Source organism: Ovis canadensis, chromosome Y, assembly GCF_042477335.2.
Source record: "Ovis canadensis isolate MfBH-ARS-UI-01 breed Bighorn chromosome Y, ARS-UI_OviCan_v2, whole genome shotgun sequence".
In the NCBI taxonomy this organism is placed as follows: Eukaryota; Metazoa; Chordata; class Mammalia; order Artiodactyla; family Bovidae; genus Ovis; species Ovis canadensis.
In genome coordinates this window covers 1652506-1713453 of record NC_091271.1, presented here as the reverse complement: position 1 = coordinate 1713453, position 60948 = coordinate 1652506, and the positions used below count along the sequence as shown (strand labels likewise).

The window sequence follows — 60948 nt, the reverse complement described above, 5'->3', positions numbered from 1 at the left end:
CCTCACGAAAGAGAGAATTATTATTATAGGTTTTATGATTTTTAATTTTTTTTATGGGGCCATCAGATCTCAAGTCTGGTCATTATTTCATAAATGCCTCTTGCCCAGACCGTCGTAGGATCTGTTTAGAGGTTACAGTGTGGTCTCTGTGGCATGTGAGACACGTCGCCTGTTTCAATTTATTTCTGAAAATTCTGAAACTCTAAGGCATCGTATATTTCTGAACTACATTTGACTGCATCTCAAGTCTTCACTCATGTGGTTTTCTCTTTTGCAGTGGTTGAGCCAGCCCTCTGAGATGTGAGTGAAGAATTGACGTGGGCTTGGGCCTGAGTGTATTCCGAATTCTACCCTTTTTTGCAGATGAGGAGTGCACACTTGATTTAGGTGTAAAAAAAACAAAATATGTGAGATCACTTTCTGAGTTACTATTAGTTGGAGAAAGGGACTGAAATTTACACATATCAGTATGTAATTGTTCCACGGTATCTCTCATTAGGGAATTGGATAGAAAAGCCTTTATTATTATTATTTTTTAAATTTTATTTTGTATTGGGACATGGCCGATTAATAATGCTGTGATGGTTTCAGGTGAACAGCAAAGGGACTCAGCCATCCATACACGTGTATCCATTCTCCCCCAAACTCCCCTCCCATCCAGGTTGCCACATGACATGGAGCAGAGTTCCCTGTGCTGTCCAGCAGGTCCTTGCTGGTTCTTCATGTTAAATACAGCAGTGTGTCCATGTCCAGCCCAGACTCCCTGACTATCCCTTCCCCCATCGTTCCCCCTGGTGACCATAAGGTGATTACAGAGTATTGAGCAGAGCTCCCTGTACTGTCCAGCAGGTCCTGGCTGGTTCTTCTTGTTACATACAGCGGTGTGTCCATGTCCAGCCCAGACTCCCTGACTATCCCTTCCCCCATCCTTCCCCCTGGTGACCATAAGGTGATTACAGAGTATTGAGCAGAGTTCCCTGTGCTGTCCAGCAGGTCCTGGCTGGTTCTTCTTGTTACATACAGCGGTGTGTCCATGTCCAGCCCAGACTCCCTGACTATCCCTTCCCCCATCCTTCCCCCTGGTGACCATAAGGTGATTACAGAGTATTGAGCAGAGCTCCCTGTACTGTCCAGCAGGTCCTGGCTGGTTCTCCATGTTAAACACAGCAGTGTGTCCATGTCCAGCCCAGACTCCCTGACTATCCCTTCCCCCATCCTTCCCCCTGGTGACCATAAGGTGATTACAGAGTATTGAGCAGAGCTCCCTGTACTGTCCAGCAGGTCCTGGCTGGTTCTTCTTGTTACATACAGCGGTGTGTCCATGTCCAGCCCAGACTCCCTGACTATCCCTTCCCCCATCCTTCCCCCTGGTGACCATAAGGTGATTACAGAGTATTGAGCAGAGCTCCCTGTACTGTCCAGCAGGTCCTGGCTGGTTCTTCTTGTTACATACAGCGGTGTGTCCATGTCCAGCCCAGACTCCCTGACTATCCCTTCCTCCATCCTTACCCCCTGGAACCATCAGGTTATTACAGAGGATCGAGCACAGTTCCCTGTGCTGTCCAGCAGGTCCTTGCTGGTTCTCCATGTTAAATCCAGCAGGGTGTCCATGTCCATCCCAGACTCCCTGTCTGTCCCTTCCTCCTGTACTTCTCCCTGGGAACCAAAATGTCCTTCTCTAAGTCTGTGACTGTGTTCCTGTTTTGTAAATCAGTTCCCTTTGTATCGTTTCTTTTTCCATCCTGCATATAAGGGGTGCCTCACAATATCTCTCCTTTCTCTGACTGACTTCACTCAACATGACACCCTCCGGATCCGTCCGTGTTGCCGCAGATGGCATTATTTCATTCTTTTTAATGGTCAAGTACTATTCTGACGTATATATCTACCGTGTCTTCATGCATTCCTCTGTCAGTGGACATTGAGATTGTCTGGGCTGTTGTAAACGGTGAAAAGCCTTTATTTTTCAGCCAAGCCCAGGTGAGCAATTTAACAGTCAGTAGACAGTGAAGACAACTTCAAAAGAATATTTGCCAGCCAAGTGAAAGTGAAAGCTGCTCAGTCATGTCCAGTTTTTTGCGACCGCATGGACTGAATTCTCCAGGCCAGGGTAGTGGAGTGGGTAGCCTTTCCCTTCTCCAGGGATCTTCCCAACCCAGGGAACGAACCCAGGTCTCCAGCATTGCAGGCGGATTCTTTACCAGCTGAGCCACCAGGGAACCCCAAAATACTGGAGTGGGTAGCCTGTCCCTTCTCCAGGGGATTTTCCCAACCCCTGCATTGCAGGGGAACCGAATCACCTGCATTGCAGGCAGATTCTTTACCAACTGAGCTATCAGGGGAGCCGTTACCAGCCAAAGAAATATGCAGAGCTTTCCATAATTGAATTCATCATCTTTCATTAGGCAAAAGAACCTTCCTGACCACAGTTCTCTTTTGCCCCATTCACTGGAAAACACTGGATCCAAAAGAACAAAGACCGGACTTCTCTGCTAGTCCAGCGGGTAAGAATTCTCCTGCCAGTGGAAGGAACATGCGTTCGATCCCTCGTCCAGGAAGATTCCGCACGCTGTGGAGCAACTAAGTCTGCACGCGACTTCTGTGCCCGTGTCCTGCAGCTGTGGAAGTCCGCACGCCTAGAGAGTAGCTCCTGAAACTTGAGGGTGGCCTCCACTCTCTACAACTGGAGCAAGTCATGCACAACATCAAAAACCCCAGCACAGGCTAAAAAGAAAAAAAAAAGAATAAAGACCAAACATCAGTCAGAGAGACCAGAATCACAGTCATTGAAAAATAAAACAATAGACTCTTTGTGGGGTTCACGTTCAGGGCTGATCCCAACAGGTCTGTGTAGCTAATCTCAAAAGGATTAGCCGTGGCCAGGAATGGACTTCTTGAAGGAACTGCCCCAGGCTGCTAGGGGCAACACGTAAATAAATAATTTCAACATCACCAGTATACCCTATCATTATTTGTAAATGTCGGCAACATGCTGGGTTTTTTCCAGTGCTTTTGGGAATCCAGAAAAGGGTCGAGGCATGTTTCTTCCACTCAGGATTGGATGATTAGCTGGTGGGTGGCTGGGCGCACGTACCCAGCATCTCGCCTGTGTCGTTATATAACAATATAAGGCAGGAACCAAAGCCTCATTTCTCCCCTGTTTCATTCGAAAATCTGCTCGTTGTCATTGGATCCAATTTTAGAAAGCTTGCCCCTGGAAGGCCCGAAGCAGGTTTTCCCCGTTTAGAATGAGAAGCTTATTAGAAATATCTCTGTTCCATTTATTTGACCTACCACAGTCCAGTTTAGTTCAGTGTCCTATGGTTTGTGACCCCGTGGACTGCAGCACACCAGGCCTCCTTGTCCATCAGCAACTCCCAGAGTTTACTCAGACTCGTATCTGTCGAGTCAGTGATGCCATCTAACTATCTCATCCTCTCTCGTCCCCTTCTCCTTCTGCCCTTAATGTTTCCCAGCCTCAGGGTCTTTTCCAATGAGTCAGCTCTTCACATCAGGTGGCCAAAATATTGGAGCTTCAGCTTCAGCATCAGTCCTTCCAATGAACACCCAGGACTGATCTCCTTTAGAATGGACTGGTTGGATCTCCTTGCAGTCCAAGGGACTCTCAAGAGTCTTTTCCAACACCCCAGTTCCAAAGCATCCATTGATCGGCGCTCAGCTTTCTTTAGAGTCCAACTCTCACATCCACACACAGAAGCAGACGAAGTGAATTACTGTGTTTGGGGGTCCGAGAAGAGAATGCAGATCAACTGATGTGAGTCTGTTTTGTCTTGTCCCCATCAAGCCGGCCTTGGTACGCTGTTATCCCTCCGCAGTGAGTGGGTTGCCATGGCAACCAGGCTCAAGGGGACAAGGCACCTTCCAAGTTCTTTCTGCTTCGATAGCCGCCGCACCTTCTCCAGGAACCTCTGCAGTGGGGGCTGTCATCTGATGTGTGTGCGTGAGTTTGTTTTTAATTTTAAGATAGTTCATTTATTTGCCTGGCCGTGCTGGGTCCCAGTTGAGGCTCGTGAGATCTTTAGTTCCAGCATATGTTGAGTTGAGTGCTTCAGTCCTATCTGACTCTTTCCGAACCTGTAGACTGTGTAGCCCGCCAGGCTCCTCCGTGCATGGGATTCTGCAGGCAAGAATACTGGAGTGGGTTGCCATTCCCTTCTCCAGGGGATCTTCCTGACCCAGGGGTCGATCCCACGTCTCCTGCGTTGGCAGGTAGCTTTATGAACTCTTAGGTAACACATGTGGGACCCAGCTCCCTGACTAGGGATGGAACCCAGGTCCCCTGCGTTGGGAGCAGGGAGATTTAGCCACTGGACCACCACGTGTGTATTTGAATCCAGCTCAGAGTCCCAGGGACGGGGGAGCCTCCTGGGCTTCTGTCTGTGGGGTCGCACAGAGTCAGACACGACTGAAGTGGCTTAGCAGCAGCAGAGTCCCTTGGACTGTAAGGAGATCAAACTAGTCAGTCCTCAGTTCAGTTCAGTTCAGTCGCTCAGTCGTGTCCGACTCTTTGTGACCCCATGAATCGCAGCACGCCAGGCCTCCCTGTCCCTCACCAACTGCCAGAGTTCACTCAGACTCACGTCCATCGAGTCAGTGATGCCATCCAGCCATCTCATCCTCTGTCATCCCCTTCTCCTCCTGCCCCTTATCCTTCCCGGCATCAGAGTCAGTCAATCCTAAAGGAGATCAATCCTAAGTATTCACTGGAAGGACTGATGCTGAAGCTGAAACTCTAATATTTGGGCCACCTGATGCGAAGAACTGACTAACTGGAAAAGACCCTGATGCTGGGGAAGACTGAAGGCAGGAGGAGAGCGGGCTGATAGAAGACGAGATGGTTCGGTAGCATCGCCAACTCAGTTGACATGAAGCTGAACAAACTCCAGGAGATGGTGAAGGACAGAGGCGCCTGGCCTGCTGGACTCCATGGGGTCATAAACAGGTGGACACGGCTGAGCAACTGAACAGCAAATCTGCTACTTACCAAAAAAAGAAAAAGAACGAGGTATTTTTTCAGTTTGTAGAAGTAGGGGAGCCCAGTAAAAATATAGGAAACATACTTACATTTCAAGTAGGGGTAAATGGTGAGTGATTTTATTTTATTTTTAAACTTTTTACTTTATATTGGAGTATAGCCTATTATCAATGTTGTGATAGTTTCAGGTAGACAGGAAGGGACTCAGCCGTACATATACGCGTACCCATTCTCCCCCAAACTCCTCTCCCATCCAGGCTGCCACATGACATGGAGCAGAGTTCCCTGTGCTGTCCATCAGGTCCTTGCTGGTTCTCCTTGTTAAATACAGCAGTGTGTCCATGTCCACCCCAGACTCCCTGACTATCCCTTCCCCCATCCCTCCCCCTGGGAACCATAAGGTTATTACAGAGTATTGAGCAGAGTTCCCTCTGCTGTCCAGCAGGTCCTTGCTGGTTCTCCATGTTAAACACAGCAGTGTGTCCATGTCCATCCCAGACTCCCTGACTGTCCCTTCCCCCATCCTTCCCCCTGGGAACCGTGAGGTTATTACAGAGTATTGAGCAGAGTTCCCTGTGCTTTCCAGCAGGTCCTTGCTGGTTCTCCATGTTAAACACAGCAGTGTGTCCATGTCCATCCCAGACTCCCTGACTATCCCTTACCCCATCCTTCCCCCTGGGAACCATAGGGTTATTACAGAGTACTGAGCAGAGTTCCCTGTGCTGTCCAGCAGGCCCTTGCTGGTTCTCCGTGTTAAATACAGCAGTGTGTCCATGTCCATCCTGAACACCCTGACTATGTCTTCCCCCGTCCTTCTTGCTGGTAACCATAAGGTTATTACAGAGTACTGAGCAGAGTTCCCTGTGCTGGACAGCAGGTTCTTGCTGGTTCTCCATGTTAATACAGCAGTGTGTCCATGTCCTTCCCAAACTCCCTGACTATCCCTTCCCCCATCCTTCCCCCTGGTGACCATAAGGTTATTACAGAGGATTGAGCAGAATTCCCTGTGCTGGACAGCAGGTCCTTGCTGGTTATCCGTGTTAAATGCAGCAGTGTGTCCGTGTCCATCTCAAACTCCTATCTCTTTGAATGAATTTTTAAATCCTAAGTTTGTCCCCGATTCATATACGTGCTTTAAAAAAAGTGTTCACTGTTTATCTCCTCTTCAAATTTAACTGGTGGTTACCGCTGCTGCTAAGTGCCAGTGTGACCTACACGCAGTGTCGGGGACAGACTTGCCCTCGTGGACGGTAAACCAGCCGCCGTCGGTAAAGGGCGCTCCTGCTGCAGATCGTCTGTGACAAGATGCATAATCATGTCGCCGTCCCCAGATGCATTTACTTAGAAGGAAGTCTCAATAGGATCGCCTTAAAGAAAACAAACCTTCACAAGTGAGAGAACAAGGCTCCCATTCATCGCAGAAGAGGGGACTGGCAGAGAAAGAAAGAGTCCTTTAAAATAGCTTGAAATGACATCGTCGGTCTACCCAAGATACCCTCGTGGCTCTTGGCTGACAATCTCCTTCTCTTCTGTGAGTTGGCGTTTACCCCGGTTGGCAACACTCTGAATGCCGGAGAGCAAAAAAATAATAATAATAATAATAATAATGCGCTGGGCTTCAGTTTGTGTCAAGGCTGGCTGTTTACTGAGCCCGACACAGTCCTACCCGGGAGAAACCACAAGTGGTTCCAACGTCATATACAGTAACGACCGGACGATACATCTGGGCTATTGTACCGGTTTTGTAACTATGCCTATCAGCGTAGACTCTCCTGTCTCATCCTGCCATTGCAGCGGCTTTCAAGTGTTACCTCATGTTGAAAAATAAACGCAACATTCTTCTTCCTGCTGTCCTGAAGGCTCTCTTAATGATAAGTAAACAGTCCTGTCCTGGCCATCTAATATTTACACAGGTGGGAGTTGTTTCTCCAGGCAAAGGAAAACGTTTTGAATGAACGCATGCGAAGGCTTTCCGTCTTCGGAGACGTTTTATTTTCATGAAGCAGCGGCCTCGAAAAGCAAAAGTCTACGCTGAGTCACAGGGTTTTATCATTTTATCTCGAAACCCCCGGCACCTTGCGCCGTCTCTGCAAACACAGAAGCACACAGGTCATCTCTTGATACTTTGTGACCCCGCAGACTGCAGCACGCCAGGCTTCCCTGTCCTTCACCGTCTCCCAGACTTTGCTCAGACCCATGTCCATTGAGCCGGTGATGCCATCTAACCATCTCATCCTCTGTCGTCCACTTTTCCTCCCGCCTTCAATCTTTCCCAGCATCAGGGTCTTTTCTAATGAGTCAGTTCTTCCCATCATCTGGCCAGAGTATTGGAGTTTCAGCTTCAGCATCAGTCCTTCCAATGAATATTCAGGACTGGTTTCCTTTAGGATGGACTGGTTGGATCTCCTTGCAATGCAAGGGGCTCTCAAGAGTCTTCTCCAGCGCCTCAGTCTGAAAAAAAACATTCATTCTTTGGTGCTCAGCCTTCTTTATGATCCAGCTATCACACTGTTGTGAATGTAATAGAAACACACCAGGTACTGGTTGCTCAATTGTGTAGGTTGCCTGTGTGTAGTTTGCTTTGCAGTCAGCGTCATTGCAACAGATAAATCCGTGTGCATCCCTGGGACTCTGGAGACAGCCAAGTGTTCATTGAGATTCTAGGAAACAGGGAAGCCAAACAATAGTATGCACCTTCCCGTTGTCTGTCTGCCCACCTTCCTGCTCTTAATAAAAGGGATGGAAAGGAGATAAATATTGGTGAGAGGTATTCAGGATCTGCGGCTTCCCATGTGACACAGTGGTTAAAACAGAAAATCCGCCTACCAGTGCAGGAGACCCAAGTTCCATCGCTGGGTCGGGAAGATTCCCCTGGAGGAGGACATGGCAATCCACTCCAGTGTTCTTGCCTGGAGAATGCCATGGACAGAGGAGCCTGGAAAAGGGGTAGGCTACCCACTCCAGTATTCTTGGCCTTCCCTGGTGACTCAGATGGTAAAGAATCTACATGCAATGCGAGAGATCTGGGTCCCATCCTTGGGTCGGGAAGATTCCCCTGGAGGAGGAAACGGCAACCCACTCCAGTGTTCTTGCCTGGAGAATCCCATGGACAGAGGAGCCTGGTGGGGCTACAGTCCATGGGGTCGCACAGAGTCAGACATGACTGAGCAGCTAACACAGACATACTCATACACATTCACGGTCTAGTTGACATGATGGTCTTGATTCACGAACATCCAGAATTCGTGGGATGAACGTAAGGAAGCGGACGGTGCACCTGCCAAGCGGGGAGTTAGTGTCACCACTGACAGAACTTCCGTTCATGGGTGTGAGGATTCAGAACTTTGCATCTGGGGCCAGGCTGTGTATTCACGAAAACTCCTTACGGATGACCATCGCCCGTGATGGTGTTCTGTAGACAGGCATGTGCTGAGATGCCTTCTTGGGGACCGCACTGGACTGTGTGACTACCTTCCCTTCTCTTGGAGATCCCCTGCCGGGCAGACAGATGTATTTCAAGGCTCAAACACCAAAAACATGGTTTAAGTGAACAGACAGGAAGCTTGGATCTGCAGTAATGGGATTTGTATGGTTAATTACCTTATAGTGAGGTAGCTCAGTCGTGTCCAACTCTTTGCGATCCCATGGACTGTAGTCTGCCAGGCTTCTTTGTCCATGGGATTTTCCAGGCAAGAGTACTGGAGTGGGGTGGCATTTCCTTCTCCAGGGGATCTTCCTGACCCAGGGCTCAAACCCAGGTCTCCTGCATTGCAGGCAGACGCTTTACCCTCTGAGCTCCAAGAAGCTCTACTAATTCCCTTAGATTCCTGCTATTTCTGAACCAGAGGACACCGGGTTTTCTAGGATTTATGATGTCACCATACTTTATTTGCTGTTGTGGTCCTGAGTCTCAGAACAGACTCTAAAATAAGACACAGATGAACTTAACTGATGAATCAGAAACAGCCTCACAGACATAGGAACCAGACTTTTGGTTACCGAAGGGGAAGGGGAGAAGAATAAATCAGCAGTTTGGGGTTAACGTAAACACACCACTGTATATAAAACTTGCATGGAATCAATGAGATAACGAAGGGCAGGGAAGCCTGGTGTGCTGCAGTTCTTGGGAACCGCACTGGACTGTAGCCTGGGAGACTACAGTCCACGGGATCGCAAAGAGTCGGGCACGATTTAGCAACTGAACAACCGGAGCGTGATGAAATGGGCTTCCCCGGCGGCTCAGTGGGAAAGAGTCCCGCTGCCGATAGAGGAGACCTGGGTTCCATCCGTGAGTTGGGAGGATCCCCTGGAGAAGGAAATGGCAACCCACTCCAGTATTCTTCCTGGAGAACCCCATGGACAGAGAAGCCTGGTGGGGCTACAGTCCAGAGTCACAAAGAGTCAGCTATGATTTAGCAGCTAAACAACAATTAACAACAAATATATAAAATAAACCACAAGGATGTAATGTATAGCGCAGGGAACTGTACGCAATATTTGTTAATCACCTAGAGTGGAAAAGAATGTGAAAAAAAAATACACGTATATGTTTATATAACTGACTCACTGCTGTGTAGCTGAAATTAACACAGCATTGTAAATCGACTGTACTTTGGTAGAAAAATTACTTATAAAAAGTTGAAGGGGCAAAATCTTTCTAATCCAGGAGTAGGCGAATATTTCTTTCCTTTTTTAAAAAAATATATTTACTTATTTCACTGTGCTGGGTCTTAGTTATAACATGCAGGACCCTGACCAGGGATTGAATACCTGGACCCCTGCATTGCAAGCTCAGAGTCTTACTCACTTGACCACCAGGGAAGTCCCTTGGTGGAGATTTTGTAAACAAAATCATAAAAACAGAGGCTATGAGTAAAGAAAAAAATAGAGGCATTTCACTTAATCCAACTCAACATTCAGGAAACTAAGATCATGGCATCTGGTCCCATCACTTCATGGCAAATAGGTGGGGAAACAGTGGAAACAGTGGCTGACTTTATATTTTGAGGCTCCCAAATCACTGCAGATGGTGACTGCAGCCATGAAATCAAAAGACGCTTGCTCCTTGGAAGGAAAGCTATGACCAACTTAGACAGCATGTTGAAAAAAAAGCTGTGCTTTTGAACTGTGGCGCTGGAGAAGACTCTTGAGAGTCCCCTGGACTGCAAGGAGATCCAACCAGTCCAGCCTAAAGGAAATCGCTCCTGAATATTCATCGGAAGGACTGATGTTGAAGCTGAAACTCCAATACTCTGGCCGCCTGATGTGAAGAACTGACTCATTGGGAAAGACCCTGATGCTGGGAAAGGTTGAGGGCAGGAGAAGGGGACGACAGAGGATGAGATGGCTGGATGGCATCACCGCCTCCATGGACATGGGTCTGAGCAAAGTCTGGGAGATGGTGAAGGACAGGGAAGCCTGGCGTGCTGCAGTCTGTGGGGTCACAAAGTATCAAGAGATGACCTGTGTGCTTCTGTGTTTGCGGAGACGGCACAAGGTGCTTTGGGTTTCAAGACAAAATGATAAAACCCTGTGACTCAACATAGACATGAGTTTGAGTAAGCTCCGGGAGTTGGTGATGGACAGGGAGGCCTGGTATGCTGCAGTCCACGGGGTCGCAGAGAGTTGAACGCAACTGAGTGACTGAACTGAACTGAATTAAAATGAAGGCTTTCTGTGAAGCGCATCGTAAGCAAAGTTTAGTGGCTGGCTGAGAGGGTGGTTGGTACCTGTTATTTGTGATATCCAAATATATAACAGGAGGATTCCCTGCAGGTCTGGTGGTTTGGACACTGAGCTTCCACTGCAGGGGGTGTGGGTTCAATCCCTGCTCAGGAAACTAAGATCCTAAAGGCTGCATGGCACCACCATGAAAAATAAATAAATGAGCTCAATAAAACAAACAGATTCTTATCTAGAAGAGACGTGAGCTCTTACAAATTAATGGGGAAAGCACACTGGAAACACTATTAAAAAAGAAAAGAAAGAAACAGGTGAAGTATGGAAACAGACAGTGCACAAAGGAATGTTGTTTAGTCGGTTGGTCGTGTCCAACTCTGCGACCCCATGGACTGCAGCACGCCAGGCTTCCTGGTCCTTCACCATCTCCTGGAGTTTGTTTGAACTCATGTCCATTGAGTCAGTGATGCCGTCCAACCATCTCATCCTCTGCCGTCCCCTTCTCCTCCTGCCTTCAATCTTTTTCAGCATCAGGGTCTCTTTTAGTGAGTCAGCTCTTCGCATGAGGTGGTCAAAGAATTGAAGCTTCAGCCTTAGAATCAGTCCTTCCAGTGAACATTCAGGACTGATTTCCTTTAGGATGGACTGGTTGGATCTCCTTGCAGTCCAAGGGACTCTCAAGAGTCTTCTCCAGCACCACAGTTCAGAAGCATCAATTCTTTGGCGTTCAGCTTTCTTTATAGCCCAACTCTCACATCCACACATGACCACTGGAAAAACCATAGCCTTGACCAGACGAAGCTTTGTCAGCCAAGTAACGTCTGTGCTTTTCAGTATGCTGTCTAGGTTGGTCATAGCTTTTCTTCCAAGGAGCAAACGTGTTTGAATTCCATCACTGCAGTCACCATCCGCAGTGGTTTTGGAGCCCAAGAAAATAATGTCTGTGACTCTTTCCATGGCACAAAAGAATAAGGCCTTTTCAGTGATGAGTTAATGAGCAGAGTTGACAGAGGAAAGCAACAGCGAGAGAGACTTTTGTGTGGCTTGATGTTGCAAGATGTGAACGATGGAAATACACCTAATGTTCTCAGGGGCCTGAGCAGGGGAGAACGCCCCTACGGTGGGAGTGAGAGTCAGCATTGTAGCTGCCCTCCTGAAGAGCATTCTGGCCAGACTTCAGATCTTCCCCCGAGTGGACTGTCTCATGACCCAGCCGTACCCCGCATAGGTCTAAAGCCCAGAGGAATTCTTAACAGACGTGCGTTCAGGAATTTTTAGCAGGCACAGTCTCAGGTCTCTCCCGAGGCTTACGGAATTCAGGCTGCCTGAGGGCGGTCCTCACCCCGTGACCCTCGCAGAGCGTGTTAGACGGACGCTGCAGATGGACGTTTGAGCCCCGCAGATGGAGGCTCGGCTCCATGATGAGGTCCTGAAAGCATTTTGCTGAGTGAGAGACGTTGGGCAAACACTGTGAGATTTACGGCACCGTCCTATTTATAGAAACGAGAACCACATCCTCGCAGAGCCGCGTGCTGGGGTTGACAAGCCACAGGCATCGTGGAAGACATGTGTCAACCAGGCTGCAAGGCGGGGGGGGAGGGAAATGAAGGCTGTTGCGGGCTGACGGCAGGAATGAGGTGAAGGTTGAAGACAAGTCAACAAGGGAATGATCTTGCCACGGGTGGTGGCCGTTTTTAAAATTTGCTTGTTTTTACGTGGAGCGTACTTAATTGCTTTACAAAAGCGTGTTGGTCCCTGCCATCTGTGCACATGAATCAGCCGTAGGTATACACGTGTCCTTTCCCTCTTGAACCCCGCTTCCACCTGCTACCACATCCCACCCCTCTAGACTGTCACTGAGCCCTGGTTTGAGTCCCCGCAGTCATACAGGAATTTCCCACTGGCTGTCTGCTTTACAGATGCCCTATGTGTCTCTGTTTCCCTGCTAGTCTCTCTGTTCACCCACCCCCTCCTTCCCCCAGCATGTCCATGTCTGTTCTCTGTGTTTGCCTCTGCATTGCTGCTCTGCAAACGGGTTCGTCAGTCCCATCTGTCTCGATTCCATAGTGAAGTCGCTCAGTCGTGTCCGACTCTTTGCCACCCCAGGGACACCAGGCTCCTCTGTCGGTGGGATTTTCTAGGCAAGAGTACTGGAGTGGGTTGCCATTTCCTTCTCCAGGGAACTTCCCGACCCAGGGATTGAACCCAGGTCTCCCACATTGTAGACAGACGCTTTACCGTCTGAGCCACCAGGGGAGTCAACTATATGTGCGTTACTATATAGTATTTGTTTTTCTTTTTCTGGCTTACTTCACTTTTTTTTTTTATAATAAGCTCTCCGTTCATCCATCTCATTAGAGCTGACTCAAATGAGTCCCTTTTCACGGCTGGGTAATATTCCGTTGTGTATAGGTACCACACCTTATTTATCCATTCATCTGTCAATGGATATTTAAGTGGCTTCCATGTCCTAGCTTTTGTAAATAGTGCTGCAGTGAACCTTGCGTTATATATGCCTTTTCCAGTCCAGTCTCTTTTTCACTGGATTCTCTATGTCTTTGATAATGGTTTCTTCAGGGTATATGCCCAGTAGTGGAACTGCTGACTCATATGGTACTTTTATTCCTAGCTTTTTGAGGCATCTCCATTCTGAGTGGTGGCAAATTTAAAGGATCATTCAGCTCTTGAGACTGTGGTCCAACTGACGACAACCACAAAAATATATGCGTAACTGGCATTTGGCCAGGTCAGTGCAGAACGGAGGCAGCGGAGTTCAGAGGTTAAGACAGCATGAGAGGTCTAGGTCAGCGTGTCTCCACCTTGGAAGCTCTAATGTTTAGGGACCTGGGTAATTCTTTAGGGGGAGGAAGGTCTGTCCTGTGTGTTGTGGGGTGTGGAGCAGCCTCTCTGAGCTCCTCCCACGAGGTGTCAGGAGCACCCCCTGCCCTAGTTCTGACAGCAAAAAATGTCTCCACGCCTCGTCATACGTGCTCTGAGGAGCACGGTCATCCCCAGTTGAGAACCGCAGCCATAGACACATAGATAGATATAAAGATAGACAGGTAGGAGACAAAGACACACAGATACATGATAGGTAGATACAGAGACGGATGGATGGATTAGGTAGATGACATATAGACAGGTAGGCAGTAGAGACAGGTAAGTGGATAGGTGATAGAGTACATAGACTGATAGTAGGAATAGGTAGGTAGGTAGTAGAGACAGATGGATGGGTGGGTAGAGAGACGTGATTCAACCAGCATCTGGTTGAATGGGTGGGTAGATAGACATGATAGATGGTGGTTGGATGGGTGGATAGAGAGACATGATCGATGCTGGTTGAATGGGTGGGTAGAGAGACATGAGAGATGCTGGCTGAATGGGTGGATAAAGAGACATGATAGATGGTGGTTGAATGGGTGGAAAGAGAGACATGATCGATGCTGGTTGAATGGGTGGGTAGAGAGACATGAGAGATGCTGGCTGAATGGGTGGATAAAGAGACATGATAGATGGTGGTTGAATGGGTGGAAAGAGAGACATGATAGATGGTGGTTGAATGGGTGGGTAGAGAGACATGACAGTTGCTGGTTGAATGGGTGGATAGAGAGACATGACCGATGCTGGTTGAACGGGTGGGTAGAGAGACATGACAGACGCTGGTTGAATGGGTGGGTAGAGAGACATGATAGACAGATGCTGGTTGGATGGGTGGGTAGAGAGACGGGATAGATGCTGGTTGAATGGGTGGGTAGAGAGACGGGATAGATGCTGGTTGAATGGGTGGGTAGAGAGACATGATCGATGCTGGTTGGATGGGTGGGTAGAGAGACATGACAGACGCTGGTTGAATGGGTGGGTAGAGAGATATGATAGACGGACGCTGGTTGGATGGGTGGGTAGAGAGATGGGATAGATGCTGGTTGAATGGGTGGGTAGAGAGACATGATCGATGCTGGTTGGACGGGTGGGTAGAGAGACATGATAGACAGACGCTGGTTGGATGGGTGGGTAGAGAGACGGGATAGATGCTGGTTGAATGGGTGGGTAGAGAGACATGATCGATGCTGGTTGGATGGGTGGGTAGAGAGACATGAGAGACGCTGGTTGAACAGATGGGTAGAGAGACATGACAGACACTGGTTGAATGGGTGGGTAGAGAGACATGATAGACAGACGCTGGTTGAATGGGTGGGTAGAGAGACATGATAGATGATGGTTGAATGGGTGGATAGATAGACGGGATAGATGCTGGTTGAATGGGTGGGCAGATAGACATGATAGACAGATGCTGGTCGAATGGGTGGATAGATAGATGGGATAGATGTTGGTTGAATGGGTGAGTAGAGAGACATGATAGACGGTGGTTGGATGGTGGGTAGAGAGACATGATAGAGAGATGCTGGTCGAATGGGTGGATAGATAGACGGGATAGATGCTGGTCGAATGGGTGGGTAGAGAGACATGATAGATGCTGGTCGAATGGGTGGATAGATAGACATGATAGATGCTGGTCGAATGGGTGGAAAGAGAGACCTGATAGGTGCTGCTTGAATGGGTGGATAGATGTACGGATAGATAGTTGATGCGTGGCGGGATTGATACAAGTGGTAGATCAATAGGTGATATGCAGATAGATAGGTTGGTCGGGGATGGAGAGTCGAGACAGGCCGATCGATAGATGGTATGTTGATAGTAGAGACAGACCGCAGATAAATAGTTGAGTGAGATGATGGATTCACAGGGAGTATCCACAGATAGACGGATAGGTTGATTGTGGATGCATAGATCAATTGATGTGAGATGATAGAGAGATGGTCTATGAACGGATAGGTAGATCGCAGAGATAAATGAATGGATAGCTAGACTGTGTGTGGATGGATTGATAGAAATGGTAGGTTGATAGATGGTAGATGGCGATTGATTCATAGATGATAGTGGAGGCCGACACTGGGTAGATAGTAGACGTGGGTGGACGGATAAACAGATGGTGGCTGGATGGGTGGATGAAAATGGTAGCTTGATGATAGGTAGTGCAGCTAAATAGCTTGCTAGATGGTAGGTTGATTGATGGTACACATGGTGGAAAGATGGTAGAGACTGGTAGATGGTACAGACAGACAGATAGTAGAGACAGATGATGCATGGAGAGTAGACACGGGTGGATGGATGCATGGATACATGAATGGGTGGGTGGCTTGGTGGAAGTGATAGCTCGATACATGATAGTACAGCAACGTATATTGATAGATGATAGATTAATTGAGAGTGCAGACAGATGATGGATGGATAGATTGATTGTACAGAAAGCTACATAGATAGATAGTAGAAATAGATGATGCATCTATCTGCATGTATCTACATGGATGGATGGATGGATGGATGGATAGGTGATGGATGAATGGATACATAAGAGAGATGGATGGATGGATAGAGTAGATAGATAAAATCTTGACTTCATGCTCAGTCAGAGTTTCTCAGCCTCAGCCCTGGTGGTACAGAGGTTAAAGCATCTGCCTGCAATGTGGGAGACCTGGGTTCGATCCCTGGGTCAGGAAGATCCCCTGGAGAAGGAAATGGCAACCCACTCGACTGTTCTTGCCTGGAGAATCCCATGGACGGAGGAGCTTGGTGGGCTACAGTCCACGGGTCGCAGAGAGTCGGACACGACTGAGCAACTTCACCTCTCGCTGACATTTGGGGCTGGACGGCGCTCTGATGTGGGGCAGAATTAACGGGTTACTTACTTCTCACTTCTTTAAATTCAGCGCACGTCTTTCTTCTGTGAATTCATGTCTGCCGACTCAGGAACGTCTTTCATCTCTGGGTGTGTGTCTGCCAGCTCAGGAAGGTTCTCTTGGATTATGCTTCCTGGACTGTCTTTGGGTTGAATAGTGTTTGTCTTGTTGAGTGATTCGTCTTGCATGGAGGAGCTCGATCTCTTCTCTGTATTCAAACAGACCAACAGCAAATCTCTTCCCGTTTTCACTGCATTAAACCTTTCCTCTGGGTTGTACATTTTCATTGGAGTTTGTCTCCTGCCTCTCGGAGGTGATTTTCTGTAGGATGTGATCTGAGATGTGTGCCCCTCCACAGTCATTCATTTTCATGCGTCTGGGTTTTCAAGTGGCAACCCACTCCAGTATTCTTGCCTAGAGAATCCTGTGGACAGGGGAGCCTGGTGGGCTGCTGTCTGTGGGGTCGCACAGAGTCGGACATGACTGAAGCGACTTAGCAAGCATGCATGTGCTTCCTCCCATTCTCAGAACATTTCTCCTGCTTTTCTAGTAGATGGGTTCCAGAAATAACCAATTCTTCTCGCCTTCTGAAGTCCTTCAGCACCCCCTTCTCCTTTGGATGGGGAGTTTTTTTGTTTTTTTTTTTTTCCTTTGTTTACAGAATTGGTTGCAAAGAGAGCTATCTTAGTGCTTTCTTCACCCAGAAAATACACACCACTATTCTGGGGCCTTCCCCAGTGGTCCAGCAGATAAGAATCCATCTGCCAGTGCAGGGGACACGGATTCGATCCCTGGTCGAGGCAGATTCCGCGTGAGCAAGTAAGCCCCATGCACCACAGCCGCTGAGCTCTAGCGCCCACACGCTGCTACTCCTGAGCCCGTGTCCAAAAACTGCCGAAGCCTGTGTGCCTGGACCCCATGCTCCCCAACCAGAGCAGCTACTGCAAAGAGAAAGCTGAGCATCACAACTAGAGGGTAGCCCCCACTTGCCACAACTAGGCAAAGCCTGCTCAAAGCAACAAAGACCCAGTGTAACGACACAGAAGATACCGCTGTTCTAGGTTTCGGGTGTCTGCGTGTTCACCCCGTGCTTGGTGCTTTGTTGCAGCCTCTCCAAACCACCTTCTGGACAGTTTTATCTGCCAAGTGCTGCACCCTGTAAATTCTTTGGCATTTTGGAAATAAGCCTGTTGCACTTCTGCCCACTTCGATCCTTTGAGGGTCTTTAGGCTTATATACCCAACGTCGTGCTTCTTAAAATTTTACCTAGAAGGTGGTTGATATTTTCCTAGGAATGTCTCCCTATGAAAGTGAAAGTCGCCCAGTCGTGTCTGACTCTTTGTGACCCCCGCCCCTTGCCTCATCTTGGGCACGGTGTGGAATGAACATAAGAACAGAAGTTGACATAATTTGTAGTGTGTGTGTGTGTGTGTGTGTGTGTGTGTGCTCAGACGCTCAGTGGTGTCTGACTCTTTGCAGATCCATGCACTGTAGCCCACCAGGCTCCTCTGCCCATGGAATTCTCCAGGCCAGAATTCTGCCGTGGGTAGCTGTTCCCTTCTGCAGGTCTCCTGCATTGCAGGCGGATTCTTCGCCAGCTGAGCCACCCAGGAAGCCCTTGTCTGTCTCCCTATATATATTATGAATTGGGCTCCCCAGGTGGCTCTGTTGGTAAAGAATGCCCCTGCCAGTGCAGAAGCCGAAAGAGATGAGTGTTTGATCCCTGGATCGGGAAGATCCCCTGGAGGAGGAGACGGCAACCCAGTTCAGTATCCTTGCCTGGAGAATCCCATGGACAGAGGAGCCTGGAAAGCTACAGTCCATGGGACTGCGAAAAGTCAGACACCGCTGAGCGACTGACACACACATACACACGCACACACACACATTGTAAATTATGTGAATTTCCATTCTTATGTTTATTCCACACTGTCCCCAAGGTGAGGCAAGGCTTAATAATTATTTGTCCTTTCAGCTTATGCACAAAACAGAAACAGAGTCACAGATGTAGAAATCAAACTTAAGATTGCCAAGGAGGGGAAGCGGGGACAGATAAATTGGGAGATTGGGATGGACATGCACACTATATCTTAATTAACTAATTAATTAATATATCCATATATTGATAAAATAGTTTGTAAAGACCTACTGTATAGCATGAGGATTGCCTCGTAACTCAGTCGGTAAAGAATCCGCCTGCAGTGAAGGAGACCTGGGTTCAGTCCCTGGGTCGGGAAGATCCCCTGGAGGAGGAAATGGCAGCCCACTCCAATGTTCTTGCCTGCAGAATCCCATGGGCAGAGGAGCCTGGCGGGCTACAGTCCAGGGGGTTGCAAAGAGCTGGACGCGACCGAGTCACAAAGCACGCCCATACAGACTACAGTACATAAAGTGAAGGGAAGTCGCTCAGTCGTGTCCGACCCTCAGCGACCCCGTGGACTGCAGCCCACCAGGCTCCTCCGTCCATGGGATTTTCCAGGCAAGAGGACTGGAGTGGGCTGCCATTGCCTTCTCCGACAGTATATAAAGCAGATAACTAACAAGGACCTACTACTGTATAGCAGAGAGAACTCTACTCAGTACTCTGTAATGACGTATATGGAAAATCTAAAAAAGAATGTGCGTGTATGTGTATATATATATATATTCACTTTAGTGAATTAGTGATATATGTATCTATACATCTATATGTTACTAATTCACTTTGCTGTATGCCTGAAACTAACTCAGTATTGTAAATCAACTATACTTTTTTTAAATAAAACTTTTATTTTATAATGTATGTATTTCAATATATATACTAAATAAAAATGCATAATAAAACTTTTTAAAAATAGATTAAAATGTTGTTATTTGTCTCTTAATTCAGCTTCGAAAAGGCAGATTTCCTTGGAAGCAGCGGACCAAAGAAACAGGAAGATAGCCACCTCACCCTTGTACTTGACAAAATGCAGCATGTTTTTGATGAAACCCTTCTGTGTGGAAAGTTTCTGATGCTAATAAAAAAGCGTTGCTTTTATTACTTTCTCTAATGAAGGAGATTACTTCAACAGTTTGCTAAAAACAGGAAAACTAAAAATAGGGCTTTTTTTTTTTTTGGAAAGAGTATCCTTTTCTCCAAATTGATCCAATATAAATGTAATTTTTTGTGTGTGTGTCCAGTGGGATGGCCTTTGTGTGCTGGGGCATGAAAGCTGCAGGCTGGCCCCTAAACTTGAGGAAACGAGCTGCACGAATGGAGCCTGAGGGAGCATGATGACACCCTGAAAATGCGGGCGGTGCCTTTAACGGCAAACAGCTGTCTCCTCTGCAGAGCACCGAGCCAGAGTCGCCAGTTTGCAAACGTTAGGTGTGGTCGGTCCCGAGAAAGGCATTGTGCTGACTTCGTTATAAACCACTCTTGGGAAAGGTCAGCGGCCATATGCAAGGGGAAGGACCCGGCATCTCACCCTGATTGCAAACAGCACTCCGATTTCCTTTTGTGCTGTTTGCAGTGACTTTATTTTCCTAACAATGGCCTGAGTCCCGCCATCTGTGGTTCCCCATCAGCTGTAACATCCGGGCGTGAAACCCACAGCCGTCTCCATCCGACATCCTGAGGCTCCAGATTGCCCAGGAAACCACAGTTGATCCTCCCCTTTGGAAGAATGTGGATCCCTGTGTGCAGAGAGAGAGAGAGAGAGAGAGAGAGAGAGCTGCCTTAGCCAGATAGCATCCCCTGAAATATTTCAGGAGGCCAATTGCTCTAGGATTTGATGCACCCTGTATCAATCATGGTAGAGACTCCTGTAAGGTACAGATGTGAGAGCTGGAATGTAAAGAAGGCTGAGCACTGAAGAACTGATGCTTTCCAACCGTGGTGCTGGGGAAGACTCCTGTGAGTCCCTTGGGCTATAAGGAGATCCAACCTGTCTATCCTCAAGGAAATCAGCCCTGGATATTCATTGGAAGGGTGGATGCTGAAGCTGAAACTCCAGTCCTTTGGCCACCTGATGCAAAGAGCTGACTCATCGGAAAAGACCCTGCTGCTGGGAAAGATTGAAGGCGGGAGGAGAATGAGGAGGAGACGGTTGGATGGCATCACCGACTCAGTGGACATGAATTTGAGCAAACTCTGGAGATAGTGGAGAACGCAGGAGCCTGGTGGACTGCAGTCCGTGGGGTTGCGACAGAGTCGGACACGACTTAACGTCTAAACAGCAGCAACAAGTGCATAGAACGTGTGAATGAGTTTACAACCACAGTGTATTTCTCACGCCTTTCAAGAAGGTAATGTCTGGGGAGGACATTGGCATATGAACTCATCACTGACGGGTGGACTTTTGCAGAAACTAACATCCGTGGCCGGTGACTTTTATTTTGGTCAGCCAAAAATGTTATCTCACTAACACCTTGCTCTGTCTCATTTCTGTATTAGATTCTGCATAGAAGCGATGTCATCCAGTATTTCTCCTTCTCTGTCTGACTGACTTCACTCAGTGTGAAAATCTGTAGGTCCGTCCGTCTCGCCGCATATGACATTACCTTGTCCCTTTTCGTTGCTGAGTAGTATTCTGCCGTGTGTATGTATTCTGTCTTCTTGATCCATTCGTCATTATGATTGACGGTGATATTACGTACGATACTCATCATATGAGCAGCATATGATTGCAGAACCCTGCACTCTGGGTTCGGAGAAGGCAATGGCAACCCACTCCAGTACTCTAGCCTGGGAAATCCCATGGATGGAGGAGCCTGGTAGGCTGCAGTCCATGGGGTCGCTTAGAGCCGGACACGACTGAGCGACTTCACTTTCACTTTTCACTTTCATGCATTGGAGAAGGAAATGGCAACCCACTGCAGTGTTCTTGCCTGGAGAATCCCAGGGACGGGGGAGCCTGGTGGGCTGCCGTCTGTGGGGTCGCACAGGGTCGGACACGACTGAAGCGACTCAGCAGCAGCAGCACTCTGGGTACTCTGGGACACCTGAATTAGATGGCTCTTCTTCTCCATGAACGTTATTTCATGCTTCACTTCATTCACAGCATGAGTTCTTCTCACACTGCTGATTCTCTGGGTCTTGTCTACCAGTGAAACTCATCTTTCAGCACTTGAGTGTGAACAACCGTTCCTCCGTGGACCCGTCTTGGACACTTTCCATTTCCCACCGTGCATGGTTTTTCTGTATATCTCATACCCAGCGATTACCTGCCAGCTTCTAGTACCTCGTTTGCCGAGCGGACTGTGAACCCTGCATATGTACGTGGGTAACCGGACAGCCCCAGCATCCCACCAGTTGACACCATGAAGGACAGAGCCCATCTCTGCATTCTTCTGGACACATGGTACCCAGATGCGGCAGCTTGAGCTTCCATTTTTAAATCTCGCTTCCACGGCAGAAATGAACACTCAGATGGCTGCCACGGAGGGGGAGTCTGTCTTTCGCCAACAACGTGGGTTCAGCCACGTAGAGAGACGGCTTAAATCCATTATACATAACACACATCCGCACAACCCATGAGCACAGCACGGCAGCCGCTATGGTCCTGTCTGTTGAACTCCCCTCTGCCACGTGGAGGCTCTTTCAAGACAGCTCCTGTCTAACCTTCTGTAAAGAGATGCCCTCTCTGTATTAGACAGAGGGCTTCCCAGTGGCTCCGTGGTGAAGAATCCCCCTGCCAGCCAGTGCAGGAGACGCATGTTTGATCTGGCGTTTGGAAGATCCCCTGAAGGAGGGCATGGCAACCCACTTCAGTATTCTTGCCTGGACAGTCCCATGGACAGAGGAGCCTGGCGGGCTACAATCCATGGGGTCGCAAAGAATCAGACACAATTGAGTGTGCGCTTAATTCACAAAACACAGTATTCCTTCTCTTTTCTCTTTCAAGAGCCCTCTGGGTTTTGTGTTAGACTTAATTGTGAGAGTTTCCTCCCTTACTGGTAGCGTCATGAATCTCAGGGTCAAGAAAAGGCGGGCTAACATCTAGACTTGACTCTGCGTGCGTCGATTGTACCTTGAGCAAAATCGAATCCTCCGCGGGGAGCCACGTTGCCTTCGTGCTGACAAGCATCGTGAGTTCAATAGAGTTAGTGTGATAAGCACGCGCCGTCCACGTTTTAATGGAAAAAACCATGAGAATCAGCTACTTTCGGTTGTTTATGCCTCCTTTTTTGGAGGACATTTGATCTAGAACGGACCTTCAAAAATTTTTTTAAATTAATTTGTATCGGAGTGAAGTTGGGCTTCCCAGGTGCTGCAGTGATTAAGAACCCTCCTGCCAATGCAGGAGACGTAAAGAGGCATGGGTTCGATCCCTGGGTGGGGAAGTTCCCCTGGAGGAGGGCATGACCACCCACCCCAGTATCCTTGCCCGGGGAATCCCATGGACAAAGGAGCCTGGGGGGCTACAGTCCATGGGCTTGCAAAGAGGCAGACACGACTGAGCAACGAGCATACTGTTTATACTTAATTCGAACATGGACGAGCAGTCGCCATTGGTCTTGAAGGGACGTCGTGATGGCCTTGGGAAGCCTGTTGGCAGGTGGATGCTGGTACATTTCATGGGAGGTCGTGTCTCTCCGAAGCGGCCGCGTTGAACAGTCGAACCAAGGTCCGCTTGGATTTCTGAAGGGATTTCCCCTGGACTAGGGGACGTTGGACCGTGGGGAAGGGATGTATGCGTTTCAGATGAGATTTTGTGTATCACTTGACTTGCATAAACTCATCAGATGGCTTTGTGGCTTAATCCAACGTGCTTGCCCAGCCAGTTTCCCCCTCCATGTACGCATGGTTGTGATCCCACCTTGTGTAGGGAGCAGAGACATGGCTGCCTTGGATTTCGCTTGGAAGTTGGGCATCTGAGCCATAATTAAAGCTTTGGAGGTCTTTCTCTTTGCGTATTTGATACGTTTTCATTGATCTTATCCATGAAAGATGAGAAGGTGTTGCTTTTTCAGTAGCTGATATTTTTTCATTGATCTTTTTTTTTTTTTTACCCTTCCTTTTCTTAATGCTGAAATGCTTGTGTAATCTCAGGGAGAATCAGCCTGTTTCTGATTTGTATTAACTCATTGAATATTTTTTCTATGTACAAAAAAGTCTTCCGAGAGCATTTAATATACTATTTTGATCTTTCTTGGCTAAAAGCATGAAGCCATATTTTTTTTCTCCCTAAGGATATAAATCTGGAAGAAATTTAAATTACGATCAAAACAGCAAAGTCATCAAGTTTGAATGGTTTCTAAACTTGGAGAAAAGAATTTCTCGAGTCCCTTTTATTTCAGGAGAATGTCAGACTTGGGTTCCCTGGCATTGCACGAAATGTACACACTTTTGGGGTTTTTTTTTCAATCTACATATGATTCTGTTACATGAAGCATCGATTTTTTTTTTTCTATGAAATCCTATGTAACCTCGTGAAAACATTTCAAAAATATGTAAATAACCTGGATGATTTTACACATTTTTTTCTCCTGGCATGAGGAGATACTTAAAAAGAGCTATAGGATCTCAGTCTGGTGGTGATGTTTCAGGAAAATTGAATCACGTTTCTTCCAGTGAGAAAGTAGAAATTGAACAAAGTGAGGAAACGCAGAGATAGGAAAAGGAATTTCACATACAGTTCTTTGTCCATGTGTCAGTGGGAGAGACCTGCGGAAGCAGGGGCACACAATCCCCCCCCCCACCCTCCACTTATCTGTTGTTCAGTCGCTCAGTCGTGTCCAAGTCTTTGCAATCCCATTGAAACCAGCACAGCAGGCTTCCTTATCCTTCACTGTGTCCTGGAGCTTGCTCAAACTCATGTCCGCTGAGTCAGTGATGCCATCCAACCGTCTCATCCTCAGTCGTCCCCTTCTCCTCCTGCCCTCAATCTTTCCCAGCATCAGGGTCTTTTCCAGTGAGCCAGTTCTTCGCATCAGGTGGCCAAAGAATTGGAGTTTCAGCTTCAGCTTCAGTCCTTGCAATGAATATTCAATGTTGATTTCCTTTAGGATGGACTGGTTTGATCTCTTGCTGTCCAAGGGACTCTCAAGAGTCTTCTCCAGCCCCACAGTTCAAAAGCATCCGTTCTTCAGTGCTCAGCCTTCTTTATGGTCCATCTCTCTCATCCGTATGTAACTACTGGAAAAAAATATCAGAAAATTCCCCCAAAGCAGCCCAGTACGTGCACACATACGCGATGAAGCATTCCAACAAAGCTTCTTCACTTCCTTTGCCCTGAAATAGAATCAGATGCCCTGGATTCGCTGTGGCGGGAGGTCTGGTTGAGAAAACATTGTAGGACTTGTCTTTTGCCGCATTTTATGCTCAGGGGGCTTCCCTGGTGGCTCAGGTGGTAAAGCATCTGCCTGCAGTGTGGGAGACCCGGGTTCGATCCCTCAATTGAGAAACTCCCCTGGAGAAGGGAGTGGCAACCCTCTCTAGGATTCTTGCCTGGAGAATTCCAGGGACAGAGGAACCTGGTGGGCTACAGTCCATGGGGGTCACAAAGAGTTGGACACGACCGAGCGACTTCACTTTCACTTTCTTTATGCTCAAGGGACTTTGAGGACGAGGCTGCCTTCAGCATCCTTCTCAGCTGTTCTCTGGACCTAGAGACACACTCCCTGTGTGCTGCGGAATGGCTCTCAGGGGTGGAGAGCCAGCACTCTCACCTAAGACTCCTTCAGTAGCAGCTGTGAGGAGAACTAAGGAGCGACAGCGTTTGCCCGGATGTTCGCCGGGCGGTCGTTGCTGCGGGCCTTGGTCCCAGGTGCGGGGATGTTCGCTGAACGGTCATCGTGGCCAGCCTTGGTCCCAGGTGTGGGGACCGCCAATGGAGGAAGACCCGTGAGCATCTGGGAGCTCTCAGAGGGTCGAGAAGCCACGGTCCCGGAAGGATGGACGTATAACCAGCAAACAGAGAAGGCGTGATGAGCAGTGGATCCAGGTATGTTGAGGGGCCAGGGAAGGTGGCCGGTTCTGTAAAACCAGGCTGGCCAGGGAGTGGGGGGTGGGGAATGGGGGCCGGGCATGCCAGTGGGTGGGCAGAGGGAGCAGGCGACGCTGCCCTAGAGATGCCCCCACCCCTGCTGGTGCCTGGCTGCGCCGGGCACAAGAGAGAATCCAGAGGGAGTCAGATCCACCCCTGGCTGAGTCCTCCCAGAGCTGTTTCTTCCATCACTATGTTATTCACTGTGCCCGGCACCCCCCCAAAGGTGTTGCATTTCAAGTACTTGTGCATTTTACAAATTGTCTGTCTATCCATTCATCTATCTGTCTTACCTATCTGGTAAAAAAATCAGTCAGTTCAGTTCAGTTCAGTCGCTCAGTCGTGTCCGACTCTGTGCGACCCCATGAATCGCAGCACGCCAGGCCTCCCTGTCCATCACCAACTCCCGGAGTTCACTCAGACTCACGTCCATCGAGTTAGTGACGCCATCCAGCCATCTCATCCTCGGTCGTCCCCTTCTCCTCCTGCCCCCAGCCCCTCCCAGCATCACAGACAAGGCTAAATAGAATAGATAAGTCATGAGATACAATATGAAGCAGATGAGTTAGAGAAATGGTAGGGACATAGTGATCTGGAGGAGGGCGTGGCAACCCACTCTGGTGTTCCTGCCCGGAGAATCCCCGTGGACAGCGGAGCCTGGTGGGCTACACAGCACGGGGTTGCAAAGAGTCAGACACGACTGAAGCAACTTAACACACACACACACACACACACACACAGTGAAAGCGTCAGTCGCTCAGTCGTGTCCAACTCTTCGAAACCCCATGGGGCAGCCCGCCAGGCTCCTCTGTCTGTGGGATTCTCTAGGCAGGAAGACTGGAGTGGGTTGCCATGCCCTCCTTCAGGGGATCTTCCCGACCCAGGGATCAAACCTGAGTTTCTCACGTGATCTGAGTTGGCAGGCGGGTTCTTTACCATCGAGCCCCCCGGGAAGCTGCAGGCGTTGCCACGTGTCCCCTGGAGGTTCCTTCATCTCCTTCAAGGACCACCGGGTCAAGGCGAACACAGTGAGGTCCCTTTGGAATATGAGGCGTTTTGTCTCTTCCCTGTCGTGCACTGCGGCCGAAAGGGAGAAAACAGAGCAGGACCTTCTTTCTCCTACTCCTTGCACCCGAGATGTTCCTTTCCAACACTTCGGAAAGTCCCTGGCTCTCCACGTGGGCTCACGTCCAGCGATGAAGTATTACGAAATACCTTTTCAGTTCCGAGAAATGCTTGTGGAACCAGGAATAATAATAATAATAATAAATCAACCCTGAATATTCACTGGGAGGACCGATGCTGAAGCTCCAGTGCTTTGGCCACCTGATATGAAGAGCTGACTCACTGGAAAAGACCCTGATGCTGGGAAAGATTGAGGGCAAGAGGAGAAGGGGGCGACAGAGGATGAGATGGCTGGATGGCATCAGTGACTCGATGGACATGAGATTGAGTAAACTCTGGGAGTTGGTGATGGACAGGGAGGCCTGGCGTGCTGCAGTCCATGGGGTCGCAAAGAGTCGGACACGACTGAGTGACTGGACTGAGTGGGGTGCCATTGCCTTCTAGTCATTCTTAAAAACTTCTGCACAAACTCCAGGCCTGATTCTGTGGTTTTTGATGGATTGTGTAGCTGCTGTCCGATCTTACAAAACTCTGCAAAGATAAGTACACCCAGCAGATTTAAACATGGCCAAGTCGCACATTGAAAGCAAGAAAAAAATTCGTCGTTGCCTGATCTGCCCACAGAAAGGAAGAAAGTTTACTCGAGAGTCATTTGAACTTCCAGCGTATCAGTCGTTTGTATACAAAGAATCTGCTGACATAGCCCGTTGTGGTTTTGTGCCTGATTAAAACAACTATAGAAATTAACAAGAAACACAAGCAGAGTTCTCTTCTCTATTTATGCAGGAAATAACCCATTCACAATTGAAAACTATTTTGTGTCACAGGCCTGAAGGGTCTTTTTTTTTTTTTTTTTTTTTTCCCCCTCAAATCATGTCCACGAGAGGGCAGATGAGAGTCTTTGCCCGGTTGGGGGTGGGGGGTGGGGTGGAGATTTGAGAGGTGTTTTTATGTGTTCAGCAGATGTCAGCCAATTGTCTTTAAGTCACTTCCTTATTAGGCTTTCACTGGTGGTCCAGCAGCTAAGACCCAGCTCCCTAATCCAGGGGGCCTGGATTTAATCCCTGGTTCAGCGAACTAGATTCCACATGGCACAGCTAAGATGGAAAATCCTGAAGACCTCAGCTGAGTCCAAGCACAACCAAAGAAATAAATTTGTTGTTGCTCTTGAGTTACTCAGCTTTGTGCAACTCTTTACGACCCCTTGGACTGCAGTATGCCTGGCCTCCCTGTCCATCCCCAGCTCCCGGAGCTTGCTTAAACTCATGTCCATCAAGTCACTGATGCCATCCAATCATCTCACTCTGTCGTCCCCTTCTCCTCTGCCCTCAATCTTTCCCAGCATCAGGGTCTTTTCCAGTGAGTCAGCGCTTCGCATCAGGGGGCCAAAGGATTGGAGCTTCAGCTTCAGCATCAGTCCTTCCAATGAATATTCAGGACTGATTTCCTTTAGGGTGGACTGGTTTGGGAGACATAAATAGTTGTTGCTTCAGCCCTCCTCATCTGGAGTGCTTTATTATGACAACCCTGGTAACATCTCTAAGCGTGGTCTCCGTGTCCCCAGGAATTCGACCGCTTTGTGGCTTCTTAGCTTATTTGGCGGTAAAGTGATGCTCAAAATAATGTTTTTCAGAGACTTGGTGCTATTGCGGAGGAAAGACCCGACCTTGAAGACATTCAACGTAGCCAGTCCCCTCCTTCCAGCTGAAATGAGGACAAGAAGTTTTGACGCTGCCTGGAAGTCTTAATGTCTCACCTGCAACCCCGGCTCATTTTCTTTGCATTTGGGCAGCAACTGAGAAGCTGTGGCTGGCTTCTGATTTTTCCATTCTGCCTGTACTTCATGAGATGCTACGATGAACTGATGGAAGTATTTTTCTTGGTGCAAAAAAAACACAATTTTTTTTTCTTTCTTTAAATATTCAATGCAGTTTCTAGTCTGGCTGAGGAAAGTGGAAAATTTTAGGCGGTGGTCCCAGTGTTTCAGACCATTTCCAAACTCTCGCTCTTGAATAAAAACAGTGTCGGGTTTTTTCTGTGATTGTTCCAGACTGGCTTTCCCTTTTCATCACATTCTCCGGGTCACGGATAAGGCTGGACTTTCTTTGCATGCCCGCTGTGTTTCGCTACCTTCAAAACATGTTCTTAGGGTTTTTACGTGAAGTGACATTTTGAAACAGCCCTCCTTGGAATCGGCGTGTCCTGTTTGCACACGTGCCCCGGGGGAGGGTCTAGGCGTTTGGCGGCCCCTGGTTCTTCTCTCACCTGGGATGCGCTTGTATTGTGCGGAACGCACGGACCTCAGCAGGACAGGAAAGCAGCGTTTTGCCAGTAAAGTAAACGCCCGTGTCTTTCCAGTTCACACTGCATAGGATTGAAGATGGGCGGCTTAAGACGCCTTGCCCGAGCTCATCAAGTACGAGACAGATGTACAGAGCCATCCGGAGCGTGTGGGAGCATTGCTACATTACTGCAAAAAAAAAAAAACCCCACAAAAACGGGATACCCTCGACTTAGCACGCATGTGCTCAGTTTGTGTTTCGTTGGCGTCTGTCTTCCAGTATTTTCCTCCTGAGAAAATCCATTGCAATAAACGCGCCGTACTTTATCGGGCGCTCAGACCTGAACGCCATGCCCACCGGAGATTCAGACGGTCCGATGGAAATTGTACTGACATTTATTGGACATACAGACGGTCTGATGGAAACTGCAGTGGTAATTTAAACGCAGGCGGATGAAAGCTGTAAGCATAAGAAAAGCACAGAGAGAAGTCCCTTTCCCCTGAAGTCTCTGGGGTGGTCAGTAGGGAACTGGTGTGCTCCACCGTCTTTGCCCTCTTGCACACCCGTTCTTGTAAGGATGTTCGCACTTACTCCTTGTGGAAAGTTGGCCTCGTTACCTGATCTCGGTGCTTCTTTTCCCTTAGGCATCAGCGGGAGATGGTACAAGCCCATCCCAGGATGTTGGTACAAGCCCATCCCAGGATGTTGGTACAAGCCCATCCCAGGATGTTGGTACAAGCCCATCCCAGGATGTAGGTGACTTCACGGCGTACCCAGTCTCTTAGAGGTTAGTGACGCGTCTTTATATACTAGGAAGAGCCAGTGGCTGCTGTCTTCTGTCTGTCTGTCTTGTCTCTCTCTCAGCATGTTAGATTCTGCCGTCTTGTTCACCTAAGAAAGTGTGATTTGGTCAAAATTCACAGTAGAGAAAAGTCTTGCTGTTTTTGCAGACTTCCCTGAAGTATACAGGTAATGTTCAGCGTTGTGTTCGTTTCAGGTGTACAGGTGATTTAGTTATACATTTCAGCGGGTAAAGGACCTGCCTGAAATGCGGGAGACCCGGGTTGGATCCCTGGGTCGGGAGGATCCCCTGGAGGAGGAAATGGCAACCTGCTCCAGTATTCTAGCCTGCAGAATCCCACGGACAAGAGGTGCCTGGAGGGCTACAGTCCACAGCGTGGCAAAGAGTCAGACTCGACTGAGAGATTGAACGGCAACGGTCAACCTAACACGTTCCTCACGTCCAAGCTGTCTCAACTCCTCCTACTAAACCCCGCAACCCGTTTACGTCAGAAACAAATCTTCCCCGGTTTTGACTTGGCTCTTTGAAGTGAAATGCGACGCGTCTGTCCAGCGGATATTGTTCTGGAGGGCGCATAATGATTTCTTTTTTTCTTTCTGAAATGTGTGCTCGCCAGCTAGCCTAAATCGTGACTTCAGCCCGTGACAGGGGTAGCTCTTTACACACTCAGCACGTTGAAACATCGTCCAGAGAATGTGTTTCCACACTTTCCAGGGTCAAGCAGAGGACAGACCCAATACCCTGAAACGTAACGGTGCTTTCAAAGGCATCAGCAAAGCACTGTGTGTGCTGCGTGCTGGTTCCCTTCAGCGTGCGTGCGTGCTGATTCCCTTCAGGCGTGTCCGACTCTTTGCAACCCCGTGGACTGTAGCCCACGAGGCTCTTCTGTCCATGGGATTCTTCAGGCAAGAAGACTGGAGTGGGTGGCCATGCCCTCTTCCAGGGGATCTTCCCAACCCAGCGATCAAACCCAAGTCTCTTATGTCTCCTGCATTGGGAGGCGGATTCTTTAACCACTAGCACCACCTGGGAAGCCCATCACTAACAGTCACCAGGTGAAAGTGTCCATCACCACGTCGTGTCCGACTCTTTGCGGCCCGTGGACTGTAGCCCGCCACATTCCTCTGTCCATGGGATTCTCCAGGCAGGAATACTGGAGGGGGTTGCCATTACCTCCTCCAGGGGATCTTCCTGACCGAGGGATCAAACCCCGGTCTGCGGATTAGCAGGCACACTGTTTATCGTCTGAGCCACCAGCAAAGACCCCCAACAGCCACCAAAACAACCGATAACTATTGGATATTGGATGAAAACCTATTCTGCTTCTGCCATTTAGTTCAGAATCCTTGAGTGGATGTGGTTGGCCAAATAACTGAATAAATCCTCCCCCGACTCCTGTCCCCAAATGTTGACGCGCGAATACTTAGAACTCGTGAATATGTTACCTTACGTGTCAAAGGGGGGCATTGCGGATGTGACTCATTTAAGGGTGATGAGATGGGGGACTGCCAGTGGGCTTACTCAGGTGGTTCCATTATGTCACGGCCAGGGTTCTTGCAGGAGGGTCGCAGGAGCGTGAAGTCCCAGAAGGAGATGGGAGGACAGAAGTAATAGGGGGAGAGATGGAGAGAGATCGAGGCCGAGACGCATCAAGACACATAGATGGGAAGAATCTGTGCTCCTGCTTTTGAAGGTGGATGAAGGGCCCATGAGAGAATCCATGCATGCTGCTGCTGCTGCTAGTAAGTTGCTTCAGTCGTGTCCGACTCTGTGCAATGCATGAGGGCCCCCTGAAAGCTGGGAAAGACGAGAGGACAAGATGGCTTGAAAAGAGGAAAGGTAACTGGAGGGAAGAATCCAGTGTCTCTCCTGGAGTCCACTTCGGAGGCTCTTTCTTAATGTCGTTTCAAACACTGTATACACGTGAACTTGCTCAGTCGTGTCCGACTCTTTGTGACCCCATGTGCTGTTTCTCCATCACAGGGGTTTTCCAGGCAGGAGTACTGGAGGGGTTACCATTTCCTTCTCCAAGGGATCTTCCCCACCCAGGGATCGAACCCAGGTCTCCCGCATTGCAGGCAGATTCTTCACCATCTGAGCCACCAGGGAGGTAGTGGAGGACGGAGGAGCCTGGAGTGCTGCAGTCCGTGGGGTCCCAAAGAGTCGGACACCGCTGAGCAACTGAACAACAACCTCCACGTCAGCGTTATCCGTTTACCTCCTGATGGACACCTAGGTTGCTTCCGTGTCTTAACTGTCGTAAATAGTGCTTCTGTGAAGGTTGGGGTGTGTGTTTCTTTGTGAACCATGGTTTTCTCTGAATATAGGCTTAGGAGCGAGATGCTTGCGTCATCGGTCAAAGACGTGGCTCTCTTGATGCCAAGAACAAGGAGCGAGGTGAACAAGCTTGGGGCATTTTAACCTTGGACATCCTCACTGTTTGGTGAATGTAATCTCAGTGTAGATGAAGCATAAAACTTATGTTTGCTATAAAAAAAAAAAAAAAAGCATTTACAAGGTTGATACATTCAGCCCAGTTGTACATACCGAGAACACAAACACCGTTTGCCTCCAGCCTCGTAGAACTGAGATTTGTTGTTATTCAGTTGCTTGGTCGTGTGTGTCTGACTCTTTGTGACCCCGTGGACTGCAACACACCAGGCTTCCCTGTCCTTTTCCATCTCTGGGAGTTTGCTCAAACTCATGTCCATCAAGTCGGTGGTGCCATCCAACCATCTCATCCTCTGTCGTCCCCTTCTCCTCCCGCCCTCAATCTTTCCCAGCATCAGGGTCTTTTCCAGTGAGTCAGCTCTTCGCATCAGGTGGCCAAAGGATTGGAGCTTCAGCTTCAGCATCGGTGCTTCTAATGTGTATTCAGGGTTGATTTCCTTTAGCGTTGGCTGTTAAGATCCCAAACAAGTTGGTTGACAGCAGCGTCAAGCCACATGAAATATCATTTAAGGAGCAGAACACGTCGGCCGTGATTGGTCCAAGGCGAGTTTCTGGTTCAAGTTGTAACGGGAGTTTTTTCTTTTACTTTAGAGGTGAACAAAGCCCGCGTGTTTATAGATCTTTAGAGACATGAGGTTATCTTCCTTTATAGATCTGAAGTTTCCAGAAACTAGAGTCTGACTGATAATACTCATGGGAAAAGTAGACGCTTTTATCATCTATAAACAAAATCGCACAGGGTAATTTCAGATCAAGTGCCAATATCTGGATGCTTTCAACAAAACCCTCTTCTTTCAAAACAAACCAAACATCTTAAAAGCCAAGCGTGCTTTATCCTCAGATGATCTCAGAATATTTCTATTTCCCCATTTGACTGGCCTTCTTTCAAGTGAATTACTCATATAATGCCGGATTTGGGATTTATCTTTCCAAAATGTGGTGGTGGTTTTTTTTTTTTTTTTTTATTGCCTACGTAAACGTGTTTGCATTTTCTCATCCCCTTCAAGCGATGAAATAGTGCATCGTCTATCGTTAATTCAAAGGAAATACTTGAAAAGATGTTGCACATCTGACCGTGTTTGGACTGATCCAAAGTTCTGAATGACTTAGCAGGCAAGCCTGGCTCCCCTTCCCCGGTTGCTGAGACTTTTCCTCTGTACGGATACCAGCTCATGGTCCAAGCGTTCTATGATTAGTTTCCAAGGGCCAGAGCAAGGATTGACCAGCTGTGTGTAAAAATTTCCAGAATCGCTTGTCTCCAAGGCAACCCGTCGGATGTTGTGATGACTTGGATGGCCCAGACATTCTGCTCTTGGGTTGGACGATGGTTGGGCTTGTTGCAAACGCTGTCACCTTCTGTAGAGTTTGTTGTAAATCCATCTGTGTCCCAAGGATTAGGTCAGATCAAGGTGCAACGACGTTCTGGTCACTAGAAAGGCCTTCCTGTGTCTTTCTGGACCCACTGCGGTTTTTGTTTTTTAGGGGGGAGGGGTGAAAAGCTCACTCCTTTTCCTTAAGACTTTATATTTTATTTTATTTTTGGCTGTGCTGGGTGTTTGTTGCTGCTCAAGGGCTTTCTCTAGTTGCAGCATGCGGGGACTCTTCTCCAGTCATGCTGTATAGGCGTCTCACTGCAGTGGTTTTTGTTGCAGAGCACACCAGCTCTGTTGCTCCACAGCACGTGGGGTCTTCCCCGACCAGGAATCGAACCTGCGTCCGTTGCGCTGGCAGGCGGATTCTTCACCACTGGGCCAGCAGCAGGGCCAGCCCATGAGCACACTCTTCAGGACCCGACTTGGAATTCTTGACTGTGATGACCACTTTTTACATGAGGTGCCCCGGGCTCTGAACATCCCACGTCTGGTCCATACCTCGGAACGCAGTACTCCTCCGGGTTCTGAGTCTTCCTTTCATGAAGCTGTCTTTCTACCAGCATTATACTTGTGCAGTAACCTCTAGTTAGGGTTTGATTAGATGCACCACTGAGTCAGGGGACGTGAGTTTGAGCAAACTTTGGGAGATAGTCAAGGACACAGGAGGAAGCCTGGAGTGCTGCAGTCTGTGGGGTCGCACAGAATCGGACATGACTCGGACATGACTGAAGCGACTTAGCAGCAGCAGCAGACCTGCTTAGGTTGGTTTCATTTAACCTTTAATATAATTCTTTCAATTCGGGGGGAATTTTCAGCTGTTAACGGAGCAAATATTCTTTTCTCCTTCTCTTCCATTCTGTCTCTTCTCTCTGGGGCAGTCATTGGATTCCTGCTACAGTTGTATCACATAATCTTCTGGATATCTTTCAAAAGCCTCTTCGGAGGAGCACCTTTTTCAGTTGCATTTCTGGTTCGCCAGTTCTCTTAAGTAATGCGCGCTCTATAATTACCCCACATGTTGAATTACTCATCACAACGTTTATTAAAAAGTTTCTTTTTTTGCCTACCCCAAGGCTTGCAGAATCTTAGTCCCCCAACCAGGGACTGAACGCAGGCCACAGCAGTGAAAGTTCAGAGTCCTGACCACTGGACCGCCTCGGAGCTCCCCTGCCAAGCGCTTTTAAAAAGGAGAAGAAGGTTCATCTGTACTGGTTTTCTAGATTCCACAAATGCATGTTAATACGTGACTTTCTTTCCCTTTCTGACTTACTTTACTCTGTATAACAGACTCTAGGTCCGTCCACATCTTTACAGGTTACTTGGTTGCGTTCCTTTTCAGGGCCAAGTAATACTCCACTGTATAAATGTGAGGTCCGTCCACATCTCTGGAGATTACTCAGTTGCGCTCCTTTTCAGGGCCAAGTAATACTCCATTGTATAAATGTGAGGTCCGTCCGCATCTCTGGAGATTTCTCAGTCGCGTCCCTTTTCGGGGCCGAGTAATACTCCATTGTATAAATGTGAGGTCCGTCCACATCTCTGGAGATTACTCAGTTGCGTCCCTTTTCGGGGCCGAGTAATACTCCATTGTATAAATGTGAGGTCCGTCCACATCTCTGGAGATTTCTCAGTTGCGTCCCTTTTCGGGGCCGAGTAACACTCCATTGTATAAATGTGAGGTCCGTCCACATCTCTGGAGATTTCTCAGTTGCGTCCCTTTTCGGGGCCGAGTAACACTCCATTGTATAAATGTGAGGTCCGTCAACATCTCTGCAGGTTACTCTGTTGTGTTCCCTTTCGGGGCTGAGTAATACTCCGTATTATAAGCGTACCACATCTTTTTCATCTGCCCCTCTGTTGATGCACACTTAGGGTGTTTCCATATCTTGACGGTCATAAATTGTGCTGCATTGGACATTGGGGTGGGTGTGTCTTTGTGAATTATGGTCTTCTCAGGGTTTATGTGCCCAGGAGTGGGATTGCTGGGTCATATGGTAGATCTCCAGCTGAGGGCTTCCCTGAAGGCTCAGCTGGTAAAAAAAATCCCTCTGCAGTGCGGGAGACCTGGGTTTGATCCCTGGGTTGGGAAGATCCCCTGGAGGAGGGAAAGGCTACCCACTCCAGTATTCTTGGGCTTCCCTTGTGGCTCAGCTGGTAAAAAAATCCCCCTGCAGTGCGGGAGACCTGGGTTCGATCCCTGGGTCGGGAAGATCCCCTGGAGGAGGGAAAGGCTACCCACTCCAGTATTCTTCCCTGGAGAATCCCATGGGTTGTATAGTCCACAGGGTTGCAATGTGTCAGACATGCCTGAATGAGGTTCACTCTCACTTTCCAATTAAAAAAGAGAAAGAAAAGGATAAGCAAAAGATGACATGACCTCTCCCCATAGCATCTTAATGCTGTGAGACCATCTCCGACAGAGGGTCAGTCTGGGAAGAACGGAACCAACCGCCTCCACGAGGTGGCTTTTGCCGGCAGACCTGTTCTTTTAAATGTTCTTCTTCTTTTTTTTTTTTTGTTAAAGTCCAGCCCCATCCGACATCTGGTATTGATTGTAACGTTGTTGATGGAAGCGCAGGAGGAGAAAAGGGCAGAGCAGGGTGTCGGGGAGACGCCCCACCCGGCGAGAAGTGGGTGGCACAGTCTCGACGGGCGGGGCAGGAGACGTCTGTGGTCAAGACGTGAGTCATGAAGTCGGCCGATGGGGAGCCCAGAAAGGAGGACGACCCTAGGGTCCGGGAGGGATGACCGGCTGCCCAACACTGGACGTAGGGCTTAGGAAGACCTGCCGGCAACTCGCGGTCTAAGACAGGCGTGATGCACGTTGAGTGATGCTGAGCTCCTAAAGATGACCGCCTCGCCGAGAGTGGTCCCCCTTCTCATCGGCCTTGATGATGATTGCAAGCGTTGCTGGCTTTTACCCTCCTCTGTGCTAACTAAGCTGTGTGGCTTCTCCTCTTTTCCTCCTTTTTTTAGCTGCACAGAATTCCCAAAGTCCTGTCGCCCTGCAGGAATCAGATTGATGTCATCTCAGCCTCACCATGTGCTTTTTATTCATGATGGAAAGTTTCCTTCCCCGCACCAAAGGAGTTTTTCGAGAGGCTGTACGCAAAACTGTTATTAAAAAATGGTAATGATAATAATATTGACCTGTCTCTATGGGGAGAATCATCTGGAGCTATGAAAAGATACATAAAACGTTCCTTAAAATGAGATCTTAGGCTCTTTCTCTCGGACGTTCCATCCTCTTCAGTAGAACCGTCTTCTCTCAAAAGTAACGAGAGTGAAGCCTACAGCATCTCATCAGGGCATCTTGAATTCATATGGAGAGGCTGTGGATGTGTCCGTTATTTTTAAAATGTGCTCAATGGACAGATTCTGGAAGCTCCAGATGTGAGAAGTTTAAAAAAAAAAAGAGTGTTTCCCTTGGAATCCTGACAGAATCTTTTAGGATTTGCTCATCTTTCTTTAGCTTGGCGTGTGTGTTAAGCTGTGTCCAACTCTCTGTGACCCCATGGACTGTAGCCCGCCAGGCTTTTCCGTCTGGGGGGTTTTCCAGGCAGGGATACTGGAGTGGGTTGCCATTTCCCCCTCCAGCTTCTTTTGTAGCAGTGTTTATTTGCTACTTTGAGAGAGGCTGGTTATCTTGAAGGTGTTGCTGTCTTTCAGTGGCTGTTACAGGTTTTTTTTTTCACCTGGAGAGTGAGCATCCATTTGCCTTTATTTCTTTATTGTTGCCTGTACTGTGTCTTCATTTGCTGGGCGTGGGCTTTTTCCTCGTTGTGGCGATTGGGGGCGACTCTCTAGTTGGGGTGCATGGGTTTCTCACTGAGGGGGTTTCTCTTCTTGTGGAACAAGAGCTCTGGGGCGCACGGGCTTCGGTAGTTGGAGCGCGCATGCTTAGTTATAGTTGGTAAAGAACCTGCCTGCCAATGCAGGGGGCGCAAGAGAGCTGGGTTCAATCCCTGGGTCGGGAAGATCCCCTGGAGGAGGAAGTGGCAACCCACTCCAGTCTTCTTGCTTGGAGAATCCCCTTGGACAGAGGAGCCTGGCGGGCTACAGTCCACGGGGTTGCAAAGAGTTGGACACGACTGAGTGACTAGATGTCAACAACTAGTCCCCCTTCGTCTCTGCTGGGACCTCTCAGAGACGTCTGTAGACTCTGAAGGGCAAACTCCCGAGGCTCGTTTTCACTCTAACCCGGCTTTGTTTCCATTCCAGCAGAGAAGCAAGGCGGTCACGACCCAGCCACGTGCCCATCTGCGCTACACAGTGATGGGACTGGTAATCATTAAAAAAGCGTCACCCTTCACAATTGTGACAGCTTGTTTCTCTCGTGGCCTGAGTCCCTGTCCGAAAACATACCAGGTCCCAGTCTCTACAATCTGGGAACGTGACGTTTGTTGGAGAAGAAGTCTCTGCAGAGCTCAGCCCTGCCTGAAAATCCCAAGCTATTCAAGGTTAGAATTTTATTTATTATTATTTTGGGGGGGGGGCTTTTATGTATTTACGATTTAATTTTTATTGAGGTATAGTTGGTTTGACATCTTACATTGCTCTAAGATGCAGGACATAGTGATTCGTAATTGTTACAGTTTATACTCCATTTACAGAGAAGCCAATGGCACCCCACTCCAGTGTTCTTGCCTGGAAAATCCCATGGACGGAGGAGCCTGGGAGGCTGCAGTCCATGGGGTCGCTAAGAGTCGGACACAACTGAGCGACTTCACTTTCACTTTTCACTTTCCTGCATTGGAGAAGGAAATGGCAACCCACTGCAGTGTTCTTGCCTGGAGAATCCCAGGGACGGGGGAGCCTGGTGGGCTGTGGTCTATGGGCTCGCACAGAGTCGGACACGACTGAAGTGACTTAGCAGCAGCATCCTCCATTCAAGGTATCATAAAATACTGGTCCTGTTCCCTGTGGTGGACAGTGTAGCCTTTAGCGTGATCTTCCAAGCACAATGTATCCTTCCAGCTTACCTATTTTATACACAGTGGTCTGTACCTTGCATTCCCCGCCTTCCGTCTTGACCCTCTCCCTTCCCTCTCCCCTTGGGTAATATCTGTGGGTCTTTTTTCTGTGTGGATGCGTTTGTTCATTCTTAGATTCTGCATGTAAGTGATAAGGTACACTGCCGTTCTCTGACTTCACGTAGTGTGATCGTCCCTGGGTTGATCCGTGTTGCGGCAGATGGCATTTGTCCGCCCTTTTTCGTGGCTGCGTAATATTCCACTGCGTATATAACGTACCACATCTTCCTCATCCACTGACCTGCTGCTGGACGCTTAGTTTTCACTTCCACGTTTTCACTCTTGTACACTGTGCTGCCGTGAGCATTGAGGAGCATGCTGTCTTTTCGAATCAGTGTCTGCTTTTTCTTTTAACGCACACCCGATTTGAAAAGCGAGAACGGAAGTGAGCATAAAGGGGGAGAGGCCTTTCCAAACGTGCTCTGAGAACAGAGCCGTGATGTCGCCCGAACCCTCTGGTCCTTGATTCCTGAATTCTGACCCTCCAGGAAGTTCTTGTCCATCCAGACACCCCGCCCTGCCCAGGCTGTTGCCTGGGAACCGGGAGGCTCTGAAAATGCTGAGGGATCGAGGCGAGTCACCAGCAGAAACTGGAGACACTCAACCTTTAGATTCAGGTCAGCGCTCCTCTGTGTCAGTGGAGAGCACAGCGTCCCACGTCCGTCTGGTGTGTCTGCCGAGCAGGCCGGGCAGGGAAGCACACACAGCCTCTGCCAAAAGACGTCGATGACGGATGAGGTCAGCCTTGAGAATGATTTTCCAAACGCATTGGAGCTCCAGATCATCCTTTCAGTGTGGAAAGCCGAGAATTCCATTATTAACGGCCTGGAGACCTTTTCTTCTAGGAGCAAATGAAAAGACGCAATAGGAGGTGGTGTGGAGTCCCCTCACTGAGAGGGATGAGGGCTTGCTTTCAGAGGTGTCAATCCTATTTATGGTGGTGGGGGGGGAGGGAGGGAGCGTCATCACTTCTTCCAAAGTGGCTGTGCCGGCAAACTGAGACTTTCTAAAGCATCGGGTTCCTAAGTTTTGATATGCAAGACGTCCCCGGTGGCTCAGGGGTAAAGAATGCATCTGTCAAAGCAGGGATATGGGTTCGATCCCTGGGTCAGAAAGCTTGCCCTGGAGGAGTGCACGGCACCCCACTCCAGTATGCTTGCCTGGAGAATCCCAAGGACAGAAGAGCCTGGCGGGGCTACAGTCCCTGGGGTCACAGATAGTTGGACATGACTGTGCGACCTTCACTTACTTACAAGAGTTGTAGGAAACTGATGATTCTTTTCCCCCAGCCCCTCCCTCTCGTATCTGGAATGAGTACCAACGGCTGCCTTCACCTAGGAGGAGATGTTGTCATTGTTGAGATGCTGGGGGGAGAACCCATCTTGTCTTATTAGCAGGAGATGACACCTGCTTAGACTAAGAGGGGATGTGGCCTCTGCTGTGTGTGGATGCTTCTCTCTTTGTCTCAGTCTGTCTGTCTCTATCTGTCTGTCTGCCTACCTAACTGGCTATTGTATCCATCTGACTATCATCTGTCTTATCTCCCATCTACCTTATCTACCTAACTACCCACCTAACTACCTGTTGTATCCATCTGACTATCATCTGTCTTATCTCCCACCTACCTTATCTACCTAACTACCCGCCTACCAGTATCTATCTGTCATCTTGTGTAGCGTCTGTCTACCTGTCCATCTCTTTCTCTTATTTTTCTGTCTGAAAGTTACAGTGAAGTCGCTCAGTCGTGTCCGACTCTTTGCGACCCCATCCGGCAGCCTACCAGGCTCCACCGTCCATGGGATTTTCCAGGCAAGAATACTGGTGTGGGCTTTCTCCAGGGGATCTTCCCAAACCAGGGATCGAACCCGGGTCTCCTGCATTGCAAACAGACGCTTTACCGTATCTATTAATAGTTGCCTACCTGTGTATCAGGCTTCCCGGGTGGCTCAGCTGGTAAAGAATCTGCCTGGGTTTCTTTAATGATGCAGGAGACTGGGGTTCGATTCCTTGGGCTGGAAAGATCCCCTGGAGAAGGGAAAGGCTACCCACTGCAGTATTCTTGCCTGGAGAAATCCGTGGACTGTATAGTCCGTGGGGTCACAAAGATCGGACACAGCTGAGCGGCTTTTGCTTCGCTTCACCCATGTATCATGCCTGTCTATCATCTTAACCGTTATTTCTCTAATCTGTCTGTCTGTCTGTGGCTCTGTTTGTCTATCTACCTGCCTGTCATATCTATCATCTTACCTACCAGGTGTCTTGTCTGTCTGTCTGTCTGTCTAATCTAATATCTGTGTCTGTGTATCTGCCTTTGTGTATGTGTGCTTAGCCGCTCAGTGTGTCCGACTCTCTGTGACCGCATGCCCTGTAAGCCCCGCCAGGCTCCTCTATCCATGGGGATTCTTCAGGCCAGAATACTGGAGTGGGTTGCCATGCCTTCCTCCAGTTGGGGGGATCTTCCCAACCCCACGGATGAAACCCAGGTTGCCCACTCCTCCAGTGGGGGGGATCTTCCCAACCCCACGGATGGAACCCAGGTTGCCCACTCCTCCAGTGGGGGGATCTTCCCAACCCCACGGATGGAACCCAGGTTGCCCACTCCTCCAGTGAGGGGGATCTTCCCAACCCCACGGATGAAACCCAGGTTGCCCATATGGCAGGCAGATTCTTTGCCAGCTAAGCCACCAGGAGGCCCAAGAATATTGGAGTGGATAGCCTGTCCCTTCTCCAGGGGACCTTCCCAAACCAGGAACTGAACTGTGCTCTCCTGCATTGCAGGCGGATTCTTTGCCCGCTGAGCTTTCAGGGCAAGCCCGTCTACCTATCCACCTACCTGCTGCTGCTGCTGCTAAGTCGCTTCAGTCGTGTCCAACTCGTAGCGACCCCATGGACTGCACTCTACCAGGCTCCTCCGTCCGTGGGATTTTCCAGGCAAGAGTACTGGAGTGGGGTGCCATCGTCCTTCTCCAATGCATGAAAGTGAAAAGTGAAAGTGAAGTCGCTCAGTCGTGCCCGACTCTTCCTGACCCCATGGACTGCAGCCCACCAGGCTCTTCCATCCATGGGATTTTCCAGGCAAGAGCACTGGAGTGGGTGCCATCGCCTTCTCGGACCTACCTACCTACCTATCATCTACTATCTATGTATCTCGTCTCTGGGACCTGAGACGCCCACCATCCCTAGAGACGACCCTCGCTCTCCATGATTGTCTCCTTCCTGACGCCACGGCCGCTTCCACGACCCGCCTGTATCCTCTCAGCTCTCTTCTTGGAGATGTTTCCCCATCAATCACCTCCTTAACGCTCCTCCTAAATCACCCACAACGCCATCCCTCTGGAAGGCACCTCAGGCTTCAGGGCTGCCGTTGGGGTTTAAGTTCTTGCGAAATGGATATTTACAGTAATCCATTTAGCAATTAGGATTATCTCCGTTTGTGGGAGCTTGGCAGGGAGAGGACGCAGCGGCCTGGACACTGTGCGGGAGGAAGAGGGATAGCCTGAGGTTTCCAAAAGGAGACGACTCAGACCCATGAAATGGGTGCAGAGCACGGCTGTGTGATGCTACTTACAGAGGAGAAGTGCCTGGGTCGGGAAGATCCTCCGGAGGAGGGCATGACAGCCCGCTCCAGTGTTCTTGCCTGGAGAATCCTGTGGACAGAGGAGCCCAGGCGGGCTACAGTCCATGGGGCCGCAAAGAGTCGGACACAACTGAGCAACTAACACTGCTAATACAGGGGAAAAGGGATTTCTTTACGGACACGCCTGTTGATGGTAACAGCTGGGGTCTGTCGGGGGAGGCGTGAGCGCTACAGATGAGGTGTCCCCAAAGGTGGAAAAATACCAGGAGATGACGTGTGTGGAGTCTTCCGTACGAGACTTCTGCATAAAAGGTGTCATTCCAGTGCCATAGACAAGGAGCAGCTGCTTGTTCTGAAGATTTCTGCTTGAATTCCTTGGAGCGAAAGCTATGACAAACCTAGACAGCGTATTACAAAGCTGGGCCGTCACTTTGCCGACAAAGGTCTGTATAGGCAAGCTATAGTGTTTCCAGTAGTCATGTGAGAGTTGGACCATAAAGAAAGCTGAGCACCGAAGAATAGATGCTTTTTTAAAAAAAATTAATCAATGAATTTTGTTAGCAATTTTATTTTATGTTTTGTTTTTTATTGTTTTAATTTGTTTATTTTAATTGGAGGCTAGTTCCTTTATAATATTGTAGTGGTTTCGCCATACATTGACACGAATCAGCCTTCTGTGGTGCTGGAGAAGACCCTTGAGTGTCCCTTGGACTGCAAGGAGATCCAACCAGTCCATCCTAAAGGAAATTGGTCCTGAATATTTATTGGAGCTGAAGCTCCAATCCTTTGGCCACCTGATGGCAAGACCCAACTCATTGGAAAAGACCCTGATGCTGGGAAAGATTGAACGTGGGAGGAGAGGGGGGCGACAGAGGGCGAGATGGTTGGATGGCATCACCGACTCGATGGACATGAGTTTGGGTAGACTCCGGGAGTTGGTGATGGACAGGGAGGCCTGGCGTGCTGCAGTGCATGGGGTCGCAAAGACTCAGCCACCACTTGGCAACTCTGCAGTACCTATCGTCTATCTAGCTGTCTTTTTGTCTATCTATCTGTCCATCCATCCATCATATCTATCTATCCATCCATCATATCTATCTATGCAACCCTGTCTACAGAGGGAGACGGAATCTCTTCTGAGTAGTTGGCACCCATGATTATGGAGGCCCAGACATTCCGCCATGTGCCGCCTGCAGGCAGGAGCCCCCTTCCCACTTGCCTGCCTGGACAAGAGAGGACTGAAAATTACTGCTCCGTGTCCCAGGCTGCTTGGACAGAACCCAGCACAGCACAACACCCGGAATCCATGTGGTTCTGTGGCAGACACACTTCCCGTGACCTCCATGAAGGGACTCGGACTGTTTCAGCACCGGTTGGCCCTCTGCGGCATGTGAGGGGGCCGTGTCTAGACAGCCTGTTTTCCCCGCATCCGAGCCAAGCCCGCTGCACACGTGCGCCAGTTCTCTGGCAGCCCCGTCTTGCGCAAACATCCTTAATACCTGTGGTCTGTGAACTGGGAGTTCAAGATGGGTGACTTTTTACGGAGACGTCGAAACCTCAGACACTGAGTGGGATGATCAGTCTATGACATCAGGCCTCAGACTGTCAGGAGATCAGAGCGTCCACGGAATTGAAATGTTTTTTCTTTTTTAAGGTTCTATTTTTTTTCCCTTGCACTGAGATGGTTTTGCACTCATTACAAGTCAAGCTGTTTCACAGATGCCCATTGCACGGAGAAAGGAAGCTGCCTCTTGTCACCAGCCAAGGGTCTCCGAGGATGATCGAAGCCCCCAGGGACGCTGGAGAAGACTCTTGAGAGTCCCTTGGACTGCAAGGAAGCTGCCTCTTGTCACCAGCCAGGGGTCTGCGAGGATAATCGAAGCCCCCAGGGGCGTTGGAGAAGACTCTTGAGAGTCCCTTGGACTGCAAGGAGATCCAACCAGTCCATCCCAAAGGAGATCAGTCCTGAATATTCACTGGAAGAACTGATGCTGAGGCTCCAATGCTTTGAACACCTGATATGAGGAGCCGACTCACTGGAAAAGACCCTGATGCTGGGAAAGATTGGGGGCAGGAGGAGAAGGGGACGACAGAGGATGAGATGGCTGGATGGCCCCAGTGACTCGATGAACATAAGTTTGAGTAAACTCTGAGAGTTGGTGATGGACAGGGAGGCCTGGCGTGCTGCAGTCTGTGGGGTCACCAAGAGTCAGACACGAGTGAGTGGCTGACCCGCAACATCATGAACCACAAAGGCACATGGATACCCACAGAAAATTCTGTACGCCAGTCTAATGTTCTTCATAGAGCACAAATCCATTTATCCCAGACATGGTGCTCTAGAAGTTCTGAAAGCCCCAGTATGAAAGAGCTAAATCTGTAAAATTGCCCCAAATTACTAAACACGTTTATGTACGCCTGCTCCTACACCAGCTATATAGGATAGCTGTAGAACTCTACAGTATATTTATATACATGTACCCTGGTGGCTCAGACGGTGAAGACTCTGCCTGCAATACAGGAGACCCGGGTGCGATCTCTGGGTCAGGAAGATCCCCTGGAGTAGGGCATGGCAACCCACTCCAGTATTCTCACCTGGAGAATCCCATGGACAGAGGAGCCTGGCGGGCTGCAGCCCGTGGGGTCGCAAAGAGTGGGACACGACTTAGAGACGAAACACCACCAAGAATGTGCATATTCTCATGTTTTCCTACATTTATTTTAACATTTTCTAGGTGAGCAAAAGACAGGAAGAATCAGGCTTCCCAAAAGAGGAATCACGTAGGTGAGTAACCCGTTAAAAAGTAAACCAATCGTGTTTGAAAGTGAGAAACTTACTTTGGGACGCAGCTTGCTATCTTTGGAACTTTCTTTGGGATGCAGCTTGCTATCTTCGGAGGTGCAGGAAAAGAAAGCGTGAGTCGCTCAGTCGTGTTCGACTCTGCGACCCCGTGGACTGTAGCCCACCAGGCTCCTCAATCCATGGGATTCTCCCAGGCCAGAATACCAGGAGTGGGTTGTCATTTCCTCCTGCAGGGAATCTTCCCAGCCCAGAGACTAAACCTGGCTCTCCTGTACTGCAGGCAGATTCTTCACCAGCTGAGCCACTAGGGAAACCCAAGACATGGAACCACTTAAGAAGTCAGGGGCTGTCTTGGTGAGAGTGATGCGAACTGCCTTGATGCAGACGCCCCAGAATTTTGTCAACTTATCGCAGTTTCAGTTAACTTTTTGTTTCAATTACTTATCCGTTCCAGGTGTTCCTGCTTGGGTAGATTTCTTCCAAGTGGTGAGTGACAGGCCCAGCATCCTTGCCAACCTGGTCCTCTGCCATCTTCAACGCCTGCCTCCCAAGGTACTCCTGTTTGCCTTTCTTGCTTCCTTGCTGTTGCTGTTTGTGTGTCTGTTGCTTGAACGCCATCCAGCTGAAATAGCTAAAACACAGGTGGTGTTCATCCTTCTTCTGGCCGGAACGTCACCACACAAGACACTTCAAACGCTAAGAGCAGCTGGGATGTGTCCTCAAGCTGAGATGATGATCTAAGTCTGGTATCACAGAGTATGGCATCAGTGAGTGGCTACTTTGAAAATGAAAGTGTCAGTTGCTTATTCGTGTCTGACTCTTTGCGATCTCATGGACTGTAGCCCATCAGGCTCCTCTGTCCAGGGGGATTCTCCAGGCAAGAATATACAGGAGTTTGTAGCTATTCCCTTCTCCAGGGGGTCTTCCCAACCCAGGGATCGAACCCAGGTCATCTGCATTGCAGGCGCATTCTTTACCCTCTAAGCCACCAGGGAAGCCCTGTGCCCGTGGGTAAAAACCCTCTGTTGATGTATGTGCAAAGAGTGATCACACTCTGCCCCTTGCCGCTAGTACTATACGTCGTACCGTCGCTTTGGAAGTCCACTGGGCGCCGTGTTGAAAAGCCGAAGGTGACCCAGAAGTTGCGCTCGTGGGTAGAAACTCTGGAGAGTCCCTTGCCTGTGTGTCCACGTGTTAGCCCGTTCTCAGGAGTCGTGTCTCTGACATGGAGACCTGCCATCCACCTGCGAGTCTGTGGGCAGGAGAGTGGAATATAAAGTGTGAAATCATAGCACAGTGGAATGCTGTACAGAAGTGAAGCGAGGTGGCTCCAGATAGAAGCCACGCCCTCGGGGATGTTAAGCTATTTTTCTTTCATCCTCTCTGTTTCTTCATTTGCTTTGGTTGCACTGGATCTTTGCTGCTGTGTGGGGGACTTTGGTTGTGGCGAGCGGGAGCGGCCCTTGGTTGCGGCGCATGGGTTCCTCTTTGCGGCGGCTTCTCTGGGTGTGGAGCAGCGCCTCTGGGTGCCTGGCCTCAGTTGCTGTGACGCATAAGCTAGCTTGCTGCACGGCATGTGGAATTTCCCCAAACCAGGGGTCAAACCCATATCCCCCGCGGTGGGGGCACGCGAGGTTCGTCCCTGGCATCTTGTTTCACAGCCTCCTTTGCCCCAGTCCCCAGGTCAGTAGCAGTGTGTCCCGCGTCTGCAGTGTGGGAGCAGGCTGTCGACCGGTTGGACCAGGCCCACCCGCCCTGGGGAGGGCGGTCTGCTTTGCTCAGTGTCCTGGTTCTCGTGTTCATCTCATCCCACAAGGCCCTACTGTAGAGCACAGGAAACTACATTCAATATCCTGTAATACCCTGTGAGTGGAAGAGAGTCTGAAAAAGCGCCTGTGTGTAATTGGACCCCTTTGCTGTACACTGGAAGCTAACGCGACGATGGAAGTCAACTATGGAAGTGCAGCGAAAATCAAAGCTAGGCGCTCAGTCGTGTCCGACGCTCTGCGATCCCATGGACTGCAGCACCGCCAGGCTCCTCTGTCTGTGGAATTCTCCAGGCAAGAATCCCTGGAGGAGGGAATGGGCTCCCTCTTCCTGATCCAGGGACAGAACCCAGCGCTCCTGCATTGCAGGCAGATTCTGCACCGTCTGAGCCACCAGGGATGCCAACGTTATAAATAAATGACACTTCAGTGTGAAAAAATTTTAAAAACGTGAATCTCATTCAGAAACACCCTATACCAGACACACATTTTACCAAATATCTGGGCACTTTGTGGGCCAATCAAGACACAGAAAATTAACCTTTATCATGTCTGATTGTGTGTGTCTGTGTGTGTGTGTGTCTGTGTGTGTGTCTGTGTGTGTGTGTCTGTGTGTGCACGCAGATGTATGCACGCGTCTTATAATGCGTTAAGCACAGAGCCAAATAAAAGATTTAATTTTCGCTGCAAAATCTGTGTGCTCTAATAATATTCTACAGTCTTCCTGAAACATCACTGGCAACGTCCAAATATGGATTAACTGAAGGATCTCAAAAAAACGAGAGAATGCAGCTAGTTGGCTAGACAGTGCAGAATGCAGACACCCTTGATGCCACAGCAAAATCCCTAAAGGGCCCCAGGAAGTTTCCCTGTGTTCCTCTGCCTTCACGGTTGAGGAAGCAACACCTTTTCCTGTCTCCCCATTACGGTCATGGAATTTGCAGGAACTGGTCACTGGCAGCCCTCGAGGCTGTGAGGTTCATAAAAATCTGTGTTCCTGTTTCAGGGACGTACATTGGCTGAGACCGCTTACCCTGCCTGGGCTCCATAGTAACCATGTGCGGGAGTTAATTTTACGACAGGAGGTCCTCCTGGGAAGAAGCTCTCGGAATCGACAAGCCATCCCCCTACAGGGAGAGTTCTGGAAAGGTCAGAAGGAGACACCACATGTCTTAGCATTTCCCAGAATCCTTCCTTCTGGCACCCTTCTTGGCTGACCGATCCACATGTACCACCTGGAAGGACCTCGAGTCAGAATGACGGGACAGAGAAAACCCGGGAACTAATCCCATCACCGTAAAACCTGGGACCGTGAGCCACGAGGTACAGCGATTCTCCCGGTTTCTTACCCCACGACTCTCCATCCGGCCTCCCCTTCCCAATCAACTCTCCTGCTTGGGCAGCTCATGTGTCCCCTCGGACAATTCTTTTCTGAGCATCAGGCGAGATCCCACTCTCGGACCCTGGAAGGGGAGTCCCCCCCTTCCTGTAACATTCCCAGTTCAGGTAAAGAATGCAGAGGCTTATCTCATTCCTTTGTTATGGCTGAGTAATATTCCACCGTATAAATGTACCACACCTTTTTTTTTTTTTATCCATTCATATAGCGATGGACACGCACGTTGCTTCTCAGCCGTCAAAGAGAATGAAACAGCATCATTTGCAGCAACCTGGATGGACCTAGAGATGATCGTTGCTAAGCAAAGTTAGTCGGACTGAGAAAGACAAGGCAGCGTGTGATATCACTTATATGTGGAATTAAAAAAATAATAATAACACGAAATAACTTAGAAAACAGAAGCAGACTCGCAGACACAGAAAACAAACGTATGGCTACCAAATGACAAAAGGGGGGCAATAAATTAGGAGTTTGGAATTAGCAGATACACGCTGCTATGTATATATCAATGAAATGAACAACCAGACCTATGGCATAGCACACAAGGGAACTGTAATCAATACCGTGGAATCCCGTAGGATGGAAAATAATATGAGAGCGAATATGCATATATATGTATACCTGAACCCTTTTGCTGTATTCCTGAAGCTAACACAACATGCTACATCAACTACCCTTCAATTAAGCAGTAAAATGAGAAAAAAGATACTCAAACTCAGCAGATTCAAACTCAGCTGAATTTTTTTTTTCTTTTTCTTTTTTTAATTTTATTTTTTTTTTTACTTTACAATACTGTATTGGTTTTGCCATACATTGACATGAATCCGCCACAGGTGTACATGAGTTCCCAACCCTGAACCCCCCTCCCGCCACTCTCCCCATATCACCTCTCTGGGTCATCCCAGTGCACCAGCCCCAAGCGTCCTGTATCCTGTATCGAACCTAGACTAGCGATTCGTTTCTTACATGATGGTATACGTGTTTCAATGCCTTTCTCCCGAATCATCCCACCCTCTCCCTCTCCCTCAGAGTCCAAAAGTCTGTTCTCACAGGTGACCTTGGGCAAAAGAGAATTCCTCGCTGCTTTACCAGAAATGAAACCGCTGGCTTCAGAATTCAGTGCCACGAGCTAAATGTGTCTGAAGAGTATGGCCTCGTTTGGTTTCGTCAAGCAGCTGTTTTAACCACCCTGTGCATCTCAGACGTACTACACGGTACCCCAGAGTTCTTTTAACTTCGCAAGATGGACAGTTTCTAATTGTGTGTGAAGTCCAGATAACACATTTTGGCAGAGTCCGCGATAAATAGTCATCGCAGTCTATTCAGACGAGAGACTCACAGCGCCTAGAATCTTTAAGCGGTACGTGCGTGCTCAGTTGCTTCGGTCGTGTCCAACTCTTTGCGAGCCTGTGGACTGTATAGCCCCTCCGGGCTCCTCTGTCCATGGGATTCTCCAGACAAGAATACTGGAGTGGGTTGCCATGCCTTCCTCCAGGGGATCTTCCCGACCCAGGGATCGAACCCACGTCAGCCTGTGTCTCTAGCATTGCGGGGGGGATTCTTTACCCACTGAGCCACCTGGGAAGCCCCAACCACTGTATCAGTTCTGTTCAGTCGCTCAGTCGTGTCTGACTCTTTGCAACCCCGCGGACTGCAGCACGCCAGGCCTCCCTGTCCTTCACCAACTCCTGGAGCTTACCCAAACTCATGCCCATCGAGTTGCTGATACCATCCAACCATCTCATCCTCTGTCCCCTGCTTCTCCTCCCACCTTCAATTTTTCCCAGCATCAGGGTCTTTTCCAAGGAGTCAGTTCTTCGCATCAGGTGGCCAAACGATCGGAGTTTCAGCTTCAGCATCCGTCCTTCCAATGAATATTCAGGACTGAGTTCTTTTAGGATCGGCTGCACCCACAAGTACTGCAGCAGCTTCTAATGTATGCCTTAGCGCCCCTGTGTCTATGTGTGACACACTAGCTTTGCCGTGACTTATGTTTCCAACCACAGCAGACTTTATGCCCTGCGGAGTCACCTCGAATCTTATCAGCGAGAATTCCACACAGCAAGCACCAGGGACTGCCTCTTTGCTTGGAAACTCTGAGGATGCACATGGCTGACTGATGAGCACCTCATTAGAGCTAATGAACTGTTATCCTTGGAAGAACCCTATAACAAGACAGCTCAATCTGTGAGTCATCACAGGTGTCTCCTCTGTGTCATTTAGCAGTCTCAAAACTTGGCAGGGACGATTCAAGACCGGAGTTCAGTCTTAAATGAAACGACGCACACCGTTAGCGATTTTTCTTGAATATGAGGCTTGGGGCTAACGAGGTGGATTCGCTCAGCCTACGAAAGCTCAGGAACCAATCTTATTTCTGATTTCCTAAAGGTAATCAACCCTGAATATTCATCGGAAGGGCTGATGCTGAAGCTCCAGGACCTTGACCACCTAATGCAAAAAGGAGACTCATTGGAAAAGACGCTGATGCTGGGAAAGATCGAGGGTGGGAGGAGAAGGGGACGACGGAGGATGAGATGGCTGGATGGCATCACGGACTCGATGGACGTGAGTCTGAGTGAACTCCGGGAGTTGGTGATGGACAGGGAGGCCTGGCGTGCTGCGATTCATGGGGTCGCACAGATTCGGACATGACTGAGCATCGAAACAATAGCAACAGCGACCCGTGATAAGGACATACCCCGGTGTTCCGTAAGATGATAACTGGTGAACGCGTTCCTGTTAATCAGCATTCATGTATTTATCTTCATGGGCAAGACCTCTCGTAACAGATAGACCATTTCTTGAGTTGGACGATGCTGTACCTTTTCTAAACTCACATTTTCCATGTGAAACCTCAAGTGTATTTTGGTGCTGCCAAAATAATAGAACATCGCGGCTGATGGTGGAGGGCTGGGCTGGTCAACTGGGGTTCTGAGCAATTTAACAAGCGTTTGTGTGTAAAGGTCTGAACCGCTGTCGGGTCATTCCTGTGCTTTCTGCTTTGTCCCGCAGTCTCTCTTAGATGGAGAGGAATATTGCCAAGTGACACGGAGATGGCCAAGGGACCTTTCTGGTTCTCATTTTCTCCATATTTGTTTTCGTATGGATCCCCATCGCCTTTCATTGAACTGTTTGTGTCTTTTTAAAAAAACGTTTAATGTTGTGTTGGGCGTAGCAAAGAGGAGAAGAGAGTGACAGAGGATGAGACGGTTGGATGGCATCACTGACTCAGGGGACACGTGTCTGAGCAAGCTCCAGGAGTTGGTTAAGGACAGGAAGGGCTGGCGTGCTGCAGTCCACGGGGTTGCAAAGAGTCGGACACGACTGAGCGACTGGAAAACAACATCGCTGATTAACGATGTGGTGATGGTTTCTGGTGGACAGCACAGGGATTCAGCCATAGGTACACATGTATCCATTCTGCCCCAAACTCCCCTCCACCCAGGCTGCCACGTGACAGTGAGCGGAGGTCCCTGTGCTGGGCAGCAGGTCCTTGCTGGTTCTCCGTGATAAACACAGCAGTGTGTCCACGTCCATCCCAGACTCCCTGACTATCCCTTCCCCCACCCTTCCCCCTGGTGACCATTGGGTTATTACAGAGGATTGAGCAGAGTTCCCTGTGCTGTCCAGCAGGTCCTCGCTGGTTCTCCATGTGAAATACAGCAGTGTGTCCATGTCCATCCCAGACTCCCTGACTATCCCTTCCCCCATCCTTCCCCCTGGGAACCATAGGGTTATTACAGAGTATTGAGCAGAGTTCCCTGTGCTGTCCAGCAGGCCCTTGCTGGTTCTCTGTGTTAAACACAGCAGTGTGTCCATATCCATCCCAGACTCCCTGACTATCCCTTCCCCCATCCTTCCCCTTGGTGACCATCAGGTTATTACAGAGGATTGAGCAGAGTTCCCTGTGCTGTCCAGCAGGTCCTTGCTGGTTCTCCATGTGAAACACAGCAGTGTGTCCATGTCCATCCCAGACTCCCTGACTATCCCTTTCCCCATTCTTCCCCCAGTAACTGTAAGTTCATTCTCTAGGTCAGTGAGTCTGTTCCTGTTTTGTAAGCTCATTCGTATCATTTCTTTTTAGATTCACATACAAGGAATTTCATAAAGATGGATAATGGACAAGCGCCTGCCGTGCAGCACAGGAAACTACTCAGTGTCACGTGGCAGCCTGGATGGGGTGGGGGGTTTGGGGAGCATGAATCGATGTGTGTATATGACTGAGTCCCTTTGTTCTCCACCTGAGACGGCCATAACATTGTTAATTGGCTATATGTGTTAGTTGCTTCAGTCAGTTCAGTACCTCAGTCGTGTCCGACTCTTTGTGACCCCATGGACTGCACCATGGCAGGCCTCCCTGTCCATCACCAACTCCCGGAGCTTACCCAAACTCACGGCCATCTAGTCGGTGATGCCATCTGACCATCTCACCCTCTGCCGTCCCCTTCTCCTCCTGCCCTCAATCTTTCCCAGCATCAGGGCCTTTTCTATTGAGTCAGCTCTTTGCATCAGGTGGCCAAACTCTTGGAGTTTCAGCTTCAGCATCAGTCCTTCCAATGAATATTCAGGACTGATTTCCTTTAGGATGGACCGGTTGGATCTCCTTGCAGTCCAAGGGACTCTCAAGAGTGTTCTCCAACACCACAGTTGGAAAGCATCAATTCTTCGGCGCTCAGCTTTCTTTATAGTCCAGCTCTCACATTCGTACACGACTGCTGGAAAAGCCATAGCTTTGACTAGACCGACCTTTGTTGGCAAAGTACAGTTGTGTCTGACTCTGTGATGCCATGAATTTTAGCCCACCAGGCTCCTCTGTCCACGGGATTGTCCAGGCAAAAATACCGGAGTGGGTTACCATTCCCTCCTCCAGGGGACCCCGTTCCCTCCTCCAGGGGACCTTCTCCACCCAGGGATCGAACCAGGGTCTCCTGCATTGCAGGCAGATTCTTTACTGTCTGAGCCAACAGGGAAGCCCCCAGCACAAAACAAAAAGTTAGCAACAACAACAAAAAAATGGTGCACTTCTGGATTTTACAAAAAAAGAGAAGTGTTAGAATGGTGTGTAACTATGGAAACAGAGATGGGTGTGATAACATCTAGAAAGCAAGGAAGCCACAGACTGCCTGCAGCCACTATCACCTGATGGATGTAGAGTGGTGGAGGGAAGTGAGAGGCTAGGTGGGTGCTTGACCACAGTCTTGGCAAGAAGTTCTGGAAGAAAACCAAGCCTTCCAACACCTTGATCTCGGACTTCTGCGTTCCAGAGCTGCAAGAGAATAACCTTTCACGACAGCTGCAGGAAAGGAACACCCCCGGCGTTGCTGACAACTTGGGTTATGCAGAGAGTGTAAGCTTAGACCCTGATGCTGGGAAAGATTGAAGGTGGGAGGAGAAGGGGACGACAGAGGGTGAGATGGTTGGATGGCATCACTGACTCGATGGACATGAGTTTGAGCAAGCTCTGGGAGTTGGTGACGGACAGGGAGGCCTGGCGTGCTGCAGTCCATGGGGTTGCAGAGAGTCGGATACGCCTGAGCCACTTAACATAGAACCTGTGGGAAAATGCTAGTAGGTCCGTCTAGTCAAAGCTATGGTTTTTCCAGTAGTCATGTATGGATGTGAGAGTTGGACTGTAAACAAAGCTGAGTGCTGAAGAATGGATGCTTTTGAGCTGTGGTGTTGGAGAAGACTCTTGAGAGTCCCTTGAACTGCAAGGAGATGCAACCAGTCCATCGTAAAGGAGATCAGTCCTGAATATTCATTGGAAGGACTGATGCTAAAGCTGAAACTCCAATACTTTGGCTACCTGATGCGAAAAACTGACTCACTGGAAAAGCCCTTGATGCTGGGAAAGATTGAAGGCGGGAGGCGAAGGGGACGACAGAGGATGAGATGGTTGGATGGCATCGCTGACTCGATGGACATGAGTTTGAGCAAGCTCTGGGAGTTGGTGACTGACAGGGAGGCCTGGCGTGCTGCAGTCCACAGGGTCTCGAAGAGTCGGACACGACTTGGCTACTGAACAACAGCAGCGTAAGCTCAGACAATCACAGCCTCTCAGACGCACTTCATCTTGCCGCCGCCCGGGAGAAGCGGTGTCGCATGAAGTGTGAGAAGCACCCACGCGTCACAGGCGGTCCAGAGCTTTCATCGGTGGAACCAGGCTGGAGTGGCTTTTTCTGAATGAGCCCCTTCCACTTCCTCAGGGCCTCGTACGCCAACGTCCATGGTGATGATTAAGCTCCAAAGGAAATCTCTGTGCCCTTGCACGAGCTGTTGTGTGAGCTGTATGATCATACCAACTCCAAAGCCTGTGAACAAGAGAGTTGACCTCGTCGAGCGCACTGCCAGGCGTCATAGATAAATCATTGCTCTTTGGAGCCCACATGCCATCCTCAGCAAATGAAACTTTCTCTTCCACGTCTTCCGCTGCCAAGTCATTTTTGGGGGTGAGCAATTAAAGACGCGTTCCTTCCGTAATCCTTCATGGGAGGACAGTTGAAGAATGCTTTCCCGACCGAGAGCAGAAGAGACCGTTTCTTGGTTTCAGTTTAGATGGAGGGGAGGGCTGTTGGAACGGGGCATTCTTTGTGAGGTGGCCAGGATGGATCTCAGAGTTTACATGCATTGACCTTCTACAGGAAGAGATCACGTTGGTGGTTGTCTGTTTTTTTTTTTTTTAATTTTTATTTTTTATTGATTTAAAATGTTTCCAGTGTATGGCACAGTGATTAAGTTACATACGTATATGTCACAGAATATATATGGGACAGGGAAGCTGAATATCTATGTTCGGTTTATAGTCATTGAAAGGACTGATGTTGAAGCTGAAACTCCAATCCTTTGGCCACCTGATGCGAAGAGCTGACTCACTAGAAAAGGCCCTGATTCTGGGAAAGATTGAGGGCAGGAGGAGAAGGGGGCGACAGAGGGTGAGATGGTTGGGTGGCATCACCGACTCGATGGCCGTGAGTTTGGGTAAGCTCCGGGAGTTGGTGATGGACAGGCAGGCCTGCCGTGCTGCAGTCCATGGGGTCACAAAGAGTCGGACACGACTGAGCAACTGAACTGAACTGAATATATATATAAGGATTTATATGTAGCTGAATATATGTATAAAAGGATATATATGTAACTGAAGCTCTTAGCTCTGCACTTGAAACATTGTAAGTCAACTCTACTATTGTTTATAAAATAAACAAGAAGGCCCTAACAGATATTGAACTGCATCCAATATCTTGGGATTACCTATAATGAAAAAGAACCTGGAAAGTGTACATATATTCAGTTATGGATATAACATACATACACTATATATATTCTTATATATGTACAAGAATATATATATAATTATGTCCTTTATATATGTGACTATATATATATATATACATATATATATACATGTATATGTACTATGTAATAACCGATAGTGGAAAAGAATCTGAAAAAGTGTGTATATTTTATGATATATATAGGAACATGTATGTAACTGAATATATATATATATATACACATATATGTAATTTGTAATGGAAAAGAATCTGAAAAGTATACATATATGTGTAAGAATATATATGTAACTTAATATGTATATAGATATAGGTGTAATATGTAATAACCTATATTGGGAAAAATCTGAAAAGTATATATATGTTGTAACAGTATATATAAGAATATATATGTAACTTAATATATATATAAACACACACATATAATATGGAATATGTAATAACCTATATTGGGAAAAATCTGAAAAGTGTATATATGTTATAACAGAATATATAAGAATATATGTGTAACTTAATATATATATATACACACACACATATAATATGGAATATGTAATAACCTATATTAGGAAAAATCTGAAAAGTGTATATATGTTATAACAGTATATATAAGAATATATATGTAACTTAATATATATATACACACATATAATATGGAATATGGAATAACCTATATTGGGAAAAATCTGAAAAGTTATATATGTTGTAATACTATATATAAGAATATATATGTAACTGAATATATATATACATATACATATATAGAGAGAGAATATGGAATAACCTATATTGGGAAAAATGTGAAAAGTGTATATATGTTATAACAGAATATATAAGAATATATGTGTAACTGAATATATATATACATATACATATATAGAGAGAGAATATGGAATAACCTATATCGGGAAAAATGTGAAAAGTGTATATTTGTTATAACAGAATATATAAGAATATATGTGTAACTGAATATATATATACACACACATGTATATATGGAATATGGAATAACCTATAATGGAAAGAAACCTGGGAAAGTGTGTATATATACACATGTGGGAGAATAGATACATAAGAATATTTATGTAGCTGTGTATACGTCTGTGTGCATGTGTAAGAATAGATATCTAAGAATATATATGTAACAATGTATATATATACACTCACACATATATGTAATATGTAATAACCTATAATGGAAAAAGTCTGAAAAGTATATATATATCTGTGTAAGAATATATATTCACTATTTTCTAATGAGTCAGCTCTTTGCATCAGGTGGCCAAAGTGTTGGAGTTGCAGCTTCAACATCAGTTCTTTCAATGACGATAAACCGAATATATATATTCAGCTTCCCTGTTACATATATATTCTTTGAGATATACATATATAACTTAGTTTGCTATACACTGGAAACAGTAACTGAATATATATATGCACAAACATATGTATACTCGCTCAGATTCTTTTCCGTTCTAGGGTGGTACATATATATGTGTGTGTGTATATGTCCTTTCCGATATTACAGGATCCTGTATATATAAGGTCCTTATGTTGGCTTTTATATATACTAGTGTGTGTCTGCTAATGCTAACCTCCAGATGTATCCCTCCCTCCCCTTCCCCTTTGGTAAACAGAAGTTTCTTTTCTATACTCTTTTCTATACGTGTGAGCCCATTTGTGTTTTGTAAACTCATTGGTATCATTGTTTCGATTTCGTATATTACTGATACCGTATGATTCTTGCCTTTACTCTTCTCTTATGATGGGTCTCTAGATCCATCCGCGTCTCTGTGAATGACATGATTTCATTCTTTTTCACGGCTGAGTAGTATTCCACTGTGTGTGTGTTCAGTTCAGTTCAGTCGCTCAGTCATGTCCGACTCTTTGCGACCCCATGAATCGCAGCACGCCAGGCCTCCCTGTCCATCACCATCTCCCAGAGTTCACTCAGACTCACGTCCATCAAGTCCGTGGTGTCATCCAGCCACCTCATCCTCTGTCGTCCCCTTCTCCTCCTGCCCCCAATCCCTGCCAGCCTCAGAGTCTTTTCCAAGGAGTCAACTCTTCGCATGAGGTGGCCAAAGGACTGGAGTTTCCGCTTCAGCATCATTCCCTCCAGAGAAATCCCAGGGTTGCGTCTTTATCCGTTGGTCTGTCAGTGGGCACTTAGGTTACTTCCCTGTCTTGGCTGTTGTAAATGGTGCTGCTGTGAGCATCGGGGTGCACGTTGTGTTTTCTAATTACGGTTTTCTCGGGCTGTGTGCCCAGTCATGGAACTGCTGCATCAGATGGTAGGTCTGCGTTGCGTTTTGTAAAGAACCTCAATCCTGTTCTCCGTGGTGGCTGTACCAACTCACACTCCCGTTAATGATGTACAAGGGTAAGGAAATCATATTTTTAAAGAGGCAAGGAGCGTAGGACTTGCTCAACATGCCTCGACAAGTGTCAGCTCAGAAACCGCCATCTGCCTTCACTTTCACTTTGGCAGACGCATAGCGGGAAGTGGCAAGACTATGGAAATATTATAGTGCGGCAGAAGAAATGAGTCCCGAAAGCTTTCATAGAATGTGGCTGTGGTTTTGCTCTCAGGAAGCTTCTTTTTATTTTTTTAAGATGTGTTTTCTGTTGGCAGATTTTTTTTTTTTCATGAGGCAGGTCTTCTTCTCAAATGCCATCGGTCAGAATCAGTTAACATTGGCACTTCAGTGGTTGGGACTTGCCCTTCCAGTGTTGGGGGGTGGGGTGGGGTGCAGGGTTCATCCCTGCTGGGGGAGCTGAGATCTCATATGCCTCTGGGCCAAAAAACCCAAACCATAAAGCAGAAGCGATGTTCATTAAAGAGGTTTTTTGTTTTTGTTTTTTTTTAATGGAAAAAAAAAAAAAACCTTAAGGATCGGTTAACATTGTCCAATGTACCAGTGTTGGGCGTGAGGCACAGATTCAACACAGTGCTCTTGCTATGTTGCCTGGAGGTTAAAGGATCGTGGCTGGACGCTTTCTCCAAATTTTGTGTTTTGATCTCCAGACTCTGTTTTCAGATTATGAGCATAATCTTCTTCGTTGCTCTTAAAACATCACAGCGGTTCTAAATACTCCATTATATGGGCATGCAGAATCAATGCAGCACCCAGATCATGTCTGTGCTATGTATCTGGGCCAGTGTTTTGCTGGAAATAGAATAAACGTCCTGCTTTTAGGGACTAAAATGTGCTGTCTGTATTTAAGAAAATCAGGTTCACTTTCCTCCATCCATCGGATAATTTAGTTGACCTTGAATTCTGGAGAAATCTTTCAGGTTGGTCGAGGGTGTGAATTTACGATTTCAGGAGCATATGACCTATGGGAAAGTAAGGAATGGCTATTCCATTTAGATAAACACTGGGTTTGGTTTTTTTTTTTTTTTTTGGTCTTTGCCGCTTTTCATAGCATTTAATAATTTCCATCGTAGAAAAACATACAGATGAATGATTGCTTCAGAAAATTTGAAATTGTGGTTTGAAAAATCCACATTAACTCTGACCACCAAGATAAGTCAGTCTGGATCTCATTTTCAGTAATACTAAATTTGCATTTGCTAGCAGACTTTTTGGTCCATGAGAATAAATGGCAAAAGCAAAGAACAAACAGTGAATTCCTTTACTTATCATTTCTCCATAAAGTAAGTTTTTTTTCTCTTGCCACTCCAGACAGGTAGTTATACAGCAAACGCTGTACCATACAAAGCTAAATATTTGGGTTGGTGTCTTAGTGAATTTGCTAGTAGAAATACAGACAGCATTTTAAGTTCTACATTGCTTTTTGAGCAGTAAAATGGCTGCTTTATCTGTGTAGTTAAGTCGGAGGATGGTATAGGTTGTGCCTCTTTAGGATAAGTGAATCTTTAGGTCAAGTGGTGATGTCTTCTGTCTGTCTGAAGTATGAATGTACTGTAAATGAGCAGAAAAAAATGGAGGAGGGATCATAAGAAATAGGGAATCACGTCTCTGAGTCTCGGTCAAAGTCTTATTATTCCTGTGTTAACCGCTCCTTCACGGACCGGGGTCCGTTCATTCACTGGTCACTCACTGGAGAGAATTTTTGGGACCCAACTGTATCACATGCCAGGGTCAACTCCTTGATTTCTTCCCTGGGTCCAATTTATTTCTGTTTTCCCTGGAGAGGGACAACGAGGGCGTGGCTGAGAAAGGAACTTACTCTTTTCTTGTGAGCAGTTCTGGTCACTTCTAAGGGTGGGCTTGAGAAGGAAGACCCAAAGAGACCTTTTGTATCATCCACCAATCTTATATAACTCCTGCTACTTGAAAACCAGAAACATTTTTTAATTGCGATATCACTGATTACGTTATATTAGTTTCTGGTGTGTACATTGGGATTCAAAATTTTTATAGATTAAAATCCATTTATAGTTGTTGTAAAATATTGGCTCTGTTCCCTGTGTTGGACTATCCTTGTAGGTTATTTATTTTATACATAGTGTGTGTGTGGAGGGGGGCCGGGGTGTGGGTGTGTGTGGGTGTGTGTGGGGGGGGGTTGGGTGTGTGTGTGTGTGTGTGTGTGTGGGTGTGTGTTTGGGTGTGTGTGTGTGTGCTGAGTTCTTAGTCATGTCCGACTCTTTGTGACCCCGTGGACTGTGGCCCGCCAGGCTCCTCTGTCCATGGGATTCTCCAGGCAGCAATACCAGAGTGGGTTGCCATTTCCTTCTCCAGGAGATCGTCCCAACCCAGGGGGTTGAGCCTGGATCTCTTGGATCTGCTGATTTGGCAGTCAGACCTTTTACTAGGGAAGCCTTGATACGCAGGTCTCCCATATTGCAGGCGGATTCTTTATCCAGCTGAACCACAAGAGAAGCTCAAGAATACTGGAGTGAGAAGCCTCTCCCTTCTCCAGTGGATCTTCCCAACCCAGGAATCGAACCGGGGTCTCCTGCCTTGCAGGCGGATTCTTTACCAACCGAGCTCTCAGGGAAGCCCCCTTATAGGCGTTTGTCCCTGTGAATTCCTGACCCTCATCTCTCTTCTCCCCCATTCCCTCATCCCACTGGTCACCCCTAGTTTGTTCTCTAGATCTGTGAGTGTGTTTCTGTCTTCCTATATTTATTTGTTTTACTTTTTAGATTCCACGTATAAGTCATAGCATAGGATGTCTGTCTGACTTCACTGAGTATGATCATCCCTAAGTCCATCCAGATTGCTGCAAATGGCACAGTCCTTTTTTTCATGGCTGAGTAATATTCCATTGTGTAGCTATGGACCACGTTTTGTTTTTCCCATCCCTCTGTTGATGGACATAGGTTGCTTCCATGTCCTGGCCGTTGTAAAAAGTGCTGCTATGAACATGAGGATATATGTGTCTTCTTGAATTAATGCTTTCATTTTCCAGAGACATACCCAGGAGTGGAATTACTGGGTTATACAGTGGTATTATTTTTAGTGTGTGTGTGGGTTTGTTTTTTTTTTTTTTGAGGAATCTACATTCTCCTAAAACCCATATTTATATAGATCCCTGGTATATGTTCCTGCTGATGAAACATAAAAGGCATATTCTTACCATTGTTACCCCAAGGTTGTATGTATTTGGATTTCTTGCAGTTTGATACTCTGCATATAAGTTAACTAAGCAGGGTGACAATTTACAATAGAGTTCATCGTGAGGAATGCTGGGTTGGATGAAGCACAAGCTGG

General features: G+C 48.0%; 2 long non-coding RNA genes across 5 annotated transcripts; one reads left to right on the top strand and one right to left on the bottom strand.

The window, feature by feature from the left end:
- Window positions 1-1937: 1937 nt before the first annotated feature.
- On the bottom strand, window positions 1938-26480 carry LOC138929846 (uncharacterized). The gene is made up of 2 exons (XR_011446007.1): window positions 26258-26480; window positions 1938-2724 (listed from the first exon to the last, which is right to left on the bottom strand). It is a non-coding gene; the product is annotated as an uncharacterized lncRNA (long non-coding RNA).
- LOC138929845 (uncharacterized) lies at window positions 20125-48689 on the top strand. Of its 4 annotated transcripts, none has more exons than XR_011446003.1 (9): window positions 20125-25322; window positions 28123-29558; window positions 35922-36078; window positions 36374-36527; window positions 37619-37857; window positions 44743-44792; window positions 45265-45362; window positions 47583-47899; window positions 48184-48689. It is a non-coding gene; the product is annotated as an uncharacterized lncRNA (long non-coding RNA). The 4 variants fall into 4 exon arrangements; XR_011446004.1 differs by having other exon boundaries at window positions 44743-45164; XR_011446005.1 differs by lacking the exon at window positions 44743-44792.
- The last annotated feature ends 12259 nt before the right edge of the window (window positions 48690-60948 follow it).